Genomic DNA, 72089 nt, shown 5'->3' on the forward strand with positions numbered 1-72089 from the left:
AACCAAGATGGTTGTAAAAGTTTCTAGTTTCGAGAAACATTTATCACTTGGGCAAAAGGAATATTTATTCAAAGTGGTTAGCAATTCTGCGGCAATTTAACTGCGATATATGAAAAACACTTACTTCAGAAACGATTCTATAAGCTAAAAGACACCTACCACTCCCTGAGTAATGACTACTGCTGCAAAGTCATCAATAATGGTATACCCCCCTGTGGGTGAATGCAAAAAAAAAAAGAGGAACGGCGAGCACTTGGTAAAGCTTTCGCATGAGAAGCTCTGTTTAGATGGCAAACCATTCATTTGAGATTCATAACTACGGGAAGTCGTTACTTTGAAACGTACTTAACCTGCACCCAAAACAAAGGTAGTGATATTAATGGTGTTCGAGCTTTCCTTTCTTAATTTTAAAACTTTAGGGTAGAAGGAACAAGTGAGAAAATTTCTTGTTCAGGGAAGCTGTGGCTGTCGCGTGAATTATTTATAACTTGGCGCAGAGGAGAAACAGACTTGTTTGGTTAGCTCTATTCTTATCTCCGGCACGTCAATCTTCACTTAATCCAGTTACGCTCTAATTGAACGCGCTCTTGAAAAGGCTTACGAAATCCAAACACATCCACAGGCGTGCACAGGCGCGCACACACGCACACACGTGTGAACACCAACAGTTAAAGGCCAATGCGAATGAACCCAGCTTCACAAATACCATTAGAAATTTAAATATTAAGTAAACGCCTCTTTGTGAAGGCTAATCGACTAAATCTATAGTCTTACTTTACAAAGTGTTATGATTGTCTCAGAAAATTCAAACATAGCGTGGAAAAGCGAAGGCTAGATCTGTTAGCAAGACCTACTTAAATAAGTAACCAATCCCCCGTGAAGTGTGTAAAACTACATCTCTACCTTTAACGGAGTCGCATAGGTTTTGTGAATTAAAGTGTATACGGTCGTCCCGAAAGGTTTAGAGATCGAGGGCGTTTCTTTAAAACATGCTTACAGAGCATGTGGTCCCGTTTGTAAACGAATGTCCCTTTTGCCCGAAAAACGCAAATTTCAAAAGGGGAAAAAAAAAATAGACAGGTACACACTTTTCCTGATTTTTGATGTCATGAATTACATTCATTTTAAGGACTTGTGAACCGTTTCACAGCCATGCAAGATGGTCACCTCGGCTTGTGAACCGTTTCATAGCCATCCAAGATTGCCACCTCGGAATTTTAGCTTTATATAAAGAGTAAAGCTATACGCACTCCGGAGTGCACTTCGGGCGGAAATCGCTATACGCACCCCGCTAAACTCGTATAAAACGAATGGTCAAATCGAGTTTCCTAAACCCGCTTTGTACGCAAGTGGACGCGGGTTCGAACCGCGGGGGACCTGCTTTTTTTTTCTCCACCATTTTGTTTTGTAGAGGCATTTGGCGATATTTATGAGTGCGTATAGCTTTACTCTTATATAAATGCTGCCCTTGTTGATGAAATTCCCTTGGCAGTGACAGTCAGACGTCATGTGATGGACCAACAGGGAACGTTCCACCAAGGCTGCCGACTGGCAGTCAGTGTCCCAAATTGCGTATCTTGATAGAATTTTCAATAGGGTACGTACCTTGACGTTTTTTCTATCCCTTAAATCAAGAGCCACTCGACTTAAAAAATCCCTAGTTACCGACGGGACACTCTCGAGAAGATTACTTATTTTTTAGACGAGAAACAAAAATTACTTTTTAGATTGTCGACCCATATTACCAAATACTGTGCCTTGCAAGATTAGGGTATATGTAACATGCTCCATCATTATGAACTACTTCTTACAAAATCAGTTATATGTAACAAGTAACATGATTATACAAATAGGAATTCGCGTGACACCAGCCATTTTAGTTAGCTACTGATTTTTGTAACAACGTTCACTTGTTTATACCCGCTGAAAAGCATTCGACACGGTTCTTTGACCAGCCCACTTGTATAATATTTCTGAACTAAACATTCACCCTTCTAGGTATTATCCTTAGGTAGCTGCTTTTAAATAATAATAATAATAATAATAATAATAATGATGATGATACTCCTATACTACTGCAACTACTAATACTCATATTAATAATAATAATATTTTAATGCAAGGGCTTCAAGTATATTTATATAACATATCGGGACCGACAAAGCGCCAAAAGGTTCTAGGACTGGTCCCTTCAACTTTAAAGTCACGGCACATCTAAAACATGAGTAGAAACGCAGAATCCGTGACAAAAAAACAGTTACAGGCAAAGTCGCAGTGAAGAACGCGGGAAAAAACACCCTATATAAAAAGAAAAGAAAATTGTACCGTCAAAACCAAGTGATTTTACATCTATGAGCAAAGAGTTCTCAATCACTTTGTCAAGACTCCCCGAGATCTGACGCCGACTAGTTAAAAAGGGAGGTTGTTAACAATTTGTGGTACACACTAAGTTCAAATGCATTTCTCAAAATGGGTGTTGACGCGCGGCGTTGAATACGGCGTCAGATCTCGACGGACGCGACAAACATTTTTGGGGTCTTAAAGATAATATCCCAGTAGTGTCTGAGTATCACAGCTTTCAAAAATATAGCTTGAGATGTTGGGGAAGAAAGGTCGTCAAAGATGTTATCAGATGACTGCAGACTAGAACCAGCTGCCACGCCACGCAAAATGCCCCTCAACAAATACCTCACTTTATATTTATATTAGGCCCGTACAATGTTCGAAAACAGCTATTCCGTATCGCAATATGTTGTAAACAAGGGCATGCGCAAAAAGTCTTCCAGTTGTCATCGGGAGAAATATCCGGAGGTTGGGCGCACAAAGCTGCTCGTAGCTTTTTGAAGATGTAGGAGAGGTGAGAGTTCCCAGATAGGTCACAGTCAAAATAGCTTCGTATATATTTCGTTGAGTTCACATAGCCGATTCGCAAACATTCGCAAAAAAAACAATTTGATGTGTACAGAAAGATTGGAGTTTTGATGAAAGTAGTTTTAAGTAGATTACTAAAGCACATACTTATTTTTGCGTTACTTCGCATGACGTTTGCCGAAAACCAATCCATAACTCGCAATACTTTTAACAGAAGTAATTCGTCTGCTTCATTGTAACATATATGACTCAACAACGAAAGAGTATCATCGGCATATTGATATAATTTAAAGAACTTGACCACCTGCAGAAGGTCATTGACATAGATATAAAGAAGAAGAGGTGACAGTATGCAACCCTATGGAATGTCAACCTTGAAAGACGTTTTTGTATGGTGAGCGCCACATATCCGAACAAGCGGCCTACAATTAGACAGAAAGTTCTCGAGCAGTGCGTAGAAAAAGCCACTACAGCCGAGGCTAAATAAATTACTTAAAAGACCTTTATGTGATACATAGTCAAAAGTTCTTCAGACATCAAGAAGCAGCCGTTCATTAAAAGATTACCTTCGAATCTACTGTGAAGTAAATCGGAAAAATCTCCAAGCAAGGGTTGCGCGCCTTGTTTTAAGTACAAATCTCTACTGTTGTGGCGACAAAATATTAAATTTATCTAGAAACGTTGTCACCATTAAGAAATTGTGTATTTCCAAGAGTTTCGCAAATGAAGATAAAACGGAGATGGGACGCTCACTTTCAACCTCATGATGGACGCTATCTTTGTATGAAGGCTTGACGATTGCTGTTTTTAGTTCTTCTGGAATAATACCTGAAGTCATGAAATTGTTCGGCATCTTGAGAATTTTATTCTTCAACTAGTCGTCCTTTCTGCAGAAATCAGCGATTCGTATTTTATCAATTCCAGATAAAAGGTTTGGCTTGGAACTGAGTAGCATAGCGTGTCTTCCTTATTCTCTTATTTCCGGAAGGAAGGTAGATGCAACATTTGTTGAAGTTGAATTTGAGGAAGATAGTGCATTATCACGGTTTTTCCGAAGTCACATAACACTCATTAGCCGTGGACTGTGTGTTATAAGGAAATTACTTTGAAATAATTTCATCGGCAGAATATTTTGAGTTGTGGCCGACGCGCAGGTCGTTAAGCAAAGAAAAAATTACTCGGGAATTAAAACGTGACTGAACCAGCTTGTTTAATGCAGTTACGTTTAGCTGAGGGAATGGGTGCGGTTACCCTATTGCGCTCACTTTTGAATTTAATACGCAGATCAGTGTTGTCGGGAGAGCGACGGTAGTGCGCCCACAAGAGTCTTTACTGGCGGCGATTATATAATTATTCAGTAATATGCTATGTTCAATGTGACCCCTATTAACAGTAATGACTTTCTTATTGCCTTTTGTAAAATTTTGCCCAGGTTGAATGAACTTTGAGTAAAGCTCGTTTTGGCTTTGAAATTGTAATAAACTATCCCAGTTATAAGAAATTTCGCTCGATCACTTCCATCGGCACTCTTTCAGGACAGGTGTGTTGAATACGGGTATCTAAACTGCGGTGAGGTAGTGGTCTGCTAATTTCTGCAAAACCACGGTAGATTTAACTGGAAGTTCATGACCCGTATATCCATGTGGTCTAGCCAAGCAGAAAAAAAATTGTGTACTATTAAAATTTTTTCCCTGGTAGGGGCTTGAGTGGTGTTGTCAAAACCGAATTCTGAAAGTACGTTTAGACTGTCCCATGCAGTTGTTTTGGGGGATTCAGAATATCAATGTTTAAGCCACCAACCAGGCAAAGCTGCTCTGCAGTTTGAAAGTCAGCCAGGCATGACCTGAGTTCATCTATAGATGAACTCAGGTAGATGCAATTGAAACGCTTTCGGATAGGGGGCGATAATATCCAAATAACTTAACAGAGAATATTGAGTGACTATTTTTTAATCGTAATAGATTCTGCGTGGACAAAGGTGACATCCAGATGCTCTGTAACTCACGAATATTTTGCAAATATTCCAATAGCACCACCTGCCTTGCCAGGATGAATGCGAGAAAATTCTCAATAGCGAGGTAGTCAGACCGGATCAACTTAAGCAGCTGATATATTTATCTCCTTGAGACCCAAATGTCACCAATATCTTCCAAAGTATCAAAGATGAGGCAAAATTGGTGCTAGTACTTCCTAGCATAGGAATATTGATGCGGTAAGTAATCAACCCACTAATTTCAAAGGCGTATGGAAACGAAATGACGTGGCCGAGAGCTCACTACCTCTCGCTTCAAAATGGGCAGCGGGAAGCCCAATGCGTATTGCGCTCGTGACGTCAGTGGCTCCTGTACGGCCAAAGGTACTGTTGTGGCGAGCGCTGCACCAGGTGGTATAAACGCCATGACAATCTCGTCTAGTAATATCTTACGACTGTACGCCCTATGTACTATACATAGCTTGCCCGCAACGTCATTCGCGGTCATGCCGGTATTTCACGCGCCACGAGCGTTCGGTACTCCCACTTAGTTTCACACCGCAGTTTGAGAAAACCAGTAACAGGAAAGAATCGTTATTAACCAGCAACGGCGACACTTTCAAGCTCTCTACGCAAGGTCTTCACTGGGTGCCATATTTGAGCGCGTTGCTCACAGCGCATCGCCGGGGGAAGGGGAAGTCTAGTATGGTTGGCCTGGCAGACGTCCTTGCATCTTCAGATCAACCTAACGTCTGGAAAGAACGGCGATCTCGATGGTGTGGAATACGCGTTGAGGAAACACTGTTGAGGCTAACACAGCGTAGTAGACTTGTTAGCGTTCTCCGCCAGGTCATATTCAAGACTAAGTAACTCCACGAGAGAGCCTTACTACGGCAAACTGGCGCTGCTTCTTAGAGCCCGATGACACGGCGGCATTCCAACGGAGCTTCACAGGCCGCCACCAGGCGCAATCTCGAAATCTGTTCCTTCGTTTTAAAATTAGTTTTCTTAAATGTTCTGCCGCCAGCCCAGAAACAATAGTCTAGACTATGTTTCTGGCATTCCGTCACAACATAGTTCATATCTAAACATAGAAATGAGAGCAAAAAGTTTGTTTCTATCGCCCTTTAATAACAGTAACATTAAGAAGAAAAAGAAGTTGGAGACGAAGAAGAAGAAGAAAAACAAGAAGGTGAAGACGACAATGAAGATGACGGTGAAGACGACGACGAACAAAACGACGAAGAACAAAAAAGAAATAGTAGAAGAAGGAGGAGTAGGAGGAGGAGGAGGAGCACAAGACGAAAAAGAAGAAGTAGAGGAAAAATGAGAAGAAGACGAAAAGACGAAAGCAAAAGACGAAGAACAAGCCAGTTGTCTCACCTTCGACAACGCTTCGCCCTTTCTTGCACCTCGAGCGCGCACGCGCAGCCCAGGCGCCGTGGAAGATGTAGAGCGTGTGATGCAGGCCGGGCTTTCGAAACATACGCTCTGCCGTTTTCATTCAATCAGTGACTATAGGCTTCATTAAGATGGCAATTTAGACCAGTTGGTTTATGATCGAAGATCAGCACCAGTGTTTACCTGTCTTCTCGTCCTTGTTTTTTCAGCGCCTATCTTCGAACTATAGACTTCCTTCGTTTCCTCTCGTTCTCAGTCACTTGGGTTCTATGTCTAGTATGTGGGACGAAAAAATAGTAAGAGATTTTCAACTTGGAATATGCGAGAAACTCTAGGTGGGGCAAAACAAGAATCTCTGACATTCATGAATCTTTCATGTACACATTCCAGCGTCGTTGATAAATCAAAACAATATTTTAACGCATATTAGAAGTGACGACATTCAAGGTGGCTGCGCCCTTGTTGGGAACGTGTATAGGGAGTATTCACTGGCGGCCATAGCTGCAGACGCGACTGCTGAGCGAGTGCTGAAGCCGAGCTTACACAGTTGTTTCGCAACGTGCATTCCACACCATCACTATTGTCAGTTCTGATCAACCTATTAACGTGATCTCGTTCTGACCATGCGCTTTAAGCAGCTCCCTCAAATATGGCGTCCAGTGTATTCCCCCCGTAGTGAGTATTCACTGGCGGCCATAGCTGTGTGCGCGAATGCTGAACGCGTGCTATTGTTGAGGTTCCATTGTTCTTTTGCAACGTGCGTTCGAGACCATCAAGGTTGCCGGTCGTATCAGTCTATTAATGTAAGCTCGTTGTGAGCATGCACTCTAAACAGCACCTCAAATATGGTGTCCAGTCTATAGACCTTTCCAATGTTTACACATCCACAGCTCAGCGTGCGATCTCTACAGCTCAGCACCCGCGTGTGCATTTTGAAACAGAAACCGAAGGCATCCAATCAGAATCTGAAGCACATGACGCTGCGTAATGCATGGGAACAGTTTGCTGTTCGTGATACCTTAAATGTATATATAAAAAATAGGGTTTCGCCGCATGAACGGCTTAGTGTGAAAGAATTCACTCTTGGGATAAGAAGGGTTAGGTTTTCATATATTTTATTTCGAATTCAGTCGGCAATGCCGGAGGCATTATGGAGGCGGGGGGGGGGGGGGTAGAATTATCAGTTTGTCGGAATCATAAAAATAGGGAATCTGCAGGACATTATATACAAAACGTAATCTAGCAAATGTATCGTCGGATCATCTGATCGGGTGGCTACACCACCACCTTTGTAGGCGACTACAGGGTGACACAATGAAAAGCACTATTTTGCATTTCGTGACCCGTTCCGACGGCCAATCACGCGCGCATCTGGCCCAGTCGAGAGGCCTGTAACAATGAAGTCATTTAGGCAAATAGTCGGACTCGATTACACGAAAACAAATGCCCAATCGTTTGCTGTATACTGTGCCATGCCATTGACCATGAACTCGATCGAACGTTGTTCGAAATGTTTATAGTCAGTTTGTTATTTTTAAACGTGGCCGGTTTAGGAGTCTACACACTTTTTTTCCAGCGAGGACAAATACATTTATCCAAGGTATGAAAACGGGTGTTTTGGAAACCATATATCCTGCTACTTTTCGGGCCAAAGTAAATTGAAAACAGTGACACAGGCATGGAACTCCGTAAATCAGTTAAGACGTGATTGCCTAAATTTACTAGTCCGTAGCATTAGTTCTGAAACCTTGGGCCACGAATTGTGTAAATGAGCTCTCCTATATTATTACACGACACAGGGCTCATTCGATTGGCCTGCACCAGCCCGCAGCGGTGCAGAAAAATGCAAGGAAATGTCTACTTCAGGTTGTGTTTTCAGATAGGCTGCACTCGTAAATCGGATAAGGTGGTATGCACCAAGTGCAGCTGGTGCAGGAGATGCAGGTAAATCAAAAGAACCCCCAGTCATGGCAATGTATTACGAGATAAAATTTCACAGCGACACTGCGCCTCCCTTTTCACGGTAGTCACCGTATGCTCCCATTCACAGCGCAGACTGCACATTTAGATCAATGCCTTTCGTGTTTTGGACTCATCATTCGTTAAGCTCACTTAGGTGGTTGCAGTAATTTTGTGAACGAGTGCTTTAGAAACGGTAGATGCCATAGACATTGGTTTTATAGTGTTGTGCATGGAAACCAAACTGGAGTATGCTTTACAGACTGGTGTGAGGGCAGTAGAGTATCATACATATGTACACTTCAATATAACGGTCGTCAAAATAGAATGCTTTGAACGAAGACAGCAAAATACTCTACATGTGTTGTGCACTGTGAATATGGTTCCAGAACGGTGCCTCATTTGTACAGAATGTTAAGAATTGCCAAGACATCGGCAAGGGCCGGCCGCAGTCCTCTAATCAAGAATTGGGAGCTTGAGCAGTCTCGTTTTTGCACTATTGCGGGGGTATCAGCTAAATATATGTTAAATTTCCCGGAAATATATAAAACGCGTATTTAGCGGGTAAAAGGGTTGGCTACTTTGCTGACACCCTGCTTCGTCATGTATCTCACACTGCTATAATGATTAAATGACAAATGAACACCAGTTACAACATAGAGCGGTAATTATATCGCTTGAGAAGAGTATACGGTAGTTCATTGTGTCATAAAGTATTACTCAAAAAAGAGTCGTTTAGGATAATTCCTCGTGCACACATTCAAGGCAGTCGAATAAAAACTGCAATCAGCCCCATTAAAACAATCGGTAGACTCCAGATATTCTAGATTTCCAGACAGGCACCACCGGATGTTCTTGTACGAAGTCTGTCATTTTCTTGCGAATGCGTGACGGCATCCGAGCAGTATCTGATATTTCTTATCAAAGTGCAAAAACGATCAGCTGAAGCTCCCTCGTAATTTGTTGTGCAGGTGCAAAAGTACACTTAGTGAGAGCGACTGGGGCCGCTCGACGAATCTCGCAACAGTACGTGGGTCTAGAACATCATGCTAATGGTCACGTAGAAAACACTGAAACATGCGCACATTTCTTAAATACAATCCAAATTCAAGGCAAAATAAGTCAGCCCAGGGCCTTCGTATTATCGCTTAAACAGATTCACAGTCCTAAATTTCATCACATGTATTTTTTCGCGCAACTATTAACGGGAAATTTACGAATTTTGTTTCTTCGTAAAGGAAACTTACCACAAAATAAAGGCGAAATCAGAGGCATCATATTTGCAGTTTGATTACTCGGGTAACGCTGTCAAGCAAGGGTTCAATAACAAAAAAAAAAACTCAAAGTACGTTGAAAGAGTTTCATATAGTCACCCTCAGAACAAGAATCGTGTAATTAAGACTAGATACGTTTACCATTTTTGACGATGCTTTGGTTTTTTTACTAAAAAAGGTCATGATTTCATATCTGCCTAGTAGTTAAGATGGGCCATGTATACCCGACACTGAAAGTTAATTTTACGTTGTTTCTTTGATATACTAAAGCTTTCAAGACATACAAAGAAAGAAGGTAGTGAAAGTTGGGGGGGAGGAACTTCCAAGGGAAGATCCAGGATTACGCAAACTGGGAAATGACGTTGCGGTAAGATAATTATAGCTCAATGTTCACAGCCACTGAAAGGTTTCCGAGGTTTTTTGTGTTTTTTAACTTCAGAAACGTTTTGATGTTCGATCTTTGATGCTATATCCTTCAGACATTCCTCTTGGCCGGGTATTTGCACCCCTCTTACTCGTATGAGTTAGGGCCCAAATGAGAGGCTTTAGAACACACTCGAAACTTTTGCGATCGATGCCGCGAAAATGTTCCTGCAGCGCTCAGACAGTCATATTAGTGTAGAAATAGAGCCTCATATTTTATCAGAAAGGTGGTGGAGAAACAAGCGCTTTGAAGGATGGGCCCTACCAGAGGTACGGCACAAATGAGATGGTTGACTCTCATACCCTGACTGGACGTGGTCATGAATCTGTCCCTTATAGATTTCCGTGAACGCGAAGTAACAGAGGGCACTATATACAAGGGGAAATATACAATGTGCGGCACGGTGAGGACGACCACAACATTCCTGACTTCTCGTATATCACTCATACACTATAGCAACGAACAAATTTCGCCGCCGAAAATTGAGGCCCTGAAGAGAGTTTAATATGCTGTTTTTTGTATCAAACCTCCTAAAGGGCAGTAAAAGCGCAGGAAAGACGGGATTCGGGTGATCGCGTTAACTGTGCCGCACTCCGTACGTCAGTTCTCACTGCTCCACGCACGGTACGCACCCACACTTTAACTACGCCACGATGAATACTCAAATAAAACCCTACGCATGATAAAGGAAATGGCTCACAAAAACTTTGTGTCATAGCAACTACGACTCTGCATTCCGCGGTGTGGTCTTTTTTTGTGTTGCCAAATTTAATTTTAGGGTGACTATGACTTACGGTTGCATCTTACCGCACGAAATAGTTATTCTTTTTATTGCTAAACATGATAATAAGCAGCTTTGACTTAAGGCGTGTTCAGACATACGACCCAGTGCCAATTCAGCGCAATAACCACAGCTCTAACTCAGCGCTGTAGACCAACTCCACTTTCTGACGTCACGTCACTGCGGTAGCGCTGCTGTCGGCACTGCACATGCGTAGATGCTTCGCCTCAGGTGAATGTGGTTTCTGCGCAGGCTCAGTTCCCACGCCCGATGTGGGAAGACACGGCCTTGTTTGTCAACGCTGTGTTAGTGGATAGACACAGCGCAGACCTTGCCTCAGCGCCGAAGCACCGCTGATTTCGGTATTATCACAGCCCTCAGGAGCATGCACTAGCCTGCCATTACAGTATCTTTTGCGAGAAGGCCTCTACGTTTAATGATAATTCGCCGCCGCACCACTGTTGCACAAAACGAGCAGTCAACTATTTTATATTGCAAACTCGGTCGACCAGCTCATGATTGAGCTACTCTACGTGACCACCCAGGCTCATAGCCGGGGAAGGGGGGGGGGAGGGAGCTAGGGGAGGGGGGGAGCTTTTGGGGTTTCAGCCGCCCCCCCCTACATCCAGCCGACCGTATAATATACACGTGCATTTTGACGTTCCCTCCCCCTCTCTGCACCCCGAGTCCTGGACATCCTCAGGCACCTCAGCCGCCCCCGTAAAAAATTCCCGGCCACGCCACTGTGACCAACAACTTTGACGCAAAACTGTAAATTAGCGCGATACCCTCACTGTACAGCTCCGTATATCGGACGCTTGATCCGGCTTGCTTGACTGGAGGCTGGGATAGTAAAATCGTGTGGCACAAAAGGCAATCCGGCATCCATTCGCTGATCGTAGAAAACTGAGATCGCCACCTTCCAGCTAATCCAATCTCCTTATCACTCAGATCTCCCCCTCGTCAAACACAAATCACTTTTTTTTTTTAGAGCGCAGCTCTTAGGGGCTCGTTTCCGGCTTGAGCGGCGTCGGCGTCGCCGTCGCCGTCGCCGTCGGCGTAACCGCGCGGTGCATCATGGGAAATGTCCCATAATGCACCGCGCGAGCCCCCCACCGGGGTCACGTGACCTCGTGGGGGGTCACGTGACCCCCCGAGGTCACGTGACCCCCGAAGTCACGTGACTCTCCTGAGGTCACGTGACCCCCTCCTCGAGGTCACGTGGCCCCCGCCGATGTCGCGTGACCCCCGATGGCGTCATCGTCACTGATGACGTCACCGGCATCCACATCGTCATCGTCATCATCACTGATGACGTCACCAGCATCCACATCGTCATCGTCATCATCAGTGATGACGTCACCAGCATCCACATCGTCATCGTCATCATCACTGATGACGTCACCGGCATCCGCCTCGTCATCGTCATCATCAGTGATGACGTCACCGGCATCCACATCGTCATCGTCATCATCACTGATGACGTCACCGGCATCTGCATCGTCATCGTCATCATCACTGATGACGTCACCGGCATCCACATCGTCATCGTCATCATCACTGATGACGTCACCGGCATCTACATCGTCATCATCACTGATGACGTCACCGGCATCCGCATTGTCATCGTCATCATCACTGATGACGTCATCATTGACGTCACTGATGTCGTCACCGGCATCCGCATCGTCATCGTCATCATCACTGATGACGTCATCAGCGACGTCACTGATGACATCACCGACATTCGCATCGTCATCGTCATCATCACTGGTGAAGTCATCAGTGACGTCACTAATGACGTCATCGGTACCCGCATCGTCATCGTCACTGATGACGTCATCAGTGACGCCAGTGATGACATCATCGGCATTGGGGTCACGTGACCCCCAAGGTCACGTGACCCACCCTGGTTAGTTTAACCCGCCCCCAGTGCCCTTCCCTCCTCCTCCTCAAGAGCTGCGCTCTAATTCGGCGTTACAGGGAGTTGTAAGCGGCTTTCATTTTTTTTAACAAAAAGACCACAAACCAGCTACTTCGTAGATCACCTACACGCAGACAGTGTCGTGGAGAACGCAACCAGTCCCAAAAATTGGAGCGTGTGAAGAGCAAACGCCACCCGAGCCGCACTCCCGTTGCTCTTCCGAGACCTAGAAGTGTGTTTCCGCAGCGCCCTCTGCTGGCTGAACACCACTTCCACGTCGTTGTCCATCGACTGCGCGTCCCGGTCGCGTTCATTTTTGGTCGCCGCGTCAGGAACGTTCGAAACGGCGCCTTTGTCGACGATCTTGTTTCCCTCGTCGTCGTCGCCGCGTCGTCCCTTGTCTTCGACAGGTGGACGACGCGGGGGAACCTTGCCGCGCGATGCCGTGCCGAAGCTGGGTTTCGCGTAGTCCTCGGAGCAGCCCAGCTGACTGGCACTGAGTCGGGACACCTTGCTGCTGCTCAGGTTGCCCTGGGCTTCGAAGTCGCACTTGACGTGTCGCAGCTCGCGCCGGAACTTGTCGCTCCTGGTGGCATTTTCCAGGTGCAAGACCCAGGCGAGGCGGCAGTCGCAGCTGAACTTGTTGCCTGGGAAGAGAAGGGAGAGAGAAGGGTCTGGATTAGTCAAGTCATTCGACAAGTGAGCAGGCTGTTTGGCGAGAAAAAGTGGTCATCAACACGTAATGAAATCTTCCGTGTTTCAATTTACATAGCGGGATCGGCAACAGCGAGTGTCGAGCACTACTGGAGCTCTAAATTGAACAGTCGGCGAGAAAGTTGGCGAGATCGCTGGCAGCCGCGAATGACCAGCGCCCCGCTGCGATTGGCCATCGCGAAGTCAAGCACAGCTGCAGCTTATTGCAGCGGTTCGAGAGTGCAGCTTAGAGCCCCTGGTCTACTTGCAAGATTGGTTGCTCCACCAACGACGAGGAAGACAGACACCTGAACAGACGCAAACCCAGCAGTCCTAAACAGGGTTGTAAAAGTTACTTCAAAAACGTATCTAAGATACAGCTACAGTTACTCATACGAAAAAGTACCTAAGTCCGTACCTAGGTACTCGCTAAAAAAAGTACCCAGGTACAAGTACAGTTATTTCAAAGATACTTTATTTACTTTCCCCAAATTTGTCAGTATATACCTGTGCTAGCTCGACATGTAACGTTTCGAGTACCCAAAGAAATAAGGGGATTCTATTCAAGAAGTAAAGTGTAGGAACGTGACGATGCACAGGTAATGTAAACGGCGTTTATTTCAGCTTAACGATAAATAAACAGCCGACTCGATCGACGTGCGAGTGACAAGAGCAGAGTCCGCCGCCAGCGAAGCCACGACCGGCTAGTAGCGAACACATTCCCCCGCCCCACAATCCAACAGAGACGCTCGCTACTCTGAAAATGATAAGAACGAGCAACGCCGTTGCAAAGCTGTCCCTCCGTCCCGAAACCAGGGTCGGCTATTCATGCGGGACGGGTCCTCACTGAAGAAAGGGTCGGAGGCATCCTCTTCTGAGTCACCAATGTGCGCCTGGCTGGGCTTTGCTTCTGTGTGAAGTCGAGAGAATCGCAGGCACGATTTGCGTGCCCACGTCTATTTTTTCGCTGCCTGAACTCATGCTGCCAGTTAGCATCCTGATCAAAAGCCTACAATAGCAAAATGGCAAAAGTTTGGTTTCGGATCCTGCTTTAAACTGTATTTTGGATTGTCAAAGTTGTCAAACCCAAGTCTCGAAAGGTCACGAGTGATGTCCGAGAAACTACAAGCCGTATCTCGGTGTCGGAACGGGGTTTCTCGTTGAACCGCATCCGCATTCGCAACAGCTTCGCAAACGCATCTCAACATCCAGTGGGAATGCGCCATCACAGCGAACGCCGCTGGGCGGAATTCACTCGCTTCTCCGCGGCGTATTCGTCCTCTGAGTTCGGTCCTAAATCTTCGTTCGAATAAATCGGACAACTACTCCATTTCCGATCCCTCCTTTTTTATCGCCTCCGGTCTCCACACGGGGTAGCGACTCCTTCATGCGAGAACGATCTTTCCAGGCTATTCTTTTTCCTTTTCTTCACTCCACATTACAATGCGAAAAATAAAAGTAAGAACATGGCGACATGCAGTTGCTACGGCGAAAATACGCCACATTTGTCTCGCTTAAACCTGCACTCCCTTTCTAAGCGACGCCTTAAAATCTATTATCGCTGCGCTGTGATGTGCCAAATACTCCAATGATCGCCCCCCCCCCCCCCCCTCCCGCAATCTGGCATCTTGAACAAACAGGCAGTCGACATCATCGCAACGAAACCGAGGCGCGAGATAAAAGGTAGTAATATTAGACCGTAACAATAATCCCGAAATTCTGTATTCGATACTTTCCGGCGTCTTTGCGCAAGCGTTGTATTCTTTATCGAGTATCGCTATCGGAGCGCAAACATGATCTCCAAAAACTCCTCAGTGCCGTGTGAACCGGACCGAGCACGACGGCACACTTTCAACGCCGTCATGCATCGTTACCGCTTGCTCGTCACCCACAGCTGTACCCGACAGGCGCCGCCAAGGGCTCATTCATTGTGCTCCCTTGTCGGCGCACGATGACCGCCTGTCTAACAAAATTAATTATTTCACTCGAGAAAATATTCCAACAAAAAAGAGAGTCAATCCTTCTACAGTTTTCCCGAAGCGACACGAACGTCCCAGTGGAAGAAAACATTGAGATTAATCATTATTTTACATAAATAATACCTTTTATTTCGAACAAGTTGCCCTCGACATGGACACAACCGGATGGATATCCGTGTGCACTTATGCGCACGATGAAAAAGTAAAGAAAATCCAGTGTGTTGGATGCGTTCGCTGCTGCGGTTTCTGTGCACATCTTAATATAGCAGATTCAAGTGGACAGAAGACAAACGGAATAGATTCCATTAATAGCTCTCGACACACGAGGACGATGACGATAAATCTACTACCCATGCCCGTGTAGAAAGTTATCTAATACTAGGCACGTAGTTTTTCATAAAAATAAGCGAAGCACAGCGCGTGTTCTGAAGCATTCTTGTTTATTTAATGGAATGAAGAACAATATATCTGGTTTAGAAACCAGGTACTTCAAAACAAAGGCGTCGAGAATGTGAGGAAGAAGAGGAGACGAGTAGGCGCGGGGGACTTTAATGCGTTCAGCTCTGATTGGAAGGATTAGTGGGTAGACTTACAGCTAGCTGCCTTCGCCTCCACTGCACTCGTCGAACGCGTTAGAAGGCCGGCGTCAGGCGTTCGCATTCGAACACATCCGACGAGTGCAGAGGAGACAAAGGCAGCTAGAATATAAGTCTACCCACTCATCATTCCCATGAGCTCGTCTCCCTCATTTTCTCGACGCACAAAAATTGCGAGTAAACTTGAATAATAAAATACTTGATTAACTCTCTTCATAGCCAATATATTGTAACGAGCATAGGACGATGTATAATAATAAGAAAGTTCATTCAGTGGGGAGTACTTGATGAATTATAACAAAATGAAATACAGTGAAATGGGCAATGCACCAAATTTAACGAAGTACACATCGAAACCTTGCCAAGTGCCATTCATCGGCGAAGATATTAAAATCGAACGCATCAGTAGCTATTTCAGCAGAAGCAAACGAAAAAACACTTTCAGCCTTTCCACTCTGGTGAAGAAGGAAGACCAGCGAAGCTGTACCATGGTGGGAATGAAGTAATGGCCGACCGCAAGTCGGCAAGCCAGAGTGAAAGGCTCGAAAGGTTGCCGCCATCTCTGAGTGACGGCGGCAACCAGACAACCGGCAAGACGGTTGCCTTGTTGGCGCCGTCGCTCATAGATGGTGCTAGCTGTCCAGAGTGCTGTGTCGACATTTGATTGTTGGTGGAAACGACCCTCGGGAAAATAGCCCTTCACAGCTCCGCTGTAAAAAATGGTTCATGGGCTATGATTTGACTACTTCCATAACCCCCTGCATGCAACACTGCGCGCGTTGCACTCTGTTAACTAGTTGGCCAGGGAGGAGAGTGGCTTGGTTTCGGTTTCGATCGAAACGTCGACAAGAGATTAAACACAAAGCGTATCTCACGTATTCTGGTCCCGAGAGCGTCATTTTTGGTCCTTAGACTAACCTCATTGGCCAGACCTCGAAGTTTAACAGATGTTTGTTGTATTGTTGCACTCGAGCCTTTCAGTTAGCGTTTCGAGGAATGTGAACGAGCCAGTGCTGGGAATCTCGACGCTGCGAAGCTCGGGGATCTTGCTTGTGTACGAGTCAACAAGCTTTAACAACCAATAGGTATGCATATATCGAGCTCGCACCTTTACATTAGTGTTGCTGGTTCGTTTGTTTTGTGCGTCCATAGACGAAATATAACTTTTTGCAATGACTGTTTTTTTTTAATACGCCTGGGTATGCGAGGTAAAGCTCGGAGTCGCCACCGAAAAGCTCAAACCGGACACACTTTTTATCTATTATATGTACTGACCCACAGCACTGCACGAACCAAAGTCCCCATCCGCTTGCATTCCACTATTCAACATCACATATGCGCATAAAGTTATCCTGAAATCATATAGGCACATTCCCACATACAAACCACTTTAAGAAAGCAAAAGTCGAGCACTTGTGTGAAGAATGTCGCACCGTTCGCCGGAAGTGTGCCGGACTGGCGTGAACCCCTATGCGGTGCGCCAAACGAACGAAATTATTCAAAACGCATTTGACGGTTGCTAATGGCCATAATATTTGTTATGTGTTTGCTTTCTCCCTGACTGAGTGTGCCGAGATAATTTCAGACAACCGTTCAGACACATATCTTGTGCGTCAGCAACAGCTCATCTAAAAAGGCTTATCGAGGAGTAGGGGACGCTTCTTAAAGGTCTTAACCGATCTCAGCGTTTGCGAAAACTTAATCTCCGATCACCATAAAATTTGAGTGGGATGTATATGATGACACAAGGAAGACATCATAGTAACTTTTGTGCAGTAGTTTAAATGTTCATGCCTCAACGCTGGGCTCAACTTTGATACTCCTGTGAGGATGCGGCTTGCTTTTCGCCCAATGAAGTAACAAGAAGCGGACGTTTGGCGAACAAAATACGTATAAGGCTCAAGGTGACCGAATTTCAGTTGTAGTTCACTGATACTAGACAGGATTATTGAAATTGAGCTCAAAGATGTTCTTGTGGGGTGAGGTGACTAAGCCACATCTTAAACACGTTTTCATATGCACGCACAATATCCGTTGTTTCGGAAACTAAGGAAAGTGTCCCGGTTTTCGTTTCGTATCGCTCGAGACTGAGTGTATGGTACATTCGTGAAAAGCCAAAATCGAAAACGCAAGCAGCGCATTCGGTCACGGCGCGATGGCATCAAATGAAGCTGCTCAATCGAAACCGAAACTGAGTGGCAAACTAGTTTCCAGAGTGCACTGCTTGCTATTTCGCCGCGGTGGGGCACTTCGACTTCGGAAGAAGCCTATTGAGATTTTTCGGCACAACTGTTAAAACAAAATGGGAGGGTGAAGATTTGGAGGCTGTGTATTGCTTTGTTAGCATCGTTACTAAGCAAGCTTCGCGCAAGTTGTGAGCAAATGTCGATTGGCATTACTTCTGTGCACAAACAACTACCCGCTGATCCATTTTTGAAAAAAATTTTAAATGTATCGTTTTTTTGTGATTTGTTTTAGAATAAGTGTATTCCATTACAGGTTTGGTGCAATTGCCCATATATGTTTAAACCTCTCCTGTAATGGCCTTCAACAAAAGGCCTATAGTAATCATATTAATAAAAACTCTAACGGCAAGGACTTCGGTGCCCGCCTTATCTTTGGCAGCACCCGTTTATACATTAGAAGGCCTCGTCCAAATATCTCCATCTCGCATTCGCGAACAGACAAAGATCGCGCTTCTGTCGACAAGTCTCGCCCAACAAAGAGCTTTGACGTCCCGTCTCATCAGCGGCCGCGGAAGCGCTCACTTTTTTTAATTGCCTGATCCCATAATGAAACCCCCACATGACGTTGCAGGCACCTCCTAGAAGGACGTGCATCCAATACTCCCGTTCTGTTTGCTCCGATCGATTACGCGTTTGTCCGAGTACTTGCTGACTCTTTGTTTAATTGTCTGCAACGACGGCCCTTTTGGGCGGTCCGGACAGCGACAGGATGCGAGAAACAGATACCGAGTGTCATCCAAGCCACGTCATCCGGGACGATCATAAGTGTCCGAGTCTTTGGATCTATCTTTCCAGACACCGCGTGACCTGTTTGTGCCTTCTGCCGTTTGGGTTTATTTTCTTTTAACATAAAACGTTCATAGGTTGGGTTTTCAGGTGAAGTGAAGCCTCAAAAAGCATAGCCGCGAATATCGCCTCTAAATTAAGGAAAAAAATATGACGTCACGGCGCTTCGTGTCACGTGACCTGTACACAACTTGATCTTATTTAGCATCAAAAAGCACCAGTAGAAAATAAAACTCAAGGACACAGTGACACTAAAAAGAAAAAAAAAAACACAATCGCTCAGCGCAGACTCAACTCTTGGTTAGTATTGATTACCTTCTACGTACAAAGTTTGCTCTTTGTACGTAGAAGAAGATAATCAATACAACGCTGAGCAATTGTGATTTTTTTTAAGTGTGCCTGTGTCCTAGAGCTTTTTCCCCTCTGCTGCACTGTAGCATTAAATGTTATGGGCCGCCAACTCGCCCAGTCATCAGTCTTAACACAAAATCAGTTTCCCCTCTAAATTTAACGAAAACATTGACGTCACGTGACATGGTCACGTGATCTATACTCTAATTCAGCTTCTCCGCTAGATAAAGCGGGAAAATTGACGGCGTAACCTACGCATAATATCAGTTAAAGATCCGTTCACACAGTTGCGTTCGGAGCGACCACTACGCTTACGAACGAATGCAACCGCTTGGAACGACGAGTTACCATAGCGACGAGGCGCCAAACAGTCGTTTCGTTCGTGTTCGTTCACAACGCAAGGAGTTGAGCCGGGCTGAACTTTTTCGTTACGTTCGGGAACGACCGCAACGACAGACCAATCACAGGTCGAGGAGAGCTCGGTCGCCCGCGTTGCATGTCGCTCGTGCCGAGCTCCTTCTATCTGTAAACATGGCGTCGGTGGTGATCCTCGACGTGGACGGCGTGGTGGAAGCTCATCGTTCCCCGTAAAGGCGCTATCCTTGACTGTGAATTTTCGTCGTGTGTCGTTATGATAACCGAGCACGTACTAGAAGGGAAGATCCACCAACTCGTGCGGCGATCTCGTGAGGGCACTCTCAAGTCAGCAGAAACGCCAGTGCCGTAGTGTTTGTTTACTTCGACTGAAGTGGTGCTTTCTTAGCACTTGTGTCCTCGAACATCGCCCGGATTTCTTTTTTTGCGCATTTCATGCGTGTGCTCAAGGTATTACTGGCCCGTACCGTATAAAGGATGCGAATTTTCACGCGTCTTCATCACCCGAGAAAGGTGATTAGTGTTAGCAACCTTGTACGCTCGCAACGTTTATTTGATCACGAAGTTATATTTCTACGTTGCTATATCACTGCTAAGATTAAAACGTCTTTTATAATCGTATTAAAGGTGTGTGGCGAGATTTGTACTGTTGGCAAAGTCGTGATCGTGCAAGAGGACGTACTGCATTTTTTTTATTGCACCACCCTGGAAGCGTATTCTGAAAAATAAATAAAGTTTGTGGTCATAGAAGACGGTCTGTCTATTTTCTGTTACGAAAGTGAGTGGCAGCGCGTCCCCTTCTTTTTAGAGGAACCGCTGAAACAGCTGACGTCGGCGGTGAGGCAGTCGCCGTGCTGCCGACCCGCTGCGCTTGTTGCAGTGGTTGCAGGAGTGTACGCGCGGCGCGGAGCGGTCGTTCTGGTCACTCCGGTCACAACGGACGCAGTCGTGGATAACGGGTTCGTTTCAAATGTCTGAACCAGCCTTTACACAGCAATTGTGGGCGCACAGCAGATCTTCGTGACTCTACGCCGCAGCCGAAACCTCAGGCCGTTCCGATGAGGACCTCGCGTCGGGCAGGAAACCCTCCACCATATTTGTAAGCATAGCAAGGTTGCTTACTATTGGCTCGGAGCAAGACGTGAAGCTCGTTTCTGATTGGCTGTTGATTCGAGTGGTTTCATGCGGTTGCATGTGTGTGTAGACGTCGCGCATAGTTGTCTTTGAAGTCGCAGCGGTTGCATTCGTTCGTAAGCATAGTGGTCGCTCCGAACACAACTGTGTGAACGGGCCTTTACACGCAATAAGTCATCACTTCCATACTCCGTGGACACAGGCCGACCCGTCGGGGAAAGTCGATGGGCCAATGAGTCAATGACTCAGTAGGATGGAGAGGAACCAATGGTGGAGTCAGTGGGGTGGAGTGAATGGGGTGAAGTGGTGTGGAGAGACCCGGAGGCACAACTCGAGAGGAAATGCCTGGAGGTTACTATACTTTGTTTCACCTTATGTTGTGCCGCAGCGAAGTCTAGAAGCGCGAGCTCGTTGCGTTGGCACTTGCCCCCAATGCACGAGAGCTTGTGCGGCCGAGATCTGCCCCAGAGCAAGGAGCTCGCGCTTGTAGGCTTTTCGGTGGTACATCGTAAGGTGAAATACACTGTAAAAAAAAATCCCGTCAAATTACGGAAATTGCCAGTTAATTTTTGATGCCGGTACAATTTCCGTTGTCTTGCATAACGGTCACAGCATTACGTAGGTATTACGTGCATGACAGTAATGAGGCCCTACGGTTTTTGCCCGTAACTTGACCCGTAGAAGCATGGCAGAAAACCGTAACTCTCATGTACGTGATCCACAGATACGGGAATTGTTCCGGCATCGAAAATTAGCTGGCGTGTTGTCCGTAACTTGCGACGGCAAAAAACCGTAACAGTTAATAACTGAGCTTCACGTGATGTGCAACGACTGAAATTGTTCCGGCATCGAAAATTAACTCGTGTGTTGTCCGTAACTTGCAGCGGCAAAAAACCGTAATTCTCAATCACCGAGCTGTACGTGATGTGCGAAAACAGGAATCGTTCCTGCATACAAAATTAGCAGGTGTGTTGTCCACACCTTGCAGCGTCGGCCACAGCCTGTTAAACTGCTAGCTGCAGTGACTTAACAAAATGGATGTCTAAGTGAACAATAAATATAGCATTTTACTGCTTGTTTATTGTTCACTGAGATATCGGTTTTGTTAAATCACTGCAGCTAACATTTTAACAGTCTCTAACCATTGCTGCAATGTGCGGACAACACGCCAGCTAATTTTCAATGTCGGAACGATTCCCGTCGTCACTCATGATGTGCAGCTCAGTGATTGAGAGTTACAGCTTTCTGCCGCTGCAAGTTACAGACAACACGTAAACTAATTTTTGACGCGGGAACAATTCAAATTAAATATCTAATGGCCAGGGAATGTGACAAGGCTGCGGGTCCAAGTTCTTTCAGGAGTTAATGCCAGCTGCGCATCCCAGAGATTAACAGCTGCTTAAACACTGTGTTAGAAATTTCGAGGAAGTGCACACAAGATACAGTATTAAGTAAAACATGTTCATACCTTTATTCTTAAGAAATAATTAGTGGGCCATGTCCACCTTTCCTGTGAAAGGCAATCTTTAATTTTCTGAGCAATCAAGTCCATAGGAAGAATTACAGAACCTGGAAAACAAAACAAAAAATGTGGAATGTGGTTAGGTTATGAACAGAATGTGATGACAGAATAAACCTCCCAATTTTCACAAACAATGAGTTACATGTAAGGGCATTGAAGGAGCCTCAGCTGAACGCTGCCGGGCACTAAACAGTGAAACCAACTTGTGACTTGTGGTATGAAACCATTTTAACAAGGGAAGTTAGAAAAATTCCTTTGAAGACAGAATTTCCGCATTCAATAAGTTACTTCAAGTTTGTTGTCACGAGCTAATTTCAGAAGTTACTGCCAGCTGTGCCTCCCAGACATAATTAAACACCGTGTTAGTGGGGTTGTGCGAGTATTCGGAATTTCGAACTGTAGTTTCAAATAATACACTATTCTATATTCGCTTTGAGAAGAACTGTGCTGTTTGTGTTTTTCGAAGTGTTGGTTGGGTGCGGCGGGCCAGTCTCGTTGAGTGCGCTTCTTACCGAGCACCGTTGCACTGCGGAGAAGCAATACCTGCGGAAGCGAGCTCCGCGGGCGTTGCTTCTCCGCAGTGCAACGGTGCTCAATAAGAAGCGCACTCTACAGGATAACCCACTACGATAAACACTTGGGAAAATAGAAATGTTGCAATTGCGTGGTTGGAAGAAAAGCATACATTGAACGCGGGGTGGTGCACGTGTGCCGGCTGTATTTGAAAATAAATGGAAACTTTGTGAATGTGCATATCTACTTTGTAGTAAAAGTTTCAAAATTAAACTGACTGTTATGCAAGAGTATACTATGTTAGGCAGAGATGCCCTTACAACCTGCGTTCCTCATGCGCGATTCATTCTTTTAGAGCACAGCTCTTAGGCGCCCGTTTCCGGCTTGAGCGGCGTCGCCGTAATCGTGCTTTGCATTATGGGAAGTTTCCCATAATGACGTCACGAAGGTTACCCTCGTGAGGGTTACGAGGGTTAGGGTCACGAGGGTTATCCTCACGAGGGTCACAAGCATTACCCTCACAAGGGTTGAGAGAATTAGTTACCCTCGAAAGGGTTACCGTCACGAGGGTCACAAGGGTTACGCTCACGAGGATCACCCTCACAAGGGTCATGAGGGTGATGAGAGTTACCTTCACGAGGGTCACCCCTCTGAAATCCCGTGACCTGCCCCCACGAGGTCGCGCAACCTCAGGGGGTCACCTATCCCTCAGTACCCTTCCATCCTCCTCCTCAAGAGCTGCGCTCTTATCCGGTGTTACAGGGAGTCGTAAACGGCTTTCATTTTTTAACTCAAATTAACGAAAGATTATTTTATATAGTAAGATTTGTAAATTCACTCAATTGGACATTTCTATAGGATTCATTTTATGTCAAATCCATCGTTTACTTGCCATTCCAAGACATCAGAACTTCTGAAGTCACAGTTCATAAATATAGATAGATTAAACTTCGCGTATAAACAAACAAGTGGAACAATGTTCACAAGTTTAGCTGGGTTTTCGTCTAAGGATTATGCAGTGATAGTAAAAAGCACGGAAAAACTATTCGATATTCAAATCGAAAATATTCGGCCAATACCTCTATTCGCTTCTAACTCAAAATCATCTATTCGCACAAGAATAATGTGTTAGTAAGCAATTTCGAGGAAGTGCACGTAAGATGCAGTATGAAGTGAAACATGTTCATACCTTTATTCTTGAGAAATAGTGGGCCACGTCCAGCTTTCATTTGGAAGGCAATCTAACTTCCAGAGCAATCAAGTCCACATGGAGAACTACAGAACCTGGAAAACAAAAACAAAAAATGTGGAATGTGTTAGGTTATGAACAGAATGCGATGACATAATAAACCTCCCAATTTCAGCAAACTACGAGTTACATCTAAGCGCATTGCAGGAGCCTCATCTTAACTATGGCGAGCACTACAGTGAAACCAACTTGTAACTTATGATCCAAAACCATTTCAACAAGGGAGGTTAGAAAAATTCCTTTGAAGACAGAATTTCCACATCCAATAAAATACTTCAAGTTTGTTGTCACGAGTTAATTTCAGAAGTTACTGCCAACTGTGCCTTCCAGAGATAATTAAACACCGTGTTAGTAAGAAATTTCAAGCAAGTGCACATAAGATGCAGCACAAAGTAAAACATGTTCATACGTCTATTCTTAAAATAATTAGTGGGCTTGCTTTCCAGCTTTCACATGGAAAGCAATCTCTAACTTCCTGAACAATCAAGTTCATAGGGAGAACTACAGAACCTGGAAAACAAAACAAAAAATGTGGTAAGTGATTAGGTTCTGAACAGAATGTGATGACAGAACGAAACTCCCATTTCCTGCTAACTATGAGTTACACATAAGCAGAGCTTGAAGTCTCCCTTAGGTTGAGGGGGGTCCCTAAAAGAAGGGAGGAGGGCGGGAGGGGGGGTTCTGACGAAATGTATTAGGTGCACATAAAATAACACCCACTGCTGACTCTGTCCCCACCGTACCTGCAACCCTCAAATTGCTAATCCCCAAATGTCACATTCCTGAAAACAAGCTATTTTATTGCAAGATATGATTTTGATTTCACTAATGCTGGGGCTGTGGAGGAGGGTCCCAGACCATCCGTTAAAATCAGTGGGGGACCCCCTGAGACGACCCAGACTTTAAGCGCCGCACATAAGTGCAGTGCAGGAACCTCAGCTTAATTCTGGCAGACGTTAGACAGTGAAACTAACTTATGACTTATGCTACGAAACCATTTTAGCAAGGGAAGTTTGAAAAATGCCTTCGAAGATAAAGTTTCCGCATTCACGGAGTTTCTTCAAGCCTGCTGTCGCAAGTTAATTTCAGATGTTACTGCCAAGTGCACGTCCCAGAGATAAACAGGTGCTTGAAAACCATGTTAGTAAGAAATTTTGAGGAAGTGCACACAAGATGCAGTAGGAAGTAAAACACGTGCATACCTTTATTCTTGAAAATTAATTCATGGGTCATGTCCAGCTTTCATGTGGAAGGCAATCTTCATAACTTCCAGAGCAATCAAGCCCATATGAACAACTACAGAACCTGGAAAAAAAATGTGGAATGTGGTTAGGGTCTGTATAGAATGCGATGACAAACTAAACCTCCCGATATCTCCAAGCTATGAGTTACACGTAAGTGCACTGCAGGTGCCAGTGCGATTTAAGGAAGTCCACGTCCCAGAGATAAACAGGTGCTTGAAAACCGTGTCAGTAAGAATTTTCGAGGAAGTGCACACAAGATGCAGCAGGGAGTAAAACATGTGCATACCTTTATTCTTGAGAATTAATTAGTGGGTCACATCCAGCCTTCATGTGGAAGGCAATCATCATAACTTCCAGAGCAATCAAGTCCGTATGAACAACTACAGAACCTGGAAAACAAAAAAAAAGCGGGATGTGGTTAGGTTCTAAATAGAATGTGATGACAAACTAAACCTCCCGATATCTGCAAACTATGAGTTACACGTAAGTGCACTGCAGGTGCCAGTGTAATTTAAGAAAGCTGTAAACCCCAAATGAAACTACTTGAAAGGGGCATGGACACAGAAATTAGGCAAGTTAGAGTATTTGCTACATGACAACACCTATTGGACATACACAAACATTTCAGAATATTTAAAACTCCAATAATTACAAAATTATTTTTTTTAATGTTCATCATTTTTATCTGGGGACCAGGATACCTTGACACAACTCCTACTGTGGCGACGGCAGCTCGTCGATAAACCACGTGACTCTAACTGAGACGTTAAACAATCTGTCTTTCGTCGTTCTTTACCCGCGTTCGCCACGCCAAGCCTGTTCGTTACTCAGGCTCTGTACCTCTTTCTTCTTCTTCCGTCTCCCTTAATAAGTGACATTGAATTCGAAGGAGCAAGCTGTGCCAGATATTCCAACTTCCCAAAACTTGGGAGGGAAAAGTGGGACAAAGGAGCTTAGTTGAGGCGAGGGACGCCTGGGCGCCTTCTGATCCATGCCTGAATGTGCATACAAGAGATCTAAGAGTGGCACCGCCCCGCAGCTTGGGACTGACTAGGGACACTAAAGGGACAAGGCAGATGTCGTCACCAAGGCCTGGCTCGCTGAGTAGGTGGACCCGAGGGTCCCGCAACTAATTAGAATTTTTTGTGTGAAACTAATGCATTCTTTGATAAACAAATTTGGCAGTTTTATAGTAACACGTAATGGGCTTCGGTGACATACTTAGATTTCATTTTTTCCATTCCTGAAAAGTCTAGAACCATTTGAATGCTAAAATAATACATACAGCTGTTGTTTTGTTTTACATGTACCCATAAACAATTGTTTATGTGTACGTGAAATTAATGCTTAATCTATTTTGAATGTTGTTATTGCCGCTACAAATTCTTGTTTCCCCCCTATAATGCATTCCACGAGAATGCCCTTAAGGTAATGAACTTGAACTTGAGCTGAAGTAACTCCCATGAAACATAGCATGGATTTTTATGGTACTCCAACAACCAAAACAGAGCCAGAAGTGATCCTACTCGTCAATATAATTAGGATAAAAATGCATGGTGACTAAAATTGTAGACTGGCTTGTTGATACGTCACAAAGGAAACATAAAAGACAGGTACGGATAGAAGTGACTCGGCAAACAAAAGGATCTCTCAGTGGTGGTTGCTACCAGGAATTACAGAAAAACCAAAACATTGAAGATAACTCAAATCATATGGCGCCACCCATGGATATCAGTTTGTGTATTGAACAGAGAAGAGAAGCAAAAAAAAAAAACATTGGAAGACGAGACACCTCCAGGTGCATTGTATGGTGGGAACAATATGTGATCCACTTTCGCATAACCTATGCAGGTCAAGCAAAGCCCTATATGAAAGACCGCCCTCGGTGTCGTGTGAACATTTGGCAGTACAGTTACCAGATGCGGTTGCATGACCGAGTTCAATAAGATCAGATAACTGCAGGCTATCAGGATAGAATCGCAAGGATATGTGGAAGCTGGTGAAATTTTGGCTCGTGACAACCACAACTGCTTCCTCATCCAGTCCATCCCTTTGTTATACAAGGATCTTGATCACCTTCAACCAATAAACAAAAGCAAGCATCCTCAGCATTCAGATAAGGTAGGTGGCACAGGGTGATTACTCGTGTAGTATGTACCATAAAAATAAACCTGAGATGCAAATGGTGAACTGTGAGCTTAGAAATAATGTGTCACTTGTCTTTTTTTCTGTTTTTTGGGGAATCAAATTATTTACAATCTTTCTTATCTGTGCCACTTATATATAATTGAAAATGGAGGAAACCAGATTTGTGAACATATGAAGAAAAACTATTTTCCTTGTACCGAACGATACTCCAAGTACAACTCTTAGCTACCGTAGAATACCATGCATCCGCCCATTCCACATTAAGCGCCGATATCCAAATTTTTAAGATCTTAGAAAATATGCACAGTACATTTATATGTAAAATTGATGACCAGGCAAGCGCCCATTCCCCATTTTTTTGCGATTATCTTTAAATTTTAAGTGGGCGCTCGCCCGGTATTTTACGGTAATACAGTAGCCTACAATTGAAATAAAGAAGTGTTGTATCCTGCATGCCGAAAGATGCACAAAGGCTTGCCCAGTGTGATGCAGATGGACGCTGCGGGAAGCTCTTTGAGTTGAACATTGGAGATGAGTGTTACATTCTAAAAGTAAACAATGAAGCCCCCGCACCCCCCCTCCCCCCCCCCCCCAGTTCAACTTCAAACCATATAATTATCTGAGCATGTCTCAAAGGCAAGAAAGCACAAGTGGCTAATGTTTCCATGCGTTAACAGAAAAATGTAATCATCAGTGGTGAAGCTTACAAAAGAACTGCTTGTAGCAGCTTCTGCAGCTAAAACATGGCTTTTGTAGCACATATTTCATTTAATTTATTTCACACTGCAAACTTAAGGACATGACGTCCCGAAACCAAAACCACACGCAACGAAAACAGCACAACTAAGCACTGGGGCAGGATACCACTAGCAGACAATAGCTGCTTGAACGACGGCAAGTTAAAGTATTCAAATAACGAACCTTTAGCAAAAAGATGTCCGAGCGTTCCTTCCTGACTATGGTAGCGTGCCTCGAATGACTGGCGTGGGATAGCGGCTTCTGTAGAGGCATCGTAGCTGAAGACCAGTGCTGGCAGGCTCCTAATGCTCCGAACTTGAAATCCACCAAGATGGGTCCCAGGAACCACTGTTTTCCCGTGGTTGGCTCGAGAACAATCAATTTCGTGGCGTCCTGTGGTTCGTCCAGCATATGGGCCCCGTCATTGCTGGCGATGCTCAGAAGTATAATCTGCAGCAAAAGATGCGTGAGTGCTTCATCACGGCTGTGGTAGCGTGTCCCCCACATTCAAGCTTTTGGAGCAGGCGATTCCGGTTTATCACATTGTAAAAAGTGATTCAAGTACTATAGAAATTCCTGCAGTTCCTCACAGTGTCATAAAAACTATCATAACTGCAATTGTGACACACAATTATTCACAGCAAAAAGATTGCTGTTGGAAAATGGGATAGAAAGCAAAAACACAGAACTTTGGCAATGACCTCATTGCCTTTAAAGCTTGATGCAATAACTAAATCAGTCCCATCTTCGACAACTGCAAAGCAACAAAACTATTTAAACAAAGCGAATAAACCACTCGTCACAACAAGCATTTTCCCCTAAGATGAAAATAATGGGAGGAAGATTCATATGAGTGTTTCTCAAATAATCGGTGCCACCGAAACAATGATTGACACCGCTCTTCCTCCCACGCAAGGCATCAATCTGGTTCCAGCCAAGGAGAAGGTACGTCAAAAGGGAAGTTAAGGGTTGGACACTCTTCTCGGAAAGTGGCCACTTTTTGCTTGAGCATATATTTTAATAGTCGCTTTTACGTAGGCAAATATAAGCGAGTAACTTGGAGTTCCTCAATTTCATGAAAGAAAAAAATTGTTTTCTTGTACGCAAGCTCACCGTGGGACGGAAGTGGTTTGTGTACCTCAGTCCTATTTATTATCGAACGGTAATACATCATATCTGCTGAAAGTATTTAATGAATCACAGCGGCCAAAGCAGGTGGCATGTCGTCATCTGCTTCCAGCCAGCATCTAATTAAGAGCCTCAAGTAAGAGTGTGGTCAACTGCTAGATCAAGGCATGTGTTTATGGGCGCCACTAAATTGCAAAATTTTGCTGTTGGTTACGGGGCTACGGGTAGTTTTTCAACGTAAATCCGGTTATAAACAGATGCTTGAAAATTTTACGCAAAGAATAAAATAACACTTTTCTATAGACGCCATTTTTGTTCCAATAGGTTACGCATTTTTTACACGCAGAAAACTGTATAATCCGCCATCTTTAACGCCACCATTAAATTGCAAACGCACTCCATGGTTTAAGTTGAATGCACTCTTACTTGAGGCTCTCTGGCATCTAATGACGTCGGTGGTGCCATCTCGTGGTACCACCGACGTAATGCACGCACGACCGTCGTTCGTGCAGTAGGCCTACCTCACTGATCTCTAATGTAGGGGCCTGGAAGGCGCTTAGCCTAGCTCGGAGTCGGGCACAAGTGTAGCCATCGGAAGTTTGATGCTTGTCCCAGAAGTCGAGTGTTTGCTGGGTTTTATAGTGGATTTAGTTAATGTTTTGGTTCATGCTTTCTTGCATTTTTCCCGTGGGTTTTAATAATCCCTTTTAGTAATCAATCTTGAGAATGAGGCACTTGAACTTGGGGAGTGTACACTTAATCAACTAGAATCTCAAAATTTCCAGACATGAAATGGCTTCCAAGAAGACTTCTCGGGCCTGCATGAACTGTTATTGTGCGACAAGCAGGCTCTATTGTTATAACAAAAGCAAATCAAGTGCCTTAGACACTGTTTGGACCACCGCTCGTAAGAGTGAGAAAGCCTGTCAAGCTCTCACTTTTGGGACAAGCTGCTTACTTCTGGTGGCTTCGTACCTGCTCGCTCAATGCGCCATCCACCCCTCTAGTGGAGATTATTGGCCGACCTCAAAACAAACTGCCATAGACAAGAACTTTTTTTTTACACATAAACTCACTGATCTCTATGACAATTGTTCAATCGCGCATCCCCGCTCCGCGAGTGCGGCCACCAGACGGCAATCTTGCACATCGAAAAATCATGTTTTTGGAGCGTTGCGGAGGCTGGCCGCAGCGTGCTGAAGACACGTTTTCTACTTGTTCGTCGTCATTCGCCAAAAACATTTTTTTAAAACCCTGTGTAAGCCGGATACTTGGTAATGAGAACATGTGTGAATTTTTACGGAAGCGCAGTGCCGCAAGAAAAAGGCACAACTCGTCGAAAGTAAGTTTCGACGGTTTTGCGGCATGATCAAAGCTTCCTTGGCATGCCGAGTCTCTGTGCCTTCGCACGCTAGATTTGTGAACATACAAAGAAAAACTATTTTCCTCCTACCGAACGACACTCCAAGTACAACTCTTAGCTACCATAGAATACCATGCATCCGCCCATTCCACATGAAGCGCCGATATCCAAATTTCTAAGATCTGAGAAAATATGCACAGTACATTTATATGTAAAATTGATGACCAGGCAAGCGCCCATTCCCCATTTTTTCGCGATTATCTCTAAATTTTGAGTGGGTGCTTGCCTGGTATTTTACGGTAATACAGTAGCCTACAATTGAAATAAAGAAGTGTTGTATCCTGCATGCCAAAAGATGCACAAAGGCTTGCCCAGTGTGATGCAGATGGACGCTGCGGGAAGCTCTTTGAGTTGAACATTGGAGATGAGTGTTACATTCTAAAAGTAAACAATGAAGCCCCCGCACCCCCCCCCCCCCCCCAGTTCAACTTCAAACCATATAATTATCTGAGCATGTCTCAAAGGCAAGAAAGCACAAGTGGCTAATGTTTCCATGCGTTAACAGACAAAATGTAATCATCAGTGGTGAAGCTTACAAAAGAACTGCTTGTAGCAGCTTCTGCAGCCAAAACATGGCTTTTGTAGCCCATATTTCATTTAATTTATTTCACACTGCAAACTTAAGGACATGACGTCCCGAAACCAAGACCACACGCAACGAAAACAGCACAACCAAGCACTGGGGCAGGATACCACTAGCAGACAATAGTTGCTTGAACGACGGCAAGTTAAAGTATTCAAATAACGAACCTGCAGCCAAAAAATGTCCGAGCGTTCCTTCATGGCTGTGGTAGCGTGCCTCGAATGACTGGCGTGGGATAGCGGCTTCTGTAGAGGCATCGTAGCTGAAGACCAGTGCTGGCAGGCTCCTAGTGCTCCCAACTTGAAATCTACCAAGATGGGTCCCAGGAACCACTGTTTTCCCGTGGTTGGCTCGAGAACAATCAATTTCGTGGTGTCCTGTGGTTCCTCCAGCATATGGGCCCCGCCATTGCTGGCGATGCTCAGAAGTATAATCTGCAGCAAAAAGATGCGTGAGTGCTTCATCACGGCTGTGGTAGCGTGTCCCCCACATTTGAGCTTTTGGAGCAGGCGATTCCGGTTTATCACATTGTAAAAAGCGATTCAAGCACTATAGAAATTCCCGCAGTTCCTCACAGTGTCATAAAAACTAATATAACTGCAATTATGACACACAATTATTCACAGCAAAAAGATTGCCGTTGGAAAAGGGGATAGAAAGCAAAAACACAGAACTTTGGCAATGACCTCATTGCCTTTAAAGCTTGATGCAATAACTAAATCAGTCCCATCTTCGACAACTGCAAAGCAACAAAACTATTTAAACATAGCGAATAAACCACACGTCACAACAAGCATTTTTCCCTAAAATGAAAATAATGGGAGGAAGATTCATACGAGTGTTCCTCAAGTAATCGGTGCCACCGAAACAATGACTGACACCTCTCTCCTTCCCATGCAAGGCATCAATAATCGTTCCAGCCAAGGAGAAGCTACTACAAGAGGGAAACTAAGGGTTGCACACTCTTCTCGTAAAGTGGCCACTTTTTGCTTGAGCATATATTTTAATAGTCGCTTTTACGTTGGCAAATATAAGCGAGTAACATGTGTGAATTTTTACGGAAGCGCAGTGCCGCAAGAGAAAGGCACAACTCGTCGAAAGCAAGTTTCAATGGTCTTGCGGCATGATCAAAGCTTCCTTGGCATGCCGAAGCGCTGAATCTCTGTGCCTTCGCACACTAGGATACCGATCAAGAATTGGTGCCGCGATAAAAGTTTTGAAGGTGCATAGATGTCTTTGCATCTTATATCGGCTAAAGAGTTCTGGAGCATCCAGATGTTCAGGCGAGCTGCTATCAATAAAGAGGGGAAAGCAATCTGTACAGTTGCTCTTATGCACTATTAACCATGGCTGTGTTCCAAATCTACTCTAATAGATCACATAGCAGCACAAATAGAGCAACGCTGTAGAGCAAGGAGGGTTTTTGAAGGCAAAAGTACAAGACGGCGAGAATGAAGATCTTTGAAGCGCGGTTCATATGGTCGTGTGCAGTCTGTTGACCAATCACAATTAGGTGAGCCGTGCTCAAACGTCAAGTGAAATTAAGTAGGTTGATAATGAGACACCGCTGATCACTGATGAGGAGCTGTTGTGCGCGGTATTCTCTGAACCGTCTAACAAAAAAAAAAAAAAGAAGTACCTTCCTCCCCTCTTCCGTCGCCACTTAGTTACAAATACAGTCGTCAGAGTAAAGTAAACCGCTGCTCCGGAGGCACATACGGCTACAGGCACATTGCACTCGCAAAACACATTCACACGGTGTCGATTCTTGACCGGCATCCAAGCGTGCGAAGGCATAGAGACGCAGCGCTTCGGGGTGCCGACGGAGCTTCGAGCATGCCGCGAGACCGGCGAAAGTTGCTTTCGACGAGTTGTGCTTTGTTTCTGCTGCACTGCGCTTCCGTAAAAATTGTCACGTGTTCTCAACGGCAAGTCTCACGTCTTACATAGAGTTTTAAAGAACTTCGGTGAATGACGACGAACGAGTAGAAACCGTGTCTTCAGCACGCTGCCGCCAGCCTCCGCAACGCTCCAAAAGCGCGCCTTCTCAACATGCAAGATTGCCGTCCGGTGGCCGTACTCGGGCTGCAGTGATCAAGCGGGGGTACGCGATCCAGCAATTGTCCTAAACATCAGTGTATAAACTAGAGAAAACACGACATGCTCTTAAATTCAGTACGCGACAGCGCTCATTCTGATTATTCAACGAGCGCGGTTCAGTCTTTCATGTTAAAATCTGATTTCTCCGGTTCTTCCCGCGCCCGAAAGCGAAGGGGTGACGGCGCCCGAAAGCAAAAAAGGTACGAACAGGAGTTCGGGAGAGCCCACTCAGCCCAGAGCAAACCAAACACTCATGGCGATGAGCCCTGTGCCTGCACATGTCCATCGAGTCGAGTCTGATGCGTGGATAGGCTTCCCTCGCGCAACTGAGTCGGGAAGCTAAAGCAAAAAATATGGCGCGTTTTCTGACTCAGCCCGCGCTATTGCGTTAAGTTACGCGTCTTTGATTCCTTCTGCACTTCGGTTATCTCGCAAGGCGCATGCGAAAATGAGCTAGCTTACCTTCTTAGTCCGGTTGAATGGTGAAAGATGATCGCCGCGACGACGAAGAGTGCTGCCGAGCTCCCTGCCCGTGGTGGTTCACGCGCGAGCGAGCGTACGCGCGTAGGGACCGGGAAGTAAACATCACGTGATGGACGGCGCTCCTCGCTCGGTTGTCGTCGTCCGCGAGCTGAGTGCGCCGGCCTTTGGGTGGGTCTCCCTCCGCCGTTCGAAAGAGATTTTAGCATTGGCACGAATGGCACGTAACATAAGACATCTGCCAACAAGAAAACTATCTCTAGAGCAAACGTGGCGTGTGTTATGTGTTTTTACTTGAAAGAAAAGGGAACACAGACCTGAACTAAGAAATAAATGAAGCCGTACATTTACGGACTCGTGCCGTCATGTCGTCTCTACGGCGTTTTGTCCGTGCGCGCCTCTCACGGCGCTTTTCAGTTTTGAAAAAGGCTGTTAACTTACGGGTTTTTTTTACAGTGTAGAGTATAGCGCTACACCAAGAATGTCTCACGTCGCAACACAATTGCAGGGCAATTTGAGATTTTTTTTTCCTGGCTCGGCTGTTTGACATTCTAGTCTGGTCATAACGGCAGCTTAAACTACGGATTCCAGTCTTCGCACCGTTGGCTTCGGAAGAATAGAAGATATAAAAAGCAAAATAAAACTAGAATATAAAACCTACTGAGATTTTTTTAGAGTTTGTATTGTTGCTCTAAATGGGTCGTTTACAAACACTTAAAGAAACGGTACTACTCTAGTGTTTTGAAGGCTGGCAGAGGTCGCTAGCACTATGCATGAGGGATAAGTTCTGAACCTTTCCTTCCGAGTTGATCATATTACTGCATTCATATTTTACTTCGTAGGGATCGCGGTGTCGTCAGTATTCGTCCTATTTGGAACATAAATAGCAACCTGCCCTCATGTCGCCTAAATCAATATTGTTTGTGAGTTTTTACTTTCATCGCTGTTTACATCCCGATGGCTATGGGTTGTTTTAGTCCGTACTGAAAATGGCACGAAAAGAATTGTCAACCGTGCAATAGTTAAGCTAACTAAAATATTTCCCAAGTAGTTTTAAAATATAGCTTCTAGAAACTTATGTATAGAAAAGGGTCGTAAACACTTTGTACCGTAGAGCCTGAACTGAACTGACATGAGTCAGGAGTGGATAACAAAAATAAGTGGAGCAAAAATATGCACACATGTGTATATAAATGAGAAGTCTCACTTTTTTTTTTACTTTTAATACCGGTTATAGTATACTTGGCATCGTACGAATTACTGACCCTTTAAAACCCATGGGGCAAAAAAAAAAAAAAAAGAATGCGCGGAATCAAAATTTTATCTTTTTCTTTTTTTTTCTTGCGAGACAAGATGCGCTATCTACAAGGTTTTCCCAAAGAAACTTCACAAAACTTTTTTTTTCTTTTTTTTTTTTATTACGCATTGCCCAAGGCTCACACTCCGCCCAAAGGTAGCACTAGCCTGTCTGAACTAGCTGCAAGTTTAAAAAATTACCGTTATCTCAATCAAAAATTACGTCCTGCTAAGAATTTACATGCGAAATGGGGCCAGTTTTTTGCCAATTTTTAAAAACTGGCCGACATATTCAGTCGGCCGCCATATTCTAATTAAAATTTTCCAAAAATCGTATCATTTCTATTAAGATCACGTTTATTTCTGAAACTTTGGCTTTGCGTTTGAACCGTTAACGATATATTTGGACGAAAAATGAACGTACGGCAATGTGTAATTTATTTTTTAAGAAAAAGTGTAATTTTTGGGGAGATTTTTTGTAGTTCAAAAAGCACTGGTAGGTTCCAAAGGCGACAGTAACACTGAAATAGTCCAATGTGAAGCATTGAAATCCACGGAAACAAAATAGAATTATATCTTCTTATTTTAATTAAATGAAAATGGCTCGCTGTGCCCCACTCATCGAAATAGGTTGAGTTGCAGAGACAGATGGCCATTACTTCTGGCGGGGTAGGAATCATTCGAATCGGCATTTCCGGTTTTATCGCTGGCTTAGTTTATATCAACTTTGCGATTGAGAGGAGAGGATGATATCGAGGAGGTGGCGCCAACAAATTAGGGCGAAGCCTTGAGAGGGCCAAGAAGAAAGAAACGAGAGCAGAGAACCTAGGAGAGGGGGTATGGGGAGAGCAAGTCGTCTGCTTCTTAAGCAGGAGTTGCGGTGACGTCACAAAGACGCCGAGCTCTGATTGGCGCTAATGGAAGGATAGTGGGTAGACCTCAAAGCAAGCTGTCTTCGGGACAACCCACTGGCCTTCAATCAGAGCCAATCAGAGCGCGGCGTAGTTCTGACGTCACCACAACCCCTGTAAAGGAAGAAGACGAACTTGCGCTCCGTATAGAATGTCACGCTGGCTCCCACGCCGTTCAAGAAGACGCAACAATTAACGAAATTAAAAAAAAAAAGGAGAGACACTTTATCAAGTGTGCCTAGAAGAGATGCGTGTCGCAACCGAGTCCAGCTTTCAACGACAGGTTGTACTTCTGTGCGTCTCAGAAACGACTGCACCATCATGTCTTCAATTTGGGTCTAGGATGCGGTCCAAGATTGTGGTTAGTGCGCGTTTTCGAGCGTTAAGCTTTCCGATAAACATGCTGAACAATATCCTCGTGCAAATCTTTTTGTGAGGCACTTCACTCAGCTCTAATGGCAAGGAGCCAGTTAAGCGGCAATTAAGAGTGCGCATAATTGGAGAAAATAGAAAAGGAGAATAGCAAAAAGAAACAAACAAGTCCCTGAAAAAAAAAGACAATTTTGTGTTTGTGTATTTGTGGGACGCCCCTCTTTAACATTTCCCTTTGCACTTTCTCTTGTTTATGTGAGGTTTAACTATTTCCCCTGAATGGTGTGTTCCACGAAGGAAAAAATGCTGAGCCTTTCGATTCGGCATTCTCATCTTCGTAGAGGTATTCGACAATCCCCGCGAAAATATGGTTGGATATTCTTAACAAATAAAACATGTCAGGAAAAAAAAAACAGTCGGCAGATTTTTCTAACATCCTGTCTCGATCTTTGCGTCTCCGTGACGTAGTATTGACGCGGGCCGACTGAGGACCATCATCCCTCAGGCGGGACAGAGAGGCGCCTCTGTCACCGAATTCCGAATTCCAAGTCTCCGCCACTCCGCCAGGCGTGGGAAGCGGCGGTGATGGATGCAGCTTGCACTGTTCAAAGAGGGACAACTTCTCTGCTTTCCTCCCACCGTAAAGAATATCGCGACGGTGAGGCGTCCGTGTCGAAACCCCATGGTTCGTTTGTGTTACTTGTTTTTGCTTTTTCTCCGAGTCCACTTTTGCATGCTCGTTCTCTCCTCGCTCGCGAGTGTGAGGAATGGCGCAAGAATCCCCCATTCGTCTTGATCCCACTTTTCTTTCTCGGAAAAAAAAAAGGGGGGGGGGGGGTTGGTACCTGGCTGTCAGCTTACTTTCAGCCCCTTCGGTGATGTTCGCTAAAATAAGAGGGCAAAACCAAAAATTAAAAATGGCGGAAGAAGCCACGTTTCCGTCCACCAAGCCGAAACATCGCTTCTCATTAGGGAAGAATAATCGGCAGCTCGAAGGAGAAAGGATCGCCGTCGAAATAGTCCCTTCCGACTAAGGGTCGTAACCTTTCCGGATGCTTTTCTTCCTCCAAACTCCACCAAAAAAGAAACAAAGAGAAACTCAAGGTGATGTTCAAAGGTGACCTGGAAACGGGACAAAAAAAAAAGATAATTAAAAAAACAAAATGAACGCGAGCTTCAAAAATACGAAAGCAATAGTGTTCTGATGAACGTGTTGTTCGCCGTATCGTAATGGAAGTACTACAATATTGCTCCAATGTATGAAGATGAAACACCCGCTACATGCGCAACCAACAACGAAGGAAGCCTCTATATCCAGAAGAAACGGGAAGCAGTATTATTTGAAAATCAGTAAAAATGGTGCATTGTCACATAAAAAATTCGTACACGGCTCTAGGAAGTTTTGAAAAATTGGTACAAATAAAATAGCTAAGAAAAGACAAAGACAAGAGAGCAGTCGGGACAGGCGGCCACTCGGCTTTGCTTCTTTTCCGCTTTTTTATTTGTGTCTAGTTATGCACAACCTACCCCCACGAATTACTGTACTAAAATCAATGTTGAAATAAGGCGAACTTTCGACAGCAACTAAGATGAAAAAAAAAAAAAAAAAAGAATTACATATCCCAGAGGCGTTCTAAACGCATAGCATTTATAGGTCCTCTATGTCGTCATGGCGTAGCGTCACGTTACGCCACGTGATCGACCACTTCACGTGACGTCATACCGCGTCACTGGACGTCACATGTGACGTCATGTGACATCACAGTGTCATTTGACGTCATGGTGTCGCGTTACCTCACAGTGCCATGTGAAGCCACAGTGTTGTGCGTTATGTTCCAAAGCAGCCATTACTTTTATCGGTTTTTATTTTTCTCCGTAGCGTTCTCTGGGGCTTACGGCAAGCTCTGATCTCAGCCCCCGGCAAGCGCTACTAGACGCATCATTTGTCCCAGTCAGGGAATCGTTTCATTGTCCGGGGAAAGGGAAAAACAAAACTCGATAAAAAAATTTAAAAAAGTAATTTGAACATCGCTAACATATATCTTGAAAAAGAAAAGACTACCCGTGTAAACGAACAACAAAGTAATTCTTTTTCCGCGGGTTCTATGTATGAAAATTGTTTATTCTGAAATTCAGTTAGCCAGAGCGGGCAAATCAAAAGCTTCTTCGTCGCTTTTTAGAGGTTCCAACTCAACTTGGAACATTGTATCGATCGCTTTGGTACAGTGGCCTTCCAGAATCAAATCGGTATGACGGAAGAGAGTTTTATTGAAATGCTCTCGTTTTATCTTAAATCGACGTTTGTTTAATGGAATGACGGGGTCTATATACAAAAACAAGGGGTATGCATTGGCTCATGTTTGGCACCCGTCCTCAGTAACATATTTTTAGCCCATCAGGACAAAGTTCTTTTTGAGCGCTTTAATGAAGGCAACGATTTTAATGAAATCAAAGTTTTTAGATTTGTGGATGATTTTTTAGTTCTGTTCAAGCATGGGCCTGCAGAATTCCAGTCGAGAGTGGATGACCTCTTGACTGTTTTTAAAAATGTCTTACACCCCCTCATACTAACCCAGGAACTACCAGTAGAGGGTGTGCTGCAGTTCCTTGATATCAGACTAACCTTTTCTGAAAGACATGTGTGTTGGATGTACCACACTAGAGCCCAGAAACCCCTGTTGCCGTACAATTCAGCTCATTCAAAACTGGTAAAAAGGAGTATTGCCAATATGTGCGTATTGAACGCCCTCGAAAATAATGCCACCATGTGATGTCAGAAGGCCTGGGCACGCAGTATAGGCGGTTGTTGGCAGCTGGCTTCCCGAAGAATGTAGTGATCTCAGTTGCAGAGATCGTATTAAAAAGATTGCGTAGTGAAGATCGCCCTTGCCCAATGGTTCTCAGAGATAAACAGAAGGTCGCGGTGATACCGTACATTCACAAAACGGCGCATGGCTTGAAAAAGGTGGCCAATAGATCAAACGTGAAAGTAGATTAAGTAGGATGACAGATCTTTTTCCGCACCGAACAAACTTAGTAGATTATGTAGGATGACAGATCCTTTTTGTAAGGCCCCTTCTGGCTGCGCGGTAAAACACAGGGATCCCTTCGTTGAATGTGCGGAGGGAGTAGTATATCAGATCCCCTTATCATGCGGAAACAAGTATATAGGTCAGACAGGTAGGTGTGTTAATGATAGGCTGAGGGAGCACAAACTTAAAGTAGGAAATTATCGGGACGGTCATCTGTCTGATCATTGTGAAAGGTGCAAGTGTATGCCGTTGTTTTTCGAGAGCAAGATTCTGGCACGGCACAAGGAAAAAACTGTGAGGGAGATAGTCGAGGCAGATGAGATTAAGAAGGGTGGTGCAGCGTGTGTCAGCGTGGCCTCAATTGATTTACTGGACAAGGAGCGTGGTTTCCTCAATGACGCGGCCTGGCACCGGGTTGGCTAGTGGTGGAGCAAGATCAGAAACTCGGATGGTATAAAAGTGTCGTTTCACGTAATAAAATCAGTTGTTAGTAGCGCACTGTGCTGTCTGTTTCTCGGCTCTTTGTCCCTGTTTTTTGAGCGCTAAAATGTATTCCAAATTGCAAAGCAAGTTGAGTTGAACCCTCTAAAATTGGCTGGTTGAAACCGAAGGCAACATGCAAATCGCCGTCGGTTTCAAAGGAAGGCCACTTTTGTTTAGCCCTGGGAAACTCTAATGCATGGGTCTCAAACTCATTAAAGTGTGGGCGCTCAAAAAAAACTCCAAAGCCAGCTTTAAAAAAATATTTAAAAAAGCAATGGTGTTTTACGTTGCAAAAGAGCTAAGTCTCTGAACGACACTCGAGATGTCTTTGTTTTTTTAGAGTAGGGGCAGCTTGTGCTCGTTGGTTATTGTAAATTATCCTTTTTGCCGTTGATATATTTTGCTTTGATCACCTGCCGTGGGCCCATACACATAATGATTATTCGATGCAAGCACACTGCCGCTTCCCTGTCGTTCAATTCACTCGGGAATCAGACAATATTTGTACTGTAATTGAAATTTCTCTCGGTTACAAGCGTGCACTTCGTGCTTTATGTTTGACAGTTTTTCCTGCTTAGCGAGTGTTTGTGAATTCGAGGAGCGTCATGAGCAAAAGACTCGTGTTTATAGCCTAGAGGGGGATTGTTTTACAGGTGATGAACATCAAGTAGAGCCGAGAAACAAAAAGTTAGGACCAAACAATACTCCATTAAAAACATAAAACAGAATTGTGCAAAATATGCTGACGACACGTCATAAGAGCAGAGCTTTGTTTTGAGTGAAAATGAGTGGACGGCATGAAACGATGAGACGTGTAGCGCTCGATACAAGGGAAGGGGTGTCGCAGCGCCGGGATGAATGCGGGCCGCGTCTCAGCAAGCCGCGGGCTGCGTGTTTGAGTCCCCTGCTCTAACGCCTACGCGTCTTATTTGCACTTCACTATTAGCCTTACATGAACTGATGTCAAATACTATATACCAGTCAACATCAAAGTGTTCTTAACGTAATTTGCCTCTAGAGAGTGAAAATATTAGAAATGATACACGTCAACTTCTACGTTATGTGACTCCTCAAATGCTTGAAACAAGAAGTGCATAACGGGCATTTTCGAACTTTTAGGAATGCAAAAGCTTATCTGGTTTGGTTTTTAGGAGGAATTTATCCTCATTATTCTCAAAATGTAACCTTCTTCTCTAACCCGTTTGCATTGATTCTTAATTCCTTTTGATTTGGTGGCTTAATTTGCTTTTATTTCGTTTTTTTTTTGTCGGGTAGTGAACTTGATTTTTGATTCCACTTTTGACGTTTTGCAGCTTTCTATGAATGGCTAAATTGCTCACTTGCCTTAATTACTTGTAGGTAGATTGCCTTTCCGCAGTAGTGTTTTGGTAAGCGCCGTAAATTATAAAAACATAAAAGTATCAAAGTATTAACAGTTTCAAAATATACAAGTAAAACCAGCGGGAGACTGAAGAGCAGCAATCGGACATCAGAAGTGGAACGAACAAACGAGAGCACTCAAGTGAATATGAAAGAATAAAAAACGGAGACAAAAAAGGACCTTCAAGCTAGGAAGCACCAATCATAAGCATATAGCAAAAAAAAAAAAAAAAAAAAAAAAACACGTTTGCAGCGAAAACGTTATGAGCAGTAGTTTGAGACACGGTATAGCTGCATTCTTCTTGAAAATACATGACGACTCTTTGTGTGGAAGTTAAGTGTGCTAGAAAACATTGATTTTGGACATGCTTGTTTTTTTCTTTCTATATTTCAGATTGTTCGCGAATCAAAAGAATGCATAGCAAGAGTAATTTACGAATGCTTTCGGGTCATAATTTGATGTACAGAAGCCCCGGCCAGGAGGTGGAACCCATATAGTTTTATATTTCTACATTACAGAATCGAGTTGCCTTAGTACTAAAAATATTCGTCGTCTAACAGAACGTTTTTCATCTTGAAGCTGTCAATGAGAGTCAATTCTTAGGTATTCGTTTTAACGTTCCCCGTTTTTAACCCAATTACACGCAGCACAAATTAATTTTCTTACATCCCCCATTCCAGACATTATGTCCAAGTCATCTGTACTGGTTACCGAAATATAACGAGTCTTCTCACCCAGAAAAACGTATTTAAAAAGAAGGCAAATAAACTAAAATATTAGAGGTAGGGCGTTTTATTATTAGCTTACTATACGGGCGGATTTACTGAAAGGCATTGGTACTTCGGGAATGTAGACAGCAATTAATTTTATACAGGCACTGCATTTTTAGCTTCTGATAAAAGTTTCCACTTCTGGTTTGTAAACCCCCACCCCTTTTCTTTTTGCGTCATTATTTTTTTCTAATCCAGTTAAGTACAGCGTCCATTTTTCGGCAATATATAAACTTTTTCTGTATAGTCATGGTAAAAAAATGGCTTAAAAGTGAAAAAAAGATATCCAGTTTCATTGAGTAACGTTAAAACTAAAATATAAAAAATGGGAGGGGAGGTAGAAGAAAATTTGAATAAATAAAGTAAATCTTCACGGATATTTTGCTGTCTCGAAAGGTGAGAATTTGTGCAATCACACTTTTTCTGCATCGTCTCGAAAGCACCATTCGTTCTTTCCTTTCTTTCAAATCTTAAAACGACAACAAGTGCATTGTGACTTTACGGAATCTATTCCCGCATCCAGTTCCGTGTACCGCGAGAACGGCACCGACAAGATCATATCAGACCTCACCAGACTCTGTTGCCATCATCAAGAAGTCTTTCCGTGCGTGACTTAGAACCAATGAGAAAGAACCACCACCACTTTGCCAAACATGTTTATCAGTTGAAGATGCGAAGTAGGCTTTTCACTTCTATATATAATCGGTATTAAAGCTAAGGCTCTCGGTCCTTAGTAAATTTAGGAAGAATCATGAAGTAGAAAGCAATGCACAGACCTGTATCTTTTCCGTCCTTGTTTGTTATGAATGAACAGAGAGGTAATAAAATGCGTATTTAAGGGAAAATGGTTATAAATAGTAATATTCGGGTCATTTTGTATGTGACCCTAATTTTACCCTTGAAATTCATGCATTTTGGTTTTGTACGCTACTTTGAGCGCTTACTATTCAAATGACTAATTATTTATTTTCGTTCGTGTTTTCCCAGCTTGAAAAAAAAAAGACACCGGCAGTTTAGCCTTTTTGTATTGTCAATAAACGATTTTGTTGCTGGAGTGCAGATACCTCTGTCGTTTGAGCACGGCGCACCATTAAAAATTTACACCGCCACAGGTGACTGTGCTCACCGACTCTCGCAGTGCGCTGCAACAATTACAACATCTACAACAAACACCTGAAAGAGTGATGGATGCCCGACCTGCCACGCAAGCCCTCGAGGGGCTAAGACTTCTAATTATGCTGAAGGTGTACTCCAACGCACGCTGAGGTTGCCGGCAACAAACCAGTCACCATTTACCATACATGTTTAGACATCATCAGGTTTGCCTTTCTTTGAGGTACGAGGACACTAGTTTCGCTGTAGATGAGAACTTTAGCCAGCGCAGTACCGTGGCTAGCTCGGGGTTTTACCGTGCATCAAGCAGTTGTGGCTCAAGACTGCACGACAATGCTCGTCCAGATCAAAACTGGCAAGGAGAAAGGGGGGGGGGGGGGTTGAACCCAGGATGCCTGGTTTCTGCAGCGCGTTCTGTCGCGCCACGTGCTCCGAGCTGCGGCGCCCCTGGCCGGGAACGAAGGGTGGAGGAGCTTGGTTGAAGCACCCACTGTCAGCAGTAAGCAAATCCCACCCCTTTCGAATCTAGACCAGCACTTCTCAAACTTTGCGTCGGTGACGAAACCCGAGCTATATATCTTATAGGTCATTTGCAAACTGCCGTTGATGACAACAACGCCTTGCATAGATCCGGGAAATTACGTCGCTGTAGATCGCAGTAAGTTGAAGTCGTCAATCCGCCTCAATATATAGTCAAAGAGGAAAGCAGAAATGCAACACGCATTTGAGCGCTTTCTCCAATAAGACCCGTAGAAAAAGGCGCATACAACTAGAAACCAACAAGATTCTAGATGTATCTCGTGAAAGCTCTACTACCAGCAAATATGTTCGGTTCCTCGATTTTCAATATCTCGAGTGATTTAACTATCACCGGAGGGAGCGATCCACAAATCAGTGCGGCGCATATTCACGTCATCCGTCTGAGGTTGCGCTATTAAAGCCTCTCTCTCTCTAATAGTTCTCCCTGTAATGCTCAACTGTGCGAATAGCTGCAGAAGCTGATTTTGTTAAATAAACTGGTGCACTACATATTAACTTTATCGCCAGAGCAGTGTAATAACATAGAATTGGAATGTTTCTAAATTTATTCGAGCTTACGGGCACTACAGTGCTTGTACAAGTATACTGGTACGTAACGCCCACTCATATATATATATTTATATATTTCTTTTCTCCTTCGCGCATTTTGCTGGCCTACAGTAACATTACGAGAGGTAGCCCAAATAAAAGCGAGCGCAAATCCTGTGAAAATCAGGAGTGCTCTAACTTTCGGTGAGGGGTGAAAAGAAAAAGTGTAATATAATATTTTTGTACCCTCTGACCTTACAAAATTGTTGGCACATTGAGGGTCAATGGAGCATGGACCTTTCCCTTCCAGTCATTAATGTTCGCTTATCTTCTGCCGTAGCTAACTAACCCTATTTCGTCCGAGCTCACCATTTTACTACGGCACTACCATTACTAAAAAAATACTGTCTTTTTTTGCTTAAAAAACCACGTTAAAAATAGGGGTGGGTTATCTTTTGCTATGTTACGGTAGTCATGGGTATCGCAGAGGAGGCGCATAATCTCTGGAAGTGCAGGGGGGGTGGGGGTGGGTAGCACGATTGCCTCACGTGCAGAATCCCCGTCGCAAAAGCCCCGCATCATTATCACTACGTTTCGAAAATCCCGTGTTCATTTACCCCGTCCCGTAATCGCCAAGTGCCAAAAGCCCCGTCCTTATTGCCCCCTTCCCATCCTCTTCGCGCTTCAAAAAGCATGGCTCTATGTATTTACCTAATCCTTTGAGGGTCTACAAAGGCTCTTTAAGTGCAACGAACAGCAAAATAAATCGATGCACCCCGCTGTCATCGAAGTATACTCAGACCTAAAATTATAGACTTCATCTAGCTTGATGGATAAAAATATATTTAAGGCAACGTAAGAATGGAAGTGGTGTTTGGTGCTGTATATGTAACAAGCACGGCGCCATGAGCTGCGGGTTAACAATTTCGACAGACCCGTTAGAACTGTGAATCGGCGTGGGCTTCAGAGTGAACGAAAGCTTTGGTACAAGGCTTATTTATAAAAACTGTGACTTTAAATGTTTTGCCACTGACTGATATTTTCTGCCGGTTCTCCCTTGTAACGTCACAGGACGTGAATGTGTATAGCGTACGCCCGAAGAACGGGAAGCTTTATCCAATTATTTCTTACTTGAGTCCCGTATACGGCATGACTACGCTGCACAACCTCGCGTGCACACCTGCTGTTTCTTAGTTAAAAGCAGAATGCCCCGCCCTCGCGCTGAGGACCCGGCCATCTGACACGGGGGTTTCGCGTCGTGGGTTTCTGAAACTGGGGCTTTTTAAAGTGGGGCAAAAAGGCCGGGGCGTTAGCCGCGTGGCATATGACACGGGGCTTTCGACATCGGGTGTTTTCGTGCACCACCCGGCGGCTATCATAGAAAGCGACTCTGATGGGACAGGTGCATTGCGTGAACACTTGACGCGTGACCCTCGCAATCAACGCCTGGGCTAGCATTCATGTAGAAACTGGCGTCCAATCGCTGCGGAGACGGGAATAGCCGAACTCTAACAATGTAGGGACTTCGGCACGTTCCCCGTGCTCTTCCAACCCCATTGCGTGGCTACGATCTACCTTGGCGGTGTAGGCGCCAGATCACGTGGTCCCTTCTGTATGTAAGTTAAAAGGGCGAACGCTGCTGGTTCCTTCCTTCTCTTTCTTATTTCCATTTCGTGGAGAAAACGAAATCGTGAAGGGTATAAAACAGTTACGGGTTTTTATTTACCGAACAAATAAACAACGCATTGCCCAAAGCTCATTCTCCCCCGGAGTGTACCGCTTGCGGTTCTAACCAGATCCCAAAGTTTAAGGACAAACTGTTATATCGTTGAAAAGCAGTAAGTGATTTCCCAAAAATTTGAATACAAAAATAGGGCCCGTTTTTGCCTCTTTTCGCTAACTGGTGTCATTCAGCTCCACGTATTCGAAAGCTCCGTCGACTGCTATTTTCCATAGAAAATTTGAAAAAAAAATCACTCATAACCTTTGTGTAGGGTCACGGTCCGTTTGAAACTCTGGTGTGTCGTTTGGACCACTTGCGTCACATTTGGGCGGAGAATAGCGTTCGGTGATTCGTAGTTCCCTTTTTCGGAGAAAACAACCTTGTACATGTTTGGGACACCCTGTATTTCGTAATTTATGAAGAGCAAGAATCAATTCTGAGCGGTATATATTAAACTTACGTTCCTCTTAAAAAGGTGCGCCTTTAAAACTAGGCGCGAGGAAGCATGTTCCAGAGAACTTTCCCGGGGCTTCCTCTTATTTTTATGTAAGATAATACGGATGATATTTCACCATCCAAGCAGGAAAGGGCACCAGGAGACACGACAACAAAGGGAGGCGACAAGGGTCACTTTCGAGAGTGTATAGTGATTGTCCAAAGTGGCATCGCGACAAAAGTTCTTTTTGATTTCGGCTGCACTATCCACATTCCAAACACGTTTCTGCGTCGAGCACCGCGTCATGGTACGTTTACACTTGCGGATCCGCCAGCGGATCCGCCCAGCTTTTGCCGCTGGAGCGAAACGCTGGGCGGAAAACGCGGCGGCGAGCCGTTTTGGTCCAGGACCTATTTCTGCCGCCGAACGGGGCGTTTCGCTGACCGGAAGTGCCATTCTTGCGCGGCGCGACGCTGCCTACGTCACGAGTACGCGTTCTTCCGGGAGCAGCAACGCCCGGGAGAGAGAGAGAGTCGAGGCGGGAACTCTCGCGCCTTCTCGTCATATTTGACGAGACGTTACGGGAATCGCTGCCGAAGCCGGCGCTGCCGCCACTGCTCGAAGGAAATAGATGTAAACACAACCAGCTCGTCGCCGCCGCCACCGGGAGCGGATCCGCTCCCGCGGCAGCGGATTTCTTTTCAGGTGTAAACGTACCATCAGAGAAAATAGTACCTTGCCGATTCGCTTCAAACCTGGTACAAGGTCCCAGAATGCTGCTACCGTGACCGAACTCTCTGCGGGTGTTGTCGAAAAAAGAAACAGGACGGGCTTTTTCCATGATTTGACTACTTTCTTTTTCTTTCACTTGTTATTATCTCGTCCAGAGTCCGATCTTTATCTCGTTGGTACTGTTTTTGTGGCTCGAGAAAGGTTTACCTTACCACCTGCGGCGAGAACAGTGCGTTTAATTTTTTTGTCCGTACCTTTTTTTTTTTAAGTATAACGTTTTTTTTTTTTATTTTTTTAAGTCCGGTCTTATGTCTGTCAAAATAAATTTCGTACGAAGCGCAACACATACTCTCAGAATTATCTACCGGAATTCTGCCCCGCTGTGCACTTCGAAGGTCTTTCAAGTGTCCATTTAGTCATTCAGTCAACAAGAGGACCGCTCTGTGCCGGTCCAATGACAATGCTGCTTCTGCTTCAATAACAAGTATGGACACCATTTTGCTTTTGCCAATAATTACTGGTGAAGTCGATACGAAATATATCCCAATTATTGACCTTTCTCCAGTGAGCCTCTGCGCATGCGTACACCCTCTCTGCTTTCCCTCGCTTCCCGCTGTCGCCATTTTCGGAGAGTAGTTTCCCGCAAAACTAACACAGTCAGCACCCATCTTCGCGTGTATTTTTGATATTTATTTATGAGCATCGGTAGTGTTCAGTATAAAACGTGATAAAAACCGATACATCGGCAAAATATACCAATGTTATTAGACGGGTGGGTGGAACTTGGGCTGTCCTTCGTTTGCTGTTCGCAGACAACACTTCAGACGGGGCTCGTTACTCGATGAACATATACTGGCGTTCCAAGAGCATAGTAGCCAGCACTCACGCAGAAACTTGGGAAAGTGGACGCCGGAAATCTACGCACTCTGCGCTTCGAGGGATCACTAAACAAAGAAGAAAAATAGATTAATGGAAGTCGCTTCTTGAGTTCACTTGTTTTGCGTGAAGCGCTATAGTTCGCAGACGTTAACACCCAGACACGTGCAAAACACTAAACGCGTTTGTAACTTGGCAATTTAGTAGTAATTTAACGAATGATCTGCGCTGACTCTCCGTTGGGGAAAGAAACACGCCGCTCAACATTCCGGAAGTTCGCATAGCTCTATAACCGCCGAGGTTCACAGAACTTTAGTGCTTGCATTCGCCGCACAAGTTAATAGAAGCAGAAACAAAATAGTTTTCCCATGTCGCTCTCTACGTCGCACGACGTTTGCTTTCATTCATACAGACCTTGCATTCAAGTAGCTTCTTTGAAAGGAGCGAGGTTCGGCGACCAGCTGGCCAAAGCAGCGTGAACAACTCGTAGCTGCTTACCCCATCCCGTACAAACTTTCGAATGCACAATACGGGCGTACATGCAGGAACCACGGCTGTTTAAAGTCGCGCTTGCACGCGCTTTTGTCTGTGTGCATTCAGCTTAAACAAAATCTCGACTCGGAGGAACGAGAACACGCCCATTGTTCTCGAACCGTATAGAGCTGCTTCCGCTGCAAAACAGAGAGAGATGCAGCCTCGGGTACTTTCAACCCAGCAGTGCTCGACACTGTCGGCTTATACAAACGCACCGAGTGCGCTTTCATAAACCACCTACAACCCCCCCCCCCCCCAAAGAAAAAAGTAGGAGTAGAGGAGAGACTGTTGCAGCCTTTATTTCTAATTAAGGTTTTGTATGTGCCTTGTTTACAACATTTGCCAACGTCTGCTCCATCGACCTCTTTCTGTGACAGGTGTCGCTGATCATCGTAGTGGGGAACAACTTTCAAGAAACCAAAAACCTATGAGAGCTTCCCTCGATGTTTATTATTTGGAAGGCAATGCCGTTTGGCTCGAGGTTTATCAAGTTACGCTATGGCTCGGTAAAAAAAAAAGTAATACAACACTCTATCAATTATGCCCAAAGTCAGTGTCTCCCAAATACAACGTGTATCATTTTTTTCTCTATATTTTGAGCTTACTGTGTAGCAAAATCAAAAATGTGCTTTTAACGTCCAGGAAAACTCAGGATAATGCCGGCCGGTGTGTAAATCATTAGTAAATCATTTCGATAAATCCGACAACGGTACCCTATGACGACACGCTGCACGCGCAAAGGCGTCGAGGGTGTATGGGGTATTGCTATTGACGATATCGGAAAAACTGCTAAAACTTCATATTGCCCACCTGTGTTCCTCACTTGTCTCTCGATATTTGCACGTGTTCCGGATAGTTGGCTTCCCGTCATATGGTGAATGACTTACAGGAAACAACGAGTCACTTGTGCAAAAGATAAAGACGAGGTTGTGTTTTTTTGTTGATTTGCGGAATGTTTAGAAAATAACTTTGGAATAAAATAACAACATCCAGGAGCATATTTTTCTACACGTAGATTTGTTTCAGCAACTTGCGAGAGGTACACAGTTGAGAATGATATTAAAAGACCCGGCGAGAATGTGGCTATCTATCAGAAGAAAGCTGAACCATTACGTGGCTCCAGCGACTGTTTTGTCGTCACTCCAAGCTTGATCAATTGTCGCTGAATCGATGCTCATTTCGCCGAAGGTAACGTCCTTTCGTAACTAATGATGAAATTAAGCGTGGCTAAATCTAGGGATCCGTAATCGTGGACGATCATTTTTCGGAAGTTAGAAAGTTAGTTTCGGAAGTTCGCAAGAGAAATGACAACAAGCAGTTTCTGTTTTATTTCACGGAGCGCACCTACTATCGGTATTGGCATGGTTGCGGTTTGCCAACCAAGTGGGGAGAACTTATACAGAAATCGAAATTTTTTTATAAATGCCGCTCGTGTACACAACAGCTTCGATAATAAATCAGCCATTTTTCGTTCGATAAATCTTCGGAGCCAGGCACTTGTCTGGACTTTTTCGTATCGTCCGCGACTGTACTTACCAGACTTTTTTTTTCCCCGGTTAGCTTTTTTTACCTATTAAAAAATTCAACCGGATTTAATAAAGCTTACAATGCCCTAAATATCCAAAACTTGGGCCGAAGCGCGCTGAAGATCACTACAAAATAAAGGGCAGTAAAAACGTACTAAATATACTTTAGGTGTATTTTGTTTTTGAATACTTATGTGCATTTTGAACGTACGGCGGGTCTTTGGAGTATTCACCAGGAGGTGTGAAGTTCAAAACCAGGCAACTGTAAGTCTCTCGAAAATGTAAAACAAAAAACACATTTCTACAACTATTTTCCACTCAAATAAAAAGCCCCACTAAAAGCAACACGAACGAAATAACTGTATAATTACATTGCCAGCATGAGCAATCATCAGTCAAACGTTTATATTGTAATGTCTGAATCGCAAAAGGAGTATATAAAACACAAGATAAAGGAATTCTGAAAGTTTCAAGGGCTTTTTTGAAATCACTCATTCGTTTAGATATTGGGGAGGGGGCGGGGGTCGACTGATTGAAAGTGTTTTTATTATTATAGTCTGACAAAGTTTTTGCCAATTAATCTCTCTTATTGATGCGCATGTGCGAGGATAGTAAGATTATTTGAAAATGTTAGTTTGAGCGAATATTGACACTACAGAATAGTGATAGATTTCCGGATTTTCTAGAAGATAATCACATATGAACAAAATCTATGGGCAGCATATTATAAAAAATAGAGCGAAAAAGTTTAATATTTCAATCTTTCTACGCTGCTCGGAATGGTTTAGTTTCTTTGCTGCCAATAATGAGGATGTAAAATTTAGCGTCTTATACTTTCCATAAATAGCTCAATTTGCTTTACCTTATTAGGTTCGAATTTTTTTTTTTATTTCGCATTTTAGCAGATTCCAACTTCGATAGCATCAAGGATCATTACGCTTAAAATTTGATGGGATACTCTCCGCGATGCCTTTCTTCAGTTTTTGACGACGCATGCGTAATTTGGGAAATGGTGATGAATAGCAGTTTTGAATGTAGTAAGAGCAGCGAAAGTAGCATGATATAGTTACACCAAAATATTTGCATTTCGGGCGTTATTTAAATGATAAATGATATCCAATGCCGTAATATCTTTTTATGCACAAATCAACGGCCCTTGCGGACTTGAGATGGATTTTCTGCGCGCTTGGTGAATTGTTAATGCATAAAAAAAAAAGAAATTGAGTCATATATGGTCAGCTACGGTAGAGATTGCCTTAAACACAATTTAATCACCCCGCAAAGCGGCGTGTTGCAATTTTGCTTGTATTTTTACTGTAGAAAAGGCAACGATAATTGTAATATTTGGTTTGCCGAGGTGCTTAGGTTGCGTAGGTAAAGTTTTCGTCAAAAAAAAGCGATATTGAAGTCCACTTTAGTGCAGTCAACGGTGATGTCCATTACTTTGCGGGCATGGAGTCCTTCTGTCTGTGCTTACTCTTTTTTTCTTTTTTTTTCTACTCCGCTTCTCGTTTTACGACCACAGCTGGTGCACTCGGTGCTGCCGGGGATACAGCGTATTCTGCGTGTTAATAGTAAAAAAAAAGAAAGAAAGCAGCGGCCGATTGTTTAGTTGACGTGGTGCTGGAATAACCACATGTCTGCTTGTTTTTCGAAGCTCTGAAGCAAAGGACCCGAGCTCTTGTGGTGCGCCCATTGCGCGACTCTGGTGGCGCACGGCGGCAAACGTAATTGTGCTCCTTGGCGACTCGAACAATAAAGGCCTGTTCACTTGTGCAGCGAAGCGCCACAAGCCTAGCGCTGACCTCGCGCTAAGCGCGTGCTGACGGGAAAAAAATTGGGTTGTGTGTGTGTTTATACAGCCTAGAACTTGGTCTGCCTCACAGGGGCGACGAGTCTCCCAGCTGTAGATGAGAAATTTGGCCAGTGCGGTACAACCGCTAGCCTGGGGTCTTTAACGTGCATCACGCAGTAGTGATACACGACCGCACGCCGGTACGATGCTCATCCAGATCGAAACGGGCAGGGGTGGGGCTCGAAACCAGGATCCCTGGGTTCTACAGCGCGAGCTTTCGCTCCACGTGCTCCGAGAGGGTGTGCGCTAGACCACTCGGCCACCGATCTTCCCGTGCTGACGGGAGCGTTCACCAGCTGTGTATCGCATCGTCGAAGATGTTGCTCATGGCAGATGATAGGCAGCTGACAATACCTGAGCAGCACTTATACATCATATTATATTAAGAAATAGGTCCGAGGCGTTAGCTAAAGAAAAGAAGGGATTTCTGTATATATATATTTTTTTTATCTAGACCTATCTATCTCATTGGGGCTATTAGCGCCGAGATGTTTCGGTGGCGCCCTCTTATGGTTTCCCTTCGTGACGTCACGACTGGGATTTTTCTTGCCGTGACGCCACCAGTTTTCATTCTGGCTACTTACCATCGGGTGCAACGACGAGTTCGATGGTGTGTTTAAAAAGCATAGTAGATGCTAGGAGCCATCGCAATCCGAAACTAACACCGTCAAAGTTGACGATCTGACAGTGCTCATATGCCCATGGTTTGGCCAATCGTGGAAAGGACGTGGCGAATGTGTATGAAGGCTCCCTAGTGAAAAGCTGACCACAGCGACGCTTTTGGCCGCGCACATCGCTAATAGCACAAGTCAGCAATACACAAATAAACCGACAATACAACAAACGATAAAAAAATCGCAACGAGATCAAATTAGATAAAAATAACCATCCCCCCCCCCCCTTTTCCCTCACACACAAACACACACGCAAATAAAGAAAAGAAAACAGATAGATAATCGATGGGCCCTGAAAAGGAAGAACTGTGATTGGTGCTCCGAACTCATCGCGAGGCTGCATACGGGCACGGGCTCCTAAGTACGTGCGTCTCGATAAACAAGACCTTCTGCGAGATGAAACCCATGACGGCAAGGAAGAGCGAGGAGGACCCGTCCAAGCAAAAGACGGACCACTCCGGTTGTGACGTAAATAATCAGCACTGATAATAATCGGCGCCCCTCTTTCTTTTTGTTTCTCGCCTACACTTTAGAAAAAGCCCAGGAGTCTGCTTTCCCGCACAACACTCGGAGAGCCAATCACCGCAACTTACGGAGGCAGCTCAGCGAATGACACTGCCGAAACATATGTTTAGACCAAGGTTGTTTAGACCAAAAAACGCAGTCTGAGTTGTGACATTAAGCAATGCAAGCGTGACGTTTTGCATTGCTTAATGTCACAACTCAGACTGCGTTTTTTGGTCTAAACGTGTTTCGTCATTGTCATTCGCTGAGCTGCCTCCGTAAGTTGCGGCGATTGGCTCTCCGAGTGTTGTGCGTGAAAGTAGAGACACAAAAGTTTTTTAGAGTGTACGGGTATCTACGATTGAGGCCACTTACAGGGGTTAGTACGTCGGTTATAGTCACTCCAGTTATCGTCTCGGTCGCCGAGGCACACGTCCGTCGCGATTGGTGATGTCTCCCAAAGGGTAGCGCAAGCGTCTTCACTTCATTATTCCGGATTTTGTCAAGTCACAGAGCCGATATTTCTGGAGAGATTGTGACCCTGGTCATCTGTGAAATAAATACTGCCGTTATATATCAATGTATCGATCATGCCGTCATAGTACATGCAAAACTGCGTTTTACAAGGAACGCAGATAACACATACTCTAGCTTCAGGCTTCCACATTGAGTCAGGGGTCGCCACGTCCACGTTTTGAACCGTTCACTTGTTGTTTTCGAAGCTTTAGCGGCTGGCGAAGTCTTCTCGAAGCATCTCTGAGTCCAGTCTGCCTGTGTTCCTTTTCTTTAAGGCGAAAGCCTTATATGCCCCATTACACGAAAAGGTGAAGATGGCGTTGTGCCCGAAAGATGGACATGAAAATACGTCATCAAGCACGTGCCACTGAAGATAAAGCGGACGCGCCTCAGAATCAAAACACAATGAAAAACACAGCAACGCAGATGCCTCGTCACAGAAGCCGGAAAGAGGGCGAAGCGCCTCGCCTGCGCAATGGAGGTGCGTGATATCACCGCCGGAGCGCCGTCTGCAAAAGGCGCGCTTTGGAGTTCATCTGTGCTCGTTGTGTGCTTTTTCTGGTGGACTGTAATGCGACCGCGCGGGACTATAATGCTTTCGCATTCCTACATGTAAGCAGGCTTAAGTGTCCTCCTGTGTAATTTTCACCGCAGTTGCGTCGTGCAGCCGGCGAAGATCGCGGCGCAGGTCTTTGGCAGCCGGCCAACACTGTTCGACCGTAACACGGGCTTCACATCTTAAGGCAAAATCAGTTGTCTTCGGTAGAAGTTTCGTATTAAAAGAATTCAGCCTGGTTAGCTGCAGCTGAAAAAAATGTATGTGGGTACAGTTGCATTATTGTGGTGACGGAACAGTTTCGAGCGTCAATATTCATGATAATCGAATGATAAAAGGCACGGCTTTAGACGTGGTTATAGTGTGACTCACGCTCATTACGCACGTAAGAATTCTGAATTAGCGATTGCAAACGTGCTCTACTGCACTGTTGCATGGTAATCTCTGCGCTATCATTGAGCGAAATGCCTGTCTGCAGGGAGATGCCAAGAGTGGCCTCTTAGTCGTTGCCTGTTGCTTATTTGCAACAAGCGCCTCGGAGAACCGGCAGGGATTAATCACTCTTCATAGTTCAATACGTGCAATACTTTCTTTCATAATAAGACAAATGGCCAAAGCTACTGCCCTAGCCAGCCAATTAGAGCGCCGGAACGAGGCACATGACGATGTAGCGTCAGCGAGCCAGACTCCCGTGGGGAGCTGTAACATGCTTCGTTCTGTTCCTGTGATTAGAACACACTGGCTGAGCGTTCGCCCCTCGAGTCATGTTTCATTATTGTGGTTGTCGAGAGCGGTTATAACGAAGTCAACAGGAATGAGAAATTTCGCTATATCCGCTATTTCGTTATTACTTACTTCGTTATAGCCGGTCTTGACTACCTCCGTTCGCAAAACATCATTCATAATATGAGTCGCCCTTAATAATAAGACAAAAGAATCCATGCATTTTCCCAGTTTGTTCCCGAGCAATACGCCAATGTACGGAGAGAAAATGAGGAAGTGGAAATTATTATAGCACGCGGAGCCGCGAGAGCGCGGAGCTGTGGTTAAATGATTAGGGGGTAGACACAAAGCCTTTGTATCTGCTCAATCTTTGAATGTGTTCGAAATGTGAGCAGAGACAAAGGCAGCTAACTCTACATGTACTCACTAATCATTCCAACCAGAGCTCAGCTTTCCAGGCCACCGCGCGCTCGCATGATCTCCTCTCCCTCAGTTTTTCCCGCATAACTGGCTCTCCAGACTATCGAAGTCCATGTTCACGAGACGCGAATTACCACGCCATAACAAGGCAGATGTACTCATGATTACAGAGAACTAATGAGGTTTTTCCTAATTTCACGGGTTTCTATAACAACTACCGCGGTACAGGCCCCTGCAAATTGAAATGACAAACCTCCGGGTTGGACAATGACACGCGGAGTAATGTCACCTTTTGTTTTTGCGGGCAGTAGCGCGTAGCAATAACAAGCTGCTATACTCTATCGGCAACACAGAATACGGAAGAAATTCCGCTCCGCGAGGAGGAAGGTCGGGCACCGCTGTTCGACTACTCCTCGACGGGAGCTCTCCCCGAGGGAGGCCGGTGGGAGGACGCCGACGACGGCTTCCGAGTTTGCTTGAAAGACCCGAGTGATTTCGGGGAGGGACCCGCAAGATCGGACCGATCAGGCCCCGAAAGAACGCCGCCATGTCTCACTTGAAATCGTTCGGGCTCATTGAGCGAACCCCGGAGAGTCGTTTGACCGGCTTGGAGCAAGACAGAGGCTCATGAATACAATGATCCGCTGGGTCATTGTATTCAGAGCCTCGTGCGATGCGAGGCCTGGCTTTCCGTGGCAAGTTGCTGTGTTTAGCCTTAGAAAAATAAATCATATATTCATATACGTGCAACTTCAAACAAAAAACTAAGATAGTAAAAAGAAATGGCAGTGACTTTTATTTCATAAGTAAGATAATGAGTGAAATGCAGCATTTTAGCAGCGATCGCGTAAATTTGTTTTAAATGCGTTGAACAGACGTTTCGAGGAGTGAAAAAGAACCTATATCTTTATCAGTCTCCTCGCTAAATTTAGCGATGGAACTGACGGTGCGTAGGTCATGCGCAGTGTTGTAGGCGTTACCGAATAAAAGTAACAAAAGACGTTACTCGCTCCTTGCAATAAAAGGAACGCGTTACCAACCTACGTTACCGCAAAATAAAACGAACGTCTTACCTTTACTGTTAAAATGTAACGTAAGCTACTCTAGCGTTACTTTTTTTTGTATTTATGAATGAACAGGTTTTACTCATTTGACATTACAGGTATGCATAAGCGCCATAATTCAAGATATATTATTTACATCCAGAAAACTAAACGTAGTTGCCTTATTTTTTATGGTTCCACCTAAAGAAAACATATATTCACGTCTCTTTGAAAGGGGCTCACCAGTGAGGCTCATGTCGAAGGACTCTGCGCCGATCTTCCTTAAGTCCTCGACCGTCCTCCAGGTAAGCGTGAGCAGCCTGTTCTGCGAAAGGTCCACGGTCACCAGATTGGGCGCCCCGACGAACATGTTTGCAGGCAAGACGCGCAGCCGGTTGTGGGACAGGTACAGGACCGTCAGGTGCTCGAGTCTGTCAAAGGCCACGGGATCCACCTCGGAGATCTCGTTGTACTTGAGGTCGAGTTCGGACAGGAGGGGCATGGCGCCGAAGACCCGGGCGTCTAACCGCCGCAGCTTGTTCCTGAACAAGTCCAGACGCTTCACTTGGGAAAGGCCCGCGAACGTGCGCTCGGTCAAGTTAGTCATCGCGTTGTCACTTAGATCGAGCTCTTTCAGCTTCGAGAGCCCCGCGAAGGCGAGGTCCTCGATGACCTCGATCTGGTTCCGCTCGAGGAACAGGTAGGTCAGCAGGGGAAGGTGCGTGAAGGAGCGCGTCGTTAAACGCTCGAGTTTGTTGTCTCCCAGTTCAAGTTTCCTCAGCCGTGGTAAGTGGGCGATAGAATCCTTCTGGAGCTGCGTGATCCCGTTGGAATCGAGAGAAAGGACGGCGAGCTTGGAGAGGTTGTAGAAAGAGTGACTCTTCAGAGAGCCCAGCTCGGCCTGCGAGAATTTGAGGCGCTCGAGGAGCGGTTTCCGACGCAGGAACGCACTGGGCACGAAGTCCAGCTTGGACTTCTCTCCGAACGCGGTGAAGGTGACCGCCATGACTGACGGTTGCCTTTCGAGGGACTTGAAGACGGCGTGGTCAGCCGACAACGTCCTGACTACGAAACACGTCACTTCCGTGCCGCCCTCCATGCCGGAGTCCCGCACTTCATCGCAGCGACAGGACATTGGCTGGTCTGAGGGCTCACACACACTGGGAATCAGCTCTTCTGTGGCCTCCGTCATCGTATGCGTTTGCGCGAGCAGACCCAGAAGGAGGAGTGCCGGAAACCTGTAAAAGCGAACCGGGGTTGCGTCGTCTCAGGATTTGCGAGGAATTGGCGTGACAAACTGGGGGGTTCGTATCATACGTACACACGTTGAAAATATCCCTACTCTCTTCGACACTCTTAGACCAACCTGAGTGCAAACTGACCCACGATGCATCCAAAACACCAGTCGTCAATGTTTCTTTTTAAACATTTTAGACAGTGGTAACTGCGGGCGCACCACGGCGCTCCTGTGGTCATTCAGCTTGCAGTTACAAAAGAACCTCCTCTCATTTTGCCACCGAGGCCAGCCACTGGAGTGTAATACGGATAGCCGTTTTTAATGGTGCAGAAGATTAGAGATATATTTGTGCTTCGTGTGCATCGCGGTACGATATACATGCAGAGGCCTCTGAGAGGGTTCGTCCCTCGACATCACGTGGCAAGTTAACGGCTCACATCTATGGAGTGACTCTGCAAATGTCCACCAATAAAGAAGAGGACTATGAAATACAGGTGCAATCACATGCAGAGCTAATGGGGCTGGCTTGGGATTAAAATTCGTTTTTAGAGGTACGCTCACACCCTGCATCTTTTTCACCAAAACATGGTGCGGGTTGCAAAGAATCCATGTTTTAGCACGAGTGTAGTCTCAGTGGCTTAAATGTTTGCCGGGCGGCACTTGGTCCGAAGACCGTCCACTCGAACCCTATTTTCCCTTGATGTCTCTACTTGGCATTCCCGGAGAGTCAGAAACATTGCAACTCTTCAGCTATAGTACCAAGAGGAGAGCCATCTTCGGAGTTTCTTCCAGAAAAAGACCGCAATCAGTGTGATGGCCAACTGCATCGAATGTTGAAGCTAATTTGAAAGTCCAAGGCAACAACCGACGTGTTTTATGGCCTATTTTTCCACCGTCTTGCCTAATTAGATGGGAAAACTGCAGCGACATTCTGAAGCCTCCGGAGTGTTATGTTGGCTGTGCATGGTCTCGTCCGAAAATAATCACGGTGATTGCAACCCCACTCCGGCTACTGTCAACTCTATGTCGTAGAAAGGTTCACTTTCCGAGGAGATATCATGCTTGAGTCACCGTTCGGTTTGTGAAACATACCGGTGTTATTTTCGGAACTTGCGGCTTTTGTGGTTGCAGGCTGGCGAAAGGTATTAACCTAATTGGTGCTCAGAGGATTTATCAAGAGACTGTTCGCTTGTTCCATCCTTACTAAAACCCTGTTATTAAGGTTAAGGTTTCGTACTAAATTATTCGTGTTCTGTCCTTTCCGACGATCCACTTTTCTTAAAATCTCGAACAAATTAGGCAGCCCCTTCAAATTTGCAATTAGCGAGTCATTTCCACATAAAATGGTAACCACGGAGCAAGGATTGGAGTGAAGGACACAGCGAGGATTCATTGGAAGAGTGCAAATGTTACTTTACTCTTCATGCCAATAAACTTTACTAAAAACATTTATCTGGTTATACATAAAGGGTGTTATGTTCACGCAGTGAAGCAGCAGTTGAAACTTCGATAGCTAAAACAAATCTGATTATAGTTTAGCAAATAACACCGGCCGCTCTGAAGGGTGCTGTAATATTGTATATGAAAGGTTTTCAAAGAATTTCTACCCGCAGAGATCTCAGAGAGGAAAACAATCTAACCTACAGAGGAAAGACGGCAAATGACAAAGTCAGAAAAATGTATTGGCCGAAATCTTAATTAATCTACGTAACGCAGGGCACGAGGTGCTACGAACTTCCAGGAGTTCGTGACTCAGTTTCGCGGCGTATGTGGACTTGGCATATGAGTCAAAACGTATTTCCGGCATTCGCATTCTCAGAGCTTCCTCCATAAATATTTTGGGAACAAGTACTTGTAACACCTCAGAGGCAATGAAGAGGGCAAGGTGCGAGTTCATGGGCTACCATATCTGGATTTTCTTAAATACACATTTTATAAACTCCAAATGAAGCGTCTCGGAAAGTTTCATCCTAATAACTTGAGCGGAATTGACAAAAGCAAGTACTTTCAATCACGCAACTACACTCCAAGTTGCGCGAATTATAAAAGAAAAAAACGGCTCACGCCAATTTTTTTTCGCATCGGCTGCAAATTTCAAAGTTTTTTTTTTACTGCACCATTTTTACTGAAAAGCATGACCTGAGTATATTTTCTTATAAACAAAAAGGTACTATATTTATTCCTTTCAAAAATGACTTTGATTATCTCCTTTTCTCGTTCTTAACGTGTGTGTTTTTTTTTCGTAAGTAAATAAATGATAACATTTTTGAAGAAACCCCCTCTATAGAAAAACATCACATAAAGTACAAAAACCGAAACACCAAGTCGCAAAAATTGTGAAAAAAATATTAATACAGTAAACGCTGTCAAAATAAATAAATGATGTTTATTCTTCCGGGTTGACATTCTGTAAGAGGGACGGGTGGGGAGGGATGCATGCGTCATCGCTCTCCAACCGTTAAAGGGAAGTGGGGCGGCAGCGGTGATTCTTTTTTTTATCTCTAAGCCAGTGAAGGACGTCGAATTGCGCTACAGACTGCGATATGTAGCGCTTAGCGCATGTGACCAGAATTATCCCGAAACCACAATTTGTCTCCCCTTTGTCAGCGGGTTTGAAGCGCCTGGACAAAAACGGTCGAGCCGTGCGCCTCGCTATTTTTAGGATGTGGTCCTCTCCGAAAGATTTATGGGTCGAGGATGAGTCAGTTGCGCTGTAATGAGGTTATGCGAAAAAAGGTCTATACAAGGGGGAAAGCCTGCGCCACCCGCGCCGGATCGAGCCACCAAGCTTGGGAGGGACAAAGCAACGTCTCGCGTGAAAATTGACGTACCGCTCATCCGCTTCTTCATCTCTTAGATCGGTGTCAGTAGCTTGTGTACCGATTATTCGCCCTTTCTAGCAATACCAGTCACCACCTCGCTACTTTCGGCAGAACTACTCCCAAGGGCTGTCGAGAATGACGTTTCTTTCCAACGGACTTTCCGTCTGCTAGTTTCTGCAGGATAAAGAAATGAACCTCGGGGACAACTACAAACACTCCCAGAGGGTGCAATGTAAAACATGCCACAAAGTTCGTGGAGTGCGAAGAGAGAAAGGTCTATTCAATTCCACTAAGCTGCGGCACTCATTACATCGGGAAAACTGGGAGGTGCGTCAACCATCGACTCAGAGAACACAACTTGGAAGCATCAAAGGCTTCAGATGAGCCTTTTAACCCAATCGTCGTTCACAGCCGCACGCGCGTGCGGTGACTGTACTCTTTATTTCTCTGATACCAGAATACTGGGCGGGCACACTAACAGATTTGGGAATGAAATCATTAAATCATTGACCATAGAGATTCTCAATACTATTTCTTTACCATCATTATCCGTAACAAAGACAGAGGTCGAATTCTTAACAGCAGATATCATCATTTATTATTCCTTGAAGGCCCAGGGGGCATTATACATATTGAACATGTTAATACATGACAATATTACTGGCACCTTGTCGTGAGCCTAGTGCTTTTTAAACTGTTAGATGTATAGCCATTTCACCTTGGGACTGTCAACATCATTTCTGCACCTTCATTATCACCGACAATGATAGAAGTTGAATTCCTTGCACCAGAGATAACTAGATAACTTATAGCTCATCGTGACGCCAACGCATTTTAAACTTTTTTTATTTATAGTAAATTATTTTTTGTTTTAAAACAATTTTCTCCTTTCCTTTTTTGAAAATGTTGGAACCTTTGGGAGGGGAGGGGGGGTTATATTTTGTGCCATTTATTTGTTGTTGCTCAATGAAAGAAGTCCTGCTTTCGTCCCAGTCCTAGATGTTTTAGCCTTTCAAGTATTCGTGAGCATCCTGTCACCTTTGATTTGAAGGAATTGCAACGCGATGGTGAGGGCCTGTTTGAGACTCTAGTCCAAGTGGCAACATTTATTGCTCGTCAGTCATTCTTCAGCCGGGGTCACACTGCTTATACCTCGTACGAAATACAGACTGCATGCAGATTCGAACGCGACTCGCCGCGAGATCTGTGCTTTGAATGCCGCATGCCAATCAGTTCCATAAGGAAACTTGGGCACGCGGCATTCGAACCACGAATACTGCGGCGACTCGTGTTTGCAGACTGTCTCTTGTACAGTGTATGAGAAGTGCAAACCCGGCTTCATTCGCGGTGAGAAGCTCGCGAGGGACGCTTCTGCTTTCCTCACTATGGGTAGTGCACCGTGCTACCCACGCGGCTATGTTTTAATTTTTATACCGCGTAGAAATACAGCATTGCACGTGCTTGCACCAGCAGAGGAAGTTGAAGTATCCTCACTCTGGGTTGTGGAAAAATTCCACCAGGTGGCGATACCCAAACTTGTCGCCGCGAATAGTCGCTGTATAGTCACTGAAAGCTGAAGAATCGCAAGGCGTGGCGAGTCGTGGGCATCTTCTTATCGTTCCGAGTGCAGTCAGGTTCAGGCAATAACCATCAAAGCGTGTGAACATATTAAGTCCCTCTAGGCGTTTCTTAAGCTGTCTCTGATTGGAGCAGCTTAAAGAAAAGCAAGGTATGACTCGTTATCTTCACCGGTTTCGTGATAAGTACTTCGGTGTTCTTATTGCCGAATGCCGCAATAGTGTTCGTTGCGGACCGATAATAGAAATCTCAGAACTTACACGCCCTGCGTACCTTAAAATGTTAGTAAGTTTGGGAAAATTAAAAAAGAAAAAACGCCGATGTTGTGATTTTTTTTTTTTTTAACGTTATCATTGGTGTAGATTACCCACCGTCTTTCACATTGACTGAACTGACTGAAGACAGCCAACCATCTGAAAAAATGTCTTGTTTGTTTACCTTTCCGCGTAGCACTTGGAGAGCCAATTGAGTGTTTTAGGGAACCGTTTTTGCACATCCGACACGGTACAGCGGTCCCTCCGGTACGAACTGCGCATGCGCTACCACAGAATACTTCTATATGAGCAGTTCGTACCGGAAGGCCCACCGTAGCGTATCGGATGTGCAGAAACGATTCCCCGAAACTGTTTATCGACGGCGATCTCCGGAAAAAGCTTGGCGAATGATGAAGTTGAAAGAAGAATAAAAAAATAAAAAAATAAGGCTGAGGCTTTACAACGAGGGATGATACTGAGCATCGCGTCAGCATGTGAAACGTCAGGCTGAATGTCGCATCACAGACTTTATTGGTAGTTTCAAACATTCATTTATCAATTCAATCTTTTTTTTTTCTTGTGCTTATGAACCGCTTTCGCTTTCTAATGATGCGTAATATTCATATAGCATGAAGGGGAACAATAAATTCTACAGCGTATTCAGGAAAGACCTGAACGCGATAAAAGATGGGTTAAAAACGTCAATATATGGAGCCTCAACGGTATTACACAAGTTCTGAACATGTTTCCGGCTTCGTTCATCGCCAAGCTGCCTTTGCAAATCGTACTTTTGGCTCCAGAAGTGCAGTGCAGAAAAGTGGGAATTAGACGTTGGAGCATTTCATAGAGTGTTCCACGTCCGTTGCGGCCTATTGTGTTATCGGGTGCTCCGAGTGATGACTGATCTAACACGGCCATGGATTGTACCGATGTACAGGGTGATTCAAGGAGACGCCAGGCTCTTTAAATCTACCGCAAAATTCGGTTTCTTAACCTATCGCGCCACGACTCTGTGCAGCGTTGCCCACAGATGGTGCATTTTTTTGTGAAATTTGCAAAGAGCGAACGTACCTGAGGAAAAAGTAAAGAAAGAAAAAGGCTTAGCTCCCATGGAAACGTAGCGACGCCACCGGTCTTCAAACAACACGGCACCTTTTCGCACGGGAGACAAGAGATGGCGCAAGCGGTCGAGACTTCAACTGCCGCCAACGAACGAGTATTCGACAGTGAGAGCCGGCGTCTTTAGCAGACAAGGAACTGCAGTTCCTTGTTGTTACCGCGCCTGTTTTTGTTTCTGCGACTGTCGCCGCCTGCGGAATGCGCGGCGCTTTTGAGTCGAAAAGATTGTCTGCTAAAGACGCCGGCTCTCGGCGCCGTATGCTCGTTCGTTGGCGGCGTTCGTTGCGCCATCTCTTGTCTCCCGTGTGAAACGGCGCCGTGTTGTTCGAAGACCGGTGGCGTCGCTGGGTTTCCATAGGAGCTAAGCCTTTTTCTTTGTTTACTTTTTCCTCAGGTAAGTTCGCTCTTCGCAATTATCACAAAAAAAGCACTATGTGTGGGCGACGCTGCACAAAGTCGTAGCGCGATAGGTGAAGAAACCGAATTTTGCGGTCGATTTGAAGAGCCTAGCGTCTCCTTGAATCACCCTGTAGAAAGCGCGACACTGTTGGCACGGGCAAGCTGTCGCCATTTTGTTTTCCGTTTTTGTTTCAAAATTGAAAGGCTCTCGTCAAACCTGGAACTGTGGTAAAAAGGGATCATTCGGACCCTTAAGGTAAGCCCTGCAGTTTCATGTTAGTAAATACTCTTACTAAGTAGCAAGCAAAAAGAAGACGTCGATGTCGTGTTCGAGTTAACAGTGTCGCGCAGTTTAGTTTCCTAAAATCACCGATCAATTGTACACGTTAACAACCCTATCGACAATAATTCATCGCAATCATTTTATTTGACATGAGAATGCGTATAGAAATGAGCAGGCCCGCGAATGTAAAAGTGATTTTATGTCAGACCAGGAAGCCAACAAAACACTGCAGATCATAGTTCGAGACAGTATATATGAGCGTGAGCATATGAGCAGTCGTATGCAGCACTGCCCACATTGCGTATCTCCAAGAAATACATCACTCGCCATTTTAAAGCACACTGGCTTCCCGACGACTTAACCTCCTCGGGAGAATAACGAGTGACTGAAAGAAGGGGAGGGAGGGGAAGGTGAAAGAGAGAGATATGGAAGGAGAAATGATTCCGCGGAGTTTTTTTATCGTTTTGCCTTGATCTAGCTCAAAGGCATACTGAACCAAACATTTTTTACCCATGCCACACGGGCAACTCGAATGCCATTTACAACGAATGGCATTCGTGTGATCGACGAATCGGCTCACGATATGCCGCGCGTGGAATGCGCCACGCCCGGAGTGTCGCGCGCTGATTGGCCGATCGTTCAAATGTCACTCGTTGTAAATGGTATTCGAGTTGCCCGTGTGGCACGGGTATTAGTGTCCATATAAAGGGGTGCACGATCTTTCCACAAATGATGAGCCGCCGGAGTCCGCGTGCAGACGCAACGATATTTACGTCATAGTCCTCCATTCAGGCTTAAGATGACTGAAATGTGTGGGCTCCGGGGAGAAGGAGAATAAAGACAGGCTTTTCATCTCCACAAGTGAATGTTACGTTCTTGTCACGCTAATTAATCATCTACCTTTTACACCAGATCCCACGGTGGAGATGAAAAGCTTGTCGTTATTCTTCGTTTCCCCGGCGCCCATACATTTCACATTCGTCGTAAGCGTGAATGGAGGACTATGATGTGAATTTCGTTGCTTGTCTTCGCGCACACCGGCGGCTGTTGATTCGTGGAAAGATCGTGCGCCACTTAAAACGAACACTAAAATGTGTGGCTGCAAAATCCCTGTAACTAAAAATATGAATGAATCTACATTTAGTAGCATCAGCGTCGTTTCGGCAGTTCCCCGGCTTCCCAGAACGCAACAAGTTTATCTTCACATGTTTTAGAGATGGGAACAGATAAAATGGTTCGTTACATCGATGTTCCTCGCCGGCGCTTCTTCGTGGGCATACATCTTTCAGTTCTATAGCAAGAGTTAAAAGGAGGACATTAAATAGCCCGAAAAAACTTTGAATCTTTCCCTCGCCCTCCGCCCTTAAAGCCTGGCACACTTAAACAAGCACTATAAACTGCGCTCGACGCAGAGCCGTCGTGCATTATTGAGAGTTTTCCTTCCGACGAGAAACCTGGAGAGACACATGTTTTTTGGAATGGGGCTAAAATGTCGCGTTTTCTTTCACTTTGATCCCGGAGCATTCCTTAACTTTTGCTGGAGGATTAAATTTGGCCTGGAGTATCCCAGCGTCAACAAACATCCTTTTTTGATGAAGACCATAATCTTGCGCTTCCATTTGGAAGAATAAAACGACAAACCCGCCCATCTACCCAACAAAAAAATGAGCTACATTTTTTCGGTTTTTTGGCGACAATATACAAAACCTTTGCGCAGAAGCTTTTGTGCAGATCTGCGTTTGAGACCACGCTATACTCCTTTACCCTTAAAGGGGTGGCGCAATGATATCCAGTTGATATATTTTTTTTTACTTTACACGAGTTTATTGGCACCAGTGGAATCTAGGTATACTCCCACGCAACGCCATTGTCCAAGTAACCTCTTTGTTGCAATGTAATTTCAAGGATCAAAGTGAGCGTTTTCTTTCTATATCTCGTACGCAATATTTGATGACGTAGCGGGGGGGGGGGGGGGGGGTCGCGCTATCCCCCAGTAGTAAAATGCAAATAAATGGAAAGGTGCAAGAGAGATAGACAAGAGGTCCCTGGTTCGATACCATCACCAGGCGGATTTTTTTAGCCAGGCACCAGTCATCTAGCTGTGTTCGAATATTTGCGTTTTTCATTTGTCCCCTTGTTACCCTTCTCCAGAGATTATTTCCGTCATTCTTGTCCAGCTCGCTTGCACGTTTGCATTCAATTGCATTATAATAATAACCTTAAAATGCAAGCCTTTCGCCATTGTTGGTGTTAGACTGGTGGCAGCTGATAAAATCTGTTTTGTCTACTGACGTCTAACTCCTGGTTAGCTCAGTTGGTAGAGCACACGAATAGAAATGGAGAGGTCCCGGGTTTGATACCCGGGACCCGGACCAGGCATATTTTTTTTTGGTCGCGCACCAGTCATCTAGCTGTGTTTGGAGATCTGTGTGTGTCCTTTGTCCCTCTTGTTCCCCTTATCCAGGGATTATTTTCGTTATTCTTGTCCAGCTCGCTTGCACCTTTGCATTTAATTGCAAGGTGGAGCGCTCCACTGGAAAGGGAGAAGTCCCGAATTCGGTAACCGGACCAGGCGGAATTTTTTTCGGTGGCGCACCAGTCACCTTGCTGTGTTCGGAGATTTGTGTTTGTCCTCTGTCCCTGTTCTTTCCCTTCTCCAGGGAATATTTGCGTTATACTTGTCCAGCTCGCTTGCACCTTTGCGTGTGATTTCATTATAATCATATCCCTAAAATGCGAGCCTTTCACCCTTGTTGGTATCATACTCGTGGCACCTGATAAAACCCGTTTGCTCTACTGACATCTAACTTTTAGCTCAGTTAGTAGAGCACTCCACTAGAAATCGAGAGGTCCATGGTTCGATACCAGGACCCCGCAGATTTTTTCGATCACGCACCAGTCGCCTAGCTGTGTTTGGAGATTTGTGTCTGTCCTTTGTCGCCCTTGTTTCCCTACTCCAGAAATTATTTTCGTAGAAGCGTTAGTTTACATGCTGTATATTGGAGAGACACTAAAGCGATCGCTGGCACGACGAAGTTTGGTCGAACCGGCAACGTATCGCCACGGAGATCTGGAACTGCGCTATTGGGCTTGACGTCTCCTATCAGATATCGCCGCCGCTGCAATAATAACTCTCCGGTTCCTACTACCAGGACCATTTGGTAGCACAAGTTCCACAAGTTTAGTATATATCTTCAGAAACTTTCCCCTAGAGTCGGGGATATGGCACGTTTCACATTGTCACAGCATGGTTAGACTCATACCAAACTCTTTTTTGTTTAAAACTTCTATTGATCAGCCATTTTGTTTACCACGCTTCCTGCATAGTTCATGCAGATTTGTTATCGAGTAATTTGCAAAAACACTTCTAACATTGTAAAAAAAATAATTGCGAAGCATATAAAGTTCTGACAGCTATGAATGGCCACTATAACTACTTTCTTTCATTTTATTTTTCTCGCAGTGTAGCGGTGCAGGGAGTTTTAATGGGATACTTTAAATGGTAAGTGGATTTCAATATTATTAACTGTTGACCAGACTTGTGCCTATCTCCAATATTCTACTCAAGGGACTATTTTTCAATTACTTTTGGAAGTAATTTGGCTGCCCCAAAAGTTGGGGCTGCTGAGGCAGTTTCAGTGGCATAAGCGATAAACGCTTTTTTGTCATTAAAACCCAGAAATGGGGAATTCGAAGGTAATGCTCAACCAACTCATCAACGTTTATTAAACAATGCGCGCGACGTGCTCGACAAAGAAGCCGAAAGAAGAGGAGGCGGCAGGGCGGAACTATATTCCCGTCTACCTGGAGGAGAAAAACGTGTCGTTCCTCCCTTCTTCTCGTGTCCGCTTGGGGGCGCGTCAGTAGAACGGAGGAAAACGAGCGGTTGCTACATTATTTCTCCTTTTTTTACAGTGCAGCAGCTGCAGCCGCAACAAGTTAGGCGATCCCGAGGCCACCGCCGGTATACCATGAGCAAGACCTGTAAAGTATATAGACACGCAAACAGAATACCGCCAATTACGAAGGGATCCCAAGCCAAGGCGTTTGTACAGCCCAAACAAAAGCTACCCCATTCTCCTGAGATGTTTACGTCAGCGCAGCTCCGCACAAAGGTGTGACGTTGTTACCACGTGATGGGCATCCCGGGTAGCAAATGGAGAACTTTCCCCCCTGTGTCAATAACCCTAAAGCTCTTAGGGACTATATAAACCTTTGTTAACACACCCCCCCGGCTTTGCGATTAGGTTATTTTCACAGGTGTTGTGGTTGTTGATGTTTTTTTTTGTGTTTCTTTTTTGCGAGAGAGGGTGTGCAGACCCTTAATTGTTCGGGGTGAGTAATTGCCTGCCAGAACGACGTCCGATTAGATCGCCCACCGCACTGGCGTTCTGTCACCCTCCGGTGTTCGACGGAGCCGCCTCACGCCATCGAACATTCCCGACAAAACCCGACTAATGGTTCTTACGCGAATCAAAACTCCCAGTTTTCTTTCTGCTTTCAAATATTTTGTATTTAATGGGAGTGGGCCAATAACGGTTCGACTCGAATCGCGTCATTCTTTTCTTTATCACTGCAATGAAATGTCATCAGTTTGTCAGCACAGTGAATGCTCTGAAAGACGCAGGCGGTGCTATTCGATTCGAACCGCTGTTCCCTCCACCCTATATTATGCAATCCCCCATAAAGTTTAGGAATAGGATAAAGCAAGCATAAAGTAATGTAAACCAACGATGGGCGGAGGATTCGCGAAGGTTCACCTGGGGGTCTCCTGGCGTGCAGCAAAAATCTCACTCGCGTCTTTTCCGCAGTACGTCTTCGTCAAACTGCGAGCATTTCGACCTATGGCCACTAACAGCTTCATAAAAGTATACGTTCACGTTTCTTGCTGCATGATTATTCTTCGGCGATCTTTTATGCAACGGCCGCAATCATATCGGCTGTGGAGCTACCGCGATCAGCCGAGGGAGCTCGGCGAATAGCATAGAAGAACACGTGAACATGTCGAACGTAACGCAGTGTGAAGGTACAAAGAGCATTTGACGGCTGAACGTGTCTGATGACCTCCATGGCCTTACAATGATAATAATGCTTATTTTCAGTCAAATTCGCGAAAATATGAAATACGTTTACGATTATAATTCTCTGTAATGCCAAATTAGAGCGCAGCTCTTGAGGGGGAAGAGAAAGAATACGGAGGGGAGGGTCACGTGTGTCGTCACGTGACGACACACATGACGTCACGTGGGACATCACTAGGGTAGAATTTGTACCGCTAAATTCTGCGGATAATTGCGCGAAAAATTTAGCAAGTTTGTGTTCGTGCCGTCACACGTGACGTCACGTGTGACGTCATTATGGGAAACGTCCCATAATGCAACGCGCGGTTACGCCGACGGCGTCGCCGCTCAAGCTGGACACGGCCGCCTAAGAGCTGCTCTCTAGAAAGCTGCACAAACGCCGTTCGACAAGTGCTGCCGTGCCCTTCTCGTATATCGCAGCAATTGGCTCTCTTTTTTTTTGGCGGGAAAACAGGCAGCTGTTTTTAGATTGTGTTCCGAGTAACACGCATGTATTTTATGCGTCCACATATCATTGCCGCCCTTCCCGGGAACATTTTTTCGGGTGAACCACGTATACGGTCATTTACCCTCCAAGCAACGCGGTACGTGGCTTATTATCTTCACGTTTCTTTTCTTCTGGTTCGTATTTTCGGCGTTCGTATAATCTAATGACGCAGCGTTTCCACGCCCAGCATGTCCCTATGCCGAGGGCAAGTCCGTCTGCTTCTTGCACAGGGGTTGCGATGATGAGAGAACGGGAAGCTCTTAATAGCTGATTGAAAAAAAAAAAAGAAAAAATAGCGGGCAGGTTTCGAGGCATTCAGCATTGAGGTCTACCCACTATCCTTCCAACTAAAGCCAATCAGTGCTCCGCGTTGTTCTGACGTTACCGCAACTCCTGCGTAAGAACCAGCTGACTTGCTCTCCGCATACGATTTTATTCGGAAACATGTATACATCGTGGAATGTTTCTATTCTCCGTTTCACGTCCGACAGCAGCCCACGCTACGTCCCGATGGAGTCAGTCAAGCGGCGCCAGAAGCCCATAGACACGGCACCCATCGCTATTTTTTTTTTTTTTAGAGCGCAGCTCTTAGGGGCTTGTTTCCAGCCTGAGCGGCGTCGGCGTTGGCGTCGGCGTCGGCCTCGCCGTCGGCGTTGGCGTAACCGGGGGGGGGGGGGGGGTCACGTGACCCCCCCCCCCCCCCCCGAGGTCACGTGACCACCACCCCCGAGGTCACGTAACCCCCCCCCCCCGGTCACGTGACCCCCTCCCCCGAGATCACGTGACCCCCCGGGGTCACGTGACTACCCGTAGGTGACCTGACCCCCCTCAGTACCCTTCGCTACTTCTCCTCAAGAGCTGCGCTCCAATTCGGCGTTACAGGGATTTGTAAACGGCTTTCATTTTTTTTTTACCATTGAATAAAACCAATCACGTGCAGTGATTGCGCCGAAATTCTGCGTTTCTTTTTGTGTGCGATTGGTTCAGATGCGGATAGCGAAGTGTGACGATGCAGTTTTGGCGTTTGCTTGATTGACTTCATTGGCTCGTAGCGTAGGGTGTGGTCGGACTTAGTCTAAAACGGAGTATTGCAAAAATAGAAAATAACTGAAGAACTGACTTTTCGTCGAGTCACTGGGAGCAGGGAACGACAAACGCGACTTCGCTTCTTTTCTTCTATTTTTTGGCGTGTTTAATGGGAAAAACTAACGTCACGCGGTCAGCGACAATGATCTCCGAAGAGTCGAAAGATGCCATGAGTTGGCAGCGCGCATGAATTCTGTGATGTCTTCGCCTATAAAATGAAACAACCGCATCACTCGAGCTCTCATTTTATGCAGCGAACGTAAGGACGAAGATATCGTTTCTGCCATGAGAAGCAGCGGACGTCACGTCACATAACCCCACGTCCCAGCCGTAATACAGAGAGCGACCATTCTTTGAAATTGCCGCGAGTTGGGGTTCGCCAAATGTGTTTTGCATGTATCCGAATTCACATTCATCCAATGTCGTTCGCTTAATCATGCGTAAATGCCAAGATAGTCCCACTAACGGCTATACTTAGTTTCAGCTTCGGTCCGAGCGCGGCCGATATTATGAGCCGAAGGGCCAATCAAACAGCGCAAAAAGCGCAGCGCAATGGCGTGCTCTCTGTGCCTGATAGGACTAGCCGGCGGAGGAGCACGCACAGAGAGACGGCGAATATCGGCTGGTCCTATCAAGTGCAGAGAGCACACCATGACGTTGTACCTGTTTTGCTGTTTGATTGGCCCTTCGGCTCATAACATCGGCCGCGCTCGGACCGAAGGTGAAACGAAGTATAGTTGAATTCACCGAGACATAATATATAAACGAGTGACATTCATTTTAACAAATTTCATCTGCCGGAAGTCACCGAGAACGAAAAAATATCCCTGAGTCAAATCAAAAAGCTCAGATAGTGCTAAAACTGCTAAATCGTTAACACTAAAACTGCTTACAATAACACCGATTTTTGGAATGGCGTACACAAAAACTTAGGGTCGTAGAAACAGCTCTTTCGCCGAGCCCAAACCACGTTTTGGATTGGCGCATGTCGACGGCGCCGTTTCTTTGAGTATGCGAAGCTTTTTGCATAGGCTATTCTTTTTCGAACTCGGATCATACGTGCGCATGATGTTCAGCGCTTTGTTCGCACGAGAGCGCCAAATTTTTAATTGTTAACCAGACTACTGGGTTAAGTTAGACCGCATAGTACCCGTTTTATTTACGAGTCAAGTATCTGAAGAATTGCACACAATGGAATGAAAAACAATTATAACATTACATTAAAGTTCCAATTTAGGCCAGCTCATAATCACGTAGATAAGCACTAAAAACAACAGGAGAATAATATAGGTGAAACGGGTCGCA

At 45.0% G+C, this 72089-nt stretch overlaps 1 protein-coding gene across 1 annotated transcript; it reads right to left on the bottom strand.

Annotated features, from left to right (window-relative positions):
* Window positions 1-12726: 12726 nt before the first annotated feature.
* On the bottom strand, window positions 12727-57645 carry LOC115321571 (connectin-like). Its single transcript, XM_040218801.1, has 2 exons — window positions 56682-57645; window positions 12727-13253 (listed from the first exon to the last, which is right to left on the bottom strand). Exons 1-2 carry the CDS (start codon window positions 57628-57630, stop codon window positions 12727-12729), a joined length of 1476 nt encoding a protein of 491 aa, XP_040074735.1. The 5' UTR covers window positions 57631-57645.
* Window positions 57646-72089: the final 14444 nt, after the last annotated feature.

The sequence above is a fragment of the Ixodes scapularis genome, unplaced genomic scaffold (assembly GCF_016920785.2).
Source record: "Ixodes scapularis isolate PalLabHiFi unplaced genomic scaffold, ASM1692078v2 PGA_scaffold0__279_contigs__length_252992795, whole genome shotgun sequence".
Lineage (NCBI taxonomy): Eukaryota > Metazoa > Arthropoda > Arachnida > Ixodida > Ixodidae > Ixodes > Ixodes scapularis.

Excerpts from the sequence above, each read along its gene's own strand:
- LOC115321571 (XM_040218801.1), bottom strand. The coding sequence starts at position 57,630 with ATGACGGAGGCCACAGAAGAGCTGATTCCCAGTGTGTGTGAGCCCTCA. Across the intron at positions 13,254-56,681 it reads CTTCGACATGAGCCTCACTG|GCAACAAGTTCAGCTGCGAC; the intron begins GTGAGCCCCTTT and ends TTCTCTTCCCAG.